The sequence below is a fragment of the Candoia aspera genome, chromosome 4 (assembly GCF_035149785.1).
Source record: "Candoia aspera isolate rCanAsp1 chromosome 4, rCanAsp1.hap2, whole genome shotgun sequence".
Lineage (NCBI taxonomy): Eukaryota > Metazoa > Chordata > Lepidosauria > Squamata > Boidae > Candoia > Candoia aspera.
Window position 1 is genome coordinate 16,781,334 of NC_086156.1, and position 72,089 is coordinate 16,853,422.

The following is a 72,089-nucleotide window of genomic DNA, read 5'->3' on the forward strand; positions in this document are numbered from 1 at the left end:
TGTTTTCCAAATTTGCTGGCATATAGCATGCATTACCTTGACAGCATCATCTTGCAAGATTTTGAACAGTTCCGCTGGGATGCCGTCGTCTCCTGCTGCCTTGTTAGGTACAAGCATTATTTGAGGATAAATGGAAGATCTCAGATAAAGACAGATCATTGGGAATCTGTTTTTTTCATTACATCACATGGGAAAATCATTCACTCATGTCCTTTTGAAGAGAGTGGAAGAGAGAAGCTCAAATACAAAGAAGATGCAGTCATAAAAGGTAACGGATTTTGAGGAAAATCATTTGGTTATATACAGCTATGCCCTTCCTGAATCCGGGATAATATTCTTGAGTATTTCTATTAACCTCCCAGTAGGTGATGCTATTGCAAAACGTTTAGTAAGTTGGAATACTGTAATAATACTTTCTATATTTGACAGGAAAAAAAAAAATCCTGCCAGGAACCAGAGAGGTTAAAAAATGTCCCATGTTTTGTCAGATATTGGTTCATGCATAATGCTAACTCATCGTGTTTAGTGTTTCATCATTAATATGCACATCCTTTGGGCTATGGTGCTTCCATGTCCATCCTTCTGGTAAAGCTACTGTACAGTATCAGAAACTTTTATTTTTATTTTTAATTAACTGCAGTTAACCTATTGTGTTTGAACCAAGAATGGTTGTTGATGTTAACTATGAATTAAAGAAACAAATCAGGACTATTAGCTATGGTTTGAATATGACTACCAACTGTAGTAAATACTTAGCACCATTTTCCAGGTTCAGATATAAGAAGCAAAGCAGTTGGCTGAACACAGAAATAAAACTTCCACAATATTTTCTTTGTGACTATCCTATGGGAGAGAGAAGTGGGAAGTCCATGCACTCAAGAAGGAGCATTGCTTAGCATGATTTAAAAATAAAGTGGAAATACAGCTATTACAATGCAATATGGCAACAACTTTATATGTAACTCATAAGCCACGATTTTAAGTCCTGGTCTGTGGAACACGCCATATTGGTCTGATTCAACATAACAAACACTAAGTCATACTATTAAGCAGAAACCCACGAGGCCATTGCTTTTTTAAAAAAAAAAAGTGGAAAAGAGAATAATGAATGTACAGAAACGACCCCATCCTTCCAATGTCCTATGTTTGCAGACTCTTTATACCTTGCTATGCAAAAGTTCTGTGATGATATCAGCAACCGGATAGGTGCCATACTGTTCAGATCATCTCATATAGCCAGTCCCTCATCTATTGAACTTAGAAACAGACTCTAACAGCTGATAATACTATAGGTCTATTAAACAAAACTGTATAAGCCAGTGTTTCTCAACCTCAGCAACTTTAAGATGTGTGGACTTCAACTGTGGCTGGCTGGGGGAATTCTGGGAGTTGAAGTCCACACATCTTAAAGTTGCTGAGGTTGAGAAACACTGGTATAAGCTAATAAGCAGGATAACAAATGAAGTGGGGGGAGGTTTCTTAGAGATTAGTATGGGAGTGTCATAGGGAGGGTGGCCAAGGCATGAAACATGCATCACGATATCATCACAGAAATTCCACCATGTACAGATGAAAGGATATCACTTGTGTCACTTATTGCATCATGGTTAGGAATAGCAGCCTGTGTTGTGATATACTGAAGAATGGTATTGAAAGAAATGCTATTAATGTCCTTGAAAAAAAAATGTTTAAAAGGAAATCATAAATACCATAAGAATGTTGAAAAATGGCAAGGCTGCAGGTGTAGATGGTATAACTGGAAAAAATTAAAGTATGGATTTCCATAGGGAGTGGTGTGCCACTTGTTTAATGTGGACGTGAAAACGGCATCTGCATCTAACAACCAGAATAATGCTACTGTAGTTATGTTATAAAAAGGGAAAGGTAGTAAAAGTGAATGCAAAAATTACAGGGCCTTAGTTTGTGAAGTGTTTCTGAGAAGTGTTTGGCAGCATTTTAACTGAAAGGGTACAAGAGGTAACAATCAGCAACATTTGGGAAGGGCAGTGAGCTTGATGCCAGGGAGAGACAGATTTTTGCTCTTCAGCAGGTTATTGAGATATGCATGAATGTGAGAAAGAACATTTATTATATGGTTCTTGATTTAGAGAAAGTGTTTATTAAAGAAAATAAGTTTCAATTATGGAATGTGTTGTACAAATACAGAATTGAATATTGGTTGCTGAATGCAGTAAGTGTGGTATATAATGGAATTAAAGCATGCATGAGAATAAATGGTTAACACAAGCAATTGATATGTGATGTTCTCTTGGTTGTTTTATATATTTATGCAAAAATATCGAGGAATGCCTTCCGTGATGTTAGAGTCTGCTAGTTGGGGATGTGAATATATGTACACTTCTTAATGTGAATAGTACAATATTGTTCACTGTGGATCTGAATGATTTGCAGCAATAGATTTTATGATGCAATTAGAGTTATGGATCTGTCAATTATTGTGTCAAAGATTAAGGTACTTGTGTTTAACAGGAAAAATGGAGTAAACAGTTACAAATCCTATACTGTATAACTGGTGAAAAATGGATGAATAGAGCAAATGGACGAATGTGTGTACCCTGGAAGAACATGAGAAAATGGGTGGAGAAATGTCAAAATGTGCAAATACTGTTAGGAAGGTAGAACGTGGCCTGCTGCAAGTAAGGAAAACGTGTTGTGTATTAAGACTATGTATCGGGGCTTTCTCCAGATATTATGCCTCATCTTAATAACTATGTTAGAATGTTTAATGAAAACCCATTCTCTGAAGAAACAATTGAAGCTAGCGGTAATACAATGCTATTCCTCGCAGAATCCCGGAGGGAGAAATGGAAGGCCACCCTGGAATCAATGGATTTGACAAAGAAAAGCCAGAAGGGTTGGAAACTCCTAAAGCATCTGAATAATGATCCAACTAATTCGTGCCAATATAAGAACATTGTGGCAAACCAAATTGCTCATCAGCTGTTGTTAAACGGCAGGGTTAAGGAGAGACTTAAGAAATGCAGGCTTCCAAGGGCAACGGAAGGGGAGGCCAGTGCTTTGACCTCCCCCTTTGACAGAGAAGAAATGGAAACAGCAATTCGAGATATGAAGAATGGAAAAGCTGCGGGATTGGACAATATGCATGTTGATCAAATAAAAAACTTTGGGGATTTCACTAAGCAATGGTTGCTGTCACTTTTTAATGTATATGTGGCCTCAAATCGTATTCCAAAGATCTGGAGGAAAGCCTGGGTTATTGCACTTTTGAAACCTGGAAAAGATCCAAATGACCCAATGAATTTTAATCCAATTTCCCTCCTTGCCATCTTTTTAAACTCTATGAGAGAGTTCTTCTAAATAGAAAGCTTCCTGCTATCGAACCGATTCATATCCCCCAGCAAGCTGTTTTTTGGCCGGGAAAGTCCTGCACAGGCCAGCTACTTAATCTCATCCAGCAGATAGAGGATGGCTTTCAATTAGGTTTAATCACAGGAGCTGCTTTTGTTGATTTATCTGCGGCTTATGACACAGTTAATCATAGGAAGCTTCTCTTGAAATTATATAATATTACACATGATCTTGCTTTAACTAAATGCATTGAGGCAATACTCAAGAATCAACGGTTCTTCTCTGAATTCCAGGGGAAAAAGAGTCAGTGGAGAGTTCAGCAGCATGGTGTCCCCCAGGGGAGTGTCCTTGCCCCCTTTTATTCAATATATATATACTAACAATCAACCTGTTGGTCCTGATACATTGTCCTTCATATATGCTGATGATTTGGCACTTACTGCTCAGGGAATTCACTTTGAGGAAGTGGAAGACAAGCTCACTCTGGCTCTTAAGAACATGTCTGAACATTAGAACGAGAATGGACTAAAACCTAACCCGTCAAAAACTAATGTCTGCGCATTCCACCTCAAAAATAGGCAGGCCAGATGTAGGCTTGCTATTATCTGGGATGGAGTGAGTCTGGAACATTGTGAGACGCCATGTTACCTCGGTGTAACACTGGACCGAACATTGACTTTTAAAAGACATTGTTGCAACTTAAAGCAAAAGATTTCCACCCGTAATAATCTTCTCAGGAAGCTGGCTGGTACTACTTGGGGTGCTCACCCTACTACTCTACACATGGCCACCCTTGCATTGTGCTACTCGGCGGGAGAGTATGCTTGTCCCGTTTGGGGCCGCTCTGCGCACTCTACGCAGGTGGATAGGGCGCTTAGTGACACATGCCGCATTGTTACCAGATGTTCACGCCCCACTCCATTTGATAAGTTATATATCTTGGCGGGAATACCCCCACCAGGCATTAGAAGGAGTGTGGCACAAGGCGTGGAATATGGAAAGGTGTTACACAATCCGGCACACCCATTGTTTGGCCAAGTACCTCCTACAAAAAGATTGAAGTCAAGAAGGAGCTTCTTAGACTGCACTGAGGAAACTGCTACTACACCTCAAACAGAACACTTAAAAAGATGGAAATCTCAAGTAAAACATCTTCATAATTGGATAGAACCACTTGAGGAGTTGCCTGCAGGTTCGGAGGAGGAGTGGAGGGTTTGGAGATGTTTAAACAGATTGCACATTGATTTGGCCAGAACTAAAGATTATATGGAAAAATGGGGGTTTCTCCCTGAGGGCAAGGATATTTGCTGCAAATGCGGCAATATGCAAACAACTACCCATCTCTTACAGTGCCCTTTGGGACCGACATGCACACAGAGTGACTTATTGATCAGAAACATCTCTGCCGTCAATGTGGCCCAGCATTGGGCTAGCGTTATATGAATTTTATATTTTTATTAAATGTTTTTAACTTTTTAAATTCTAAACAACGCTTTCCCCCTTTCTATTTCCTGCTCTTCTGACATGAAACGAGATGAGATGCTTCTGACCACTTTGTTAGATGAGCCAGAAAGCAGCATATCCTAAGAGAAACAAAAATAAGCTAATCAGGTGTGTAATAAAACAAGGAGCAATAGGGTAAAAAATGAATGGCCCTGAATGAATTGGAATTAATAGAGGAGAATATTTGTAGCTCAGGGTTGAACAGTGGAGTCCTTGGTGCTCTCTGAGCGTGGTGCTCTCAGGGAGCACCAAGGACTCCGCTGAATAGGAATTGAATGCAAAAATGTGTGGCCACTAGGAAGGAAGTATGTTGGCGTGTTTGATCATGCAGAGAAATGCACAGCAAATATAATCAATGTACAGGTATATGAAGAAGTATATGAATTGCAAAACAAACGTATGAATGAAGAGTGAATGTGTTGAGAGAAAGGACTGGGATGGTCATATCTGGATGGAGTTGATGAGATCTTCAAACAGAGAAAAAAGCTTAAACAACAAAAGGCAGTGTCTGAAGCAGTGTATCGACACAGTGAAGGCACGGATGGTATGGAGAGATACAGCAAATGATGTTGGTGTGAATAAACTAGTTTTAGCTATGTTTCCTTTCTTATGCCTTTCATTTCTTTGGCTTAGCATTCTTACTCCTTTTCTGCATAACTCAGCTTAACCCAAAAAGGAATAGTATACATTTGGGCATAAGAGTTGGGGGTTGCATTACTTTGTGATTGTCGGTGGTTTTCTTTTCTAATTAACCTGGATTAATCAAGCAATTATATCCCCATACCAAAAAAGGAAAACACTAAAGAATGTTCAAACTATCGAACAGTGGCACTCATTTCACATGCCAGTAAGGTAATGCTCAAGATCCTGCAAGGTAGACTTCAGCAATTCATGGAGCAAGAACTGCCAGATGTACAAGCTGGGTTTAGAAAAGGCAGAGGAACTAGGGACCAAATTGCCAATATCTGCTGGATAATGGAAAAAGCCAGGGAGTTTCAGAAAAACTTCTATTTCTGTTTTATTGACTATTCTAAAGCCTTTGACTGTGTGGACCATGACAAATTGTGGCAAGTTCTTAGCAGTATGGAGATACCAAGTCATCTTGTCTGCCTCCTGAGGAATCTGTATAACGACCAAGTAGCAATGGTAAGAACAGCCCACGGAACAACGGACTGGTTTAAGATTGGGAAAGGAGTACAGCAGGGTTGCATACTCTCACCCTACCTATTCAACCTGTATGCAGAACATATCATGCAACGTGCTGGGCTTGAGGAAACCAAGGCTGGGTTAAGATTGCTGGAAGAAACATATGCAGATGATACCACTTTGATGGCTGAAAGCGAAGAGGAACCGAGGAGCCTTATGATGAAGGTGAAAGAAGAAAGTGCAAAAGCCGGCTTGCAGCTAAACCTCAAAAAAACCAAGATTATGGCAACCAGCTTGATTGATAACTGGCAAACAGAGGGAGAAAATGTAGAGGCAGTGAAAGACTTTGTATGTCTAGGCACAAAGATTACTGCAGATGCTGATCACAGCCAGGAAATCAGAGGATGTTTAATTCTTGGGAGGAGAGCAATGACAAATCTCAATAAACTAGTTAAGAGCAGAGACATCACAGTGACTACAAAGATCCACATAGTTAAAGCAATGGTGTTCCCCATAGTAACATATGGCTGCGAGAGCTGGACCGTAAGGAAGGCTGAATGAAGGAAGATAGATCCTTTTGAACTGTGGTGCTGGAGGAAAATTCTGAGAGTGCCTTGGACTGCAAGAAGATCAAAGCAGTCCATACTCCAGGAAATAAAGCCAGACTGCTCACTTGAGGGAATTATTTTAAAGGCAAAACTGAAATACTTTGGCCACATAATGAGAAGACAGGACACCCTGGAGAAGATGCTGATGCTAGGGAGAGTGGAAGGCAAAAGGAAGAGGGGCTGACCAAGGGCAAGGTGGATGGATGATATTCTAGAGGTGACGGACCTGTCCTTGGGGGAGCTGGGGGTGGTGATGACCAACAGGAAGCTCTGGCATGGGCTGGTCCATGAAGTCACGAAGAGTCAGAAGCGACTAGACGAATAAACAAAAATAAAGCAATTATTTTCAAGCCCACATAAGGTAGACCTAGATACTGTTCTGCTGTTGTTGGAAATTAAGGAGTATGCCTTTAAAGAGGAAACATGCAATAGAGCTATAACTATAGAAGCTGTAGGCTGGGTCCCCACATTATGCTAAGCCAACATGTGGTTTGTTTGGCTTTGGCTTAACATGCTGCACAGTGAATTTGAATGGAAATTTGTGGAATTACAAAGAATAAAAGCAAATCCAAACTAAAATGAGTTGCATTATCTCTTCCACTGTATGTTGTATCAATAAGAACTATTTTATTAGCAGTTTTTAAAAGTTACCATTGGCATCCCAGCCCAGTTGTTTGTTTGCTTGTCTTATCTATGCCAGAGCCACATGTTGTATAAAACTCACTGAGCAAACTATTTTCTACAACCAGTCTTATCTAGTCAGTAAGCCTGACACCAGGTTGCAGTGTTTATGTTCTCCTTAATCTTAGCTTAGGCAGAGTTTATCCAAATAGGACTTTCAGATCCAAATCAAATTATCTGTGCTTGAGAGCCACACCTGTTTAGGACACATCCTTTCAAAAACATTAGCATGTTTGATTTGGGCAAATATGAAAGCCCATATTTGCACAGGAAGAACAAGAATGATTGCTTTGGGTAACAAACATTTTAGCTGATCATGGTATGGCAGAGTGCCCATGGAGGTAACTTTAAAGACAGTCTTTTTGAAGGGCTCTCAGGAGACAAAAATCCATTTGAAGGCAACTGTTGTTTAAAGTCCAAGTCCATTAAAGATACAGAGCTTCAGCCTTGAAGTTGCCCATCAACAGATACCATCAGTATAGCAGCCTATGGTGGCACACGGATCACCTGAAAAGTCACTCTTTCTTAGGGCATTAAGAACAGGTGCATCTAGATACCCACATCTGTACAGATGCATGACCTCCTCTTTTTTTGGACTGACACATTTCCACTTTTTTTGGAAATATGTAAGTGGATGATATTTCATATCCTTTCTAGCTGATATGGGGGAAAATCAGCTTTGTTGTATTGGAACATTAACAGTGGTCCATAGTGGTTGAAATACCTTCCTCATAAAATAGCTACACAACAACTTTGCTGCATGGGCATATCTTTCCACTGACTTCTGCCAAAGAGAAGAAAAAATGGTGCCTGGCAAAGGAAGTTACTTGTATTATAATGCAGTAAAAGGGATTCACATGGTAGTTTGTGAAGGTTTGACATGAAATTATGAAAAGCACACTATTGATGAGAATCTCCTTTTTTTTTGCTGAGCTTACTGTGGGTTTACAGCTCAATGTGGGGTGTAGATCCATTCAACATGGCTTCTTCAATTAGCAATGAGTGTGGCTTAATGAGGTATGTGAAGTTCACTATGTTAAAAGAAACCATGGTTTAGATTATTTTGCTGATATCATCACAGAACTTTTTAAATCACAGCAAATGTTACATGCTAACCATGATTTAGACCGATATTGATCAGAAGGTGAACAAGCAAGGACCAATCAGTAGAATGCAGCAGTAAAAGTTGGACGTACTAGGCCTTGTCTGATACTTAGCTATGCCAGTTCTTGGGTTGTATTCACACAATACACTGTGTCACTTTGATTAAACATGGTTTAGTAAAATATATTACGGGGTCTGGATTTGCACAGCACATTAAACAATAAACAGACATATTGTGTTAGTCCAGCAGTAAAGTCCAGCAGCATGTTATGAATAGTTGTAAAAAAGAGATTACAAGAGGCATAAGAGACAACATATCTCCCTCACCACAAGAGGATTTTCTTGCATCTTTTCAAATATCAAATGCACAGGGGGGCCTTAATGATGAAAGACTGGACGCATATCATTTAATAAAAGTTCAAAAGTGGAGGAACATGAAATGATACTAAGGTTTGCAACAAAGGTTTTGAATATTTAAGAAACAGGTCATCTCAACACACTTTGGTTCCCCTCTTCACTAGCTTCTCCTCTCAAATGCATCTATTCTTTCCACTTCACTGTGTTTGGAAATATCTCTGACACCTGGCAATTGTGCTCCAGAGTATATAGCCCTGCTTTTCTTCCCTCAGATCCCTCTTCAAAACATACTTTTTTTTTCTTCTGAGAAACATGACTTCTCATGCACCACCCACTACTCCCTAGACTAGTGTTTCTCAACCTTGGTGAGTTTAAGATGTGTGGACTTCAACTCCCAGAATTCCCCAGCCAGCTCTGGCAGTTGAAGTCCACCCATTTTAAACTCGCCAAGGTTGAGAAACACTGCCCTAGACCCTTCTGCAGGATACAGAGGTAGGCATCCTTTGGTGCCCACTAGAGTCCCCACCTCCCTTCATTTTTAGATTCTTAAAAAAGTATAGGGAGCAGGCACACTGAAAAGCAAAGCCCCAAGCATATTTATTTGCAATTTCTTGGGGCCCCCAAAGATCACACTACAATGGCAAAGAACATCCTGGGGAGATCCACTCACCTTCTTGCAGGTTTTGACCTGCCAAAATTGCTGTCCGCAGTCCAGACGTTCTGCCACCCTCTAATCGAAGCCTCAATATGTATACATGAAACAAACAAACAATCTCCCATTTAGCCGCCCTTGATTTCCCTCCCCTTTCTCTGCTGCTTTCATTTGTCAAGACCCTCAGACTGTAAGACCCTCAGGACAGACCACTTTTTACAGCCAGATTAACCCAGATTCTGCTAACTGATTTTTAAAAACAAGCCTTGCTATCTTGCCACTCACTCTCTAGACTGGGGAAAAGGGACTATCTTTCGAACTTTGCTTATGTTAAGAGCTTCTTTGACAGTTCCCTGTAAATAGGTGAGCAAAAATGTCCTCCAGCTTTTCATAGGTAGCCCTACTTGGCTATAGTTAGATTGCAGAAGGAAACAAAGCGGCATGAAATCCTTCCCTTTCTGTTGTTATTCAAATACTTGTGTGATTGTGCAGCTTCTTGGTACCTCCAGCTATTATTTAATTTTGGCAATGAAAAGACAGTTCCAACTATGTGAAAATTCTCCCTTGGGGAAGAAAAATAGCTTGTTTTGCTTCAAGATTCAAGTATAGGGACTGCGAGCCACATTCTGGTATTTCTATATGCTTGTCTTCCACTGGGAACTTGGGATGAGCCTGGTTATTCTCACCAACAGGTTGATGTTGTTGGGGATTTTTTGCTGCCCAGGAAGGAAAGTTCCTAATGGTTTCATAAGCATAATCTTATTGTGATTTTTTTGGCTGGGAGATGTCATATTTATTTCTAACTTCTGCCATGTGTTAAGTCAATAAAAATATGGAGTTTGCTTAATTGTTCCACAGCCCTTTGCCCTGGCAGTTCTATCAGTGTTCCCAATGCATTGCCCAAAATGTGTGGGAGGCTGTTTCATAGAACTGGACTTTCCTTGTGATCTGAAAACCAAAGATTATGGAATGTTTGTTCCACTCCCTTACAGAGAGAGTTAGCAGATAACTGCACATATAAAAGCAGTTAGCAATTCACTGCGTCTGGTTTTCTTTAGTGACTGTAAAGTTTAACCAGTATTTATGGATGTGTCCGTTTAAGAGACCAGAAATTGAGCTCAACTCCTCTATCTTTACAGACTAAGCATAAACAGCCAATCTTTCTCTTGCTAATATATGAACTTTTGCTAAATAGGAGTCAGAATCTTTTCTCTATAAGAGCATGAGAGAAGGAAGACTATTAACTATTCTCAGTTAATAAGGTCATTGACTCTCACCAACAAAAACACAAGAAACTCCTCTCAAGAAAACATTAAAATTTATGGCATTATTTTCAACACATCCTGCAAATCCCAAGAGCCAAAATTATGAATAGACTGAGCAAGTGGTGCAGTGAGTTGTGTGCATTGAGAAAGGTGATCCCATAGCAATGTCTGGGCAAAATTCTGGGATCTAAACAAAACCTACCTCTCAAATCCTTTCCAGGCATTTCCTTTCATTCCTCTGTGCAAAGCAGTAAGGAAAAGACAAGCTGGCCTCACCCTGTTGACATGATGGGACTACTTGACAGGTCCTACTGACATGGTTCAAAGCCCGTTTAGATGCAAGAAAGCTGCTTTTCATGGGGGTGATAAAGACCAGAAAAAGGGGGTACACGCTTTTTCTTTCACTGACTTGGTTTAGACTGCAAATTATCCTATAATGAGGCTTTAAATGCATGAACAATGTCAATTAAAGTCAGCAAAGGGCAGTTAGAACAGGTCCTTGGCAGCTGAGCAAAGGTTTGAGTCCTTTCTTCCTCAAATTATTTCTGATGGCCCTCTCCCCAGTAGCTGCTCTTTCACTTCTCTGCACTTCAGTTCATCACAGTTGCAAGTATTTTCAGTAGGTTTTAGAAACAGGGCATAGCACTAATGTGGTTGTGAATAGCTGTCCCTGATTAGAACTGGCTGGTTCTCTGATGAACTGACTGTTAAAAAGTTTATTTTGTTACATACTTTCAGTGACTTGATTTATTCAGTGCTGGGCTACTTTTATCAGCCAAATGAACAAGGGACATACTTGTGGTCCTTGTAATAACTGTCTTGGGAATTTCCTCTTCCCAATAAGATCATTAGACGCAAGCTAAATAAGGGCATCGCTGCTTGCTTCTGAATGTTTGTGTATACAGTTATCAGCATGTGAATGACAATGTACAATATAACCATTATTTTTATTCTGGAATCCCCAACATATTGCTGCTGCTCAGGGAACTGGCTCTCTTACGTTTATTGGTAATGTCATCTGTTTCCAAAGGATTAAAATAGGAAAATATTTAGGACACTTTTACCAAACATTTTTTTTTCCTACCAGAGAAAATAATTTAAGAAACAAAAGATGGTCTCTTTTAACTGGTAGAAATTGGAGCCATCTATTTGGAGGCACTTATAGACAAAACAGATTTGGGGGAAAAAAAATTATAGTTGCTGAAGCACAATAGTGGGCTACTTTAATATTCTGCCAAATAACAGAAAAAGGTGTGTGTGTGTCTGTCTGTCTGTCTGGAATCTGAAATGCTTAATAGGTAACATGGTTTTGATAAAACAACAAAAAGACTTTTAACAAGCAGGTAGAAATGTATTTCCAGATGTTAGCAAATAAAAATAGTAGCAGACATATTTTCTTTAAAATTATAAACACACACACACACAGTGTAGATTAAACTGGTATTACTCCTAAAGGAAGAACAAGGTTTACCCTAAATACAATTGAGTATCTTGCAGAAACCTTTTTAAGTGACGAAAAGCTCTGTGTGTGCTTACACATGTGAATCCTATATGGATTGTCATTAAACAAAACAGGTATAACTATTAAATTCAAATATATAGAGAGGCAGGGCAATTCTATGAGTTACTCTACCAAGCCAGCTGCTTACAAAATCTGGTGCAAGAGTTCCAGATATAGGCACAATCACAATGCCATAAAAATGGCACTGAGCACCTATGACTGGAGTTATATATTCTTGAGTTGCTTATTGCTATAGTTGCCATAAAGGTAAGTGAAGACGGGCACCATCCCTTGCTACTACGTATGGATGCTACCAGAGTTTTCCCAAGAACTAAATGGTGATAAAGGACTCTTATCTCTATTAATGCGTAAATTTGTAGTACAAGGCTTTAGCAGTCGCACCATTGCACACAGAATTTACACACTTAAGGATTCAACATATTAAAGCACTCCTCCTATTTTTTGGTGGTTACGCTTGTGGGAAGTAATCAGTTGAACCACCATCAGCACCATCCTCATCTAAAAACACCAAGCAATAAGAAAATTAAGCCTGTCTAGGTTTAGGTACCTCCTTTATAAGAATATTTATATACACATAAACAAATATATTATAATACACAGCGTGGCAGTTGTGAATAGAAGATAATGTGGAATGTGCAGAAGATATGCAAATCTTCTTAGCAAGTTTCTCTGAAAAACTCACCTAGAAGTGGAGGAGGAAGAGAAAAAGATCTTACCAATGAAACAACTGGCAAACTGGTTACATTACAGAAAAATACATCACAAAAGTTCCTTGGCTTAAAAAAGGATGTGCTATAATAAACAAGCAGGTCTGTGGTATATAGAATTTTGAGCCCAAGCTACAAATAGAAAAAGGAAACAGAATGAACTACATAACAGTGAGGGCAGAACAGCAGCCAGAGTGGTGTTGGTCCTGGTTTGATTCGATCAGAGGACGGAGGCAGCAATATGGTCTGCCATATTCTGGATTCTCCTCATTCAATGGAGCCTTTGCCTGTATTGCCTTGACATGCGGGAAGGAAGACATTCCAATCAAAGCCCTCTCAGACCAAGTCCAAATTGATTTCACAGATGCTCACTCAGCATTCAGTGTTGTTGGCTGGCATCCCCTTGAACTGAAAAGGCAGTGGTGGTTCTCTTGTGGCCTGTTTTACGGCCAACACTCAACAAAGCTGAGAGTTCAGAGGTTTAGCTGTTTAGCTTAGAAATTCACATTCTTCCTTCAAAAATCATTTTCTTAATCTCATCTGTTTACATTTTACACAGAGAAATAAGCAAACCTTCCCCTGAGCCCCTCCCACCTTCATCCTGTTTACCATCCTGACTGAACACTATTCAATTCAGTTTAAAAATGACCAATCCATGCCAAGTAGAGGCATTAAGTCTTAATGCTTTGAAAAACAGATGCTTCCAGATTAAGAGATCTTTGCACACACACACGCAGTTTTCCATGCAGGCTCCAGAAAGCATACATTCTCCATAAAGACTTGTTTTCCTCCGCTAGCAGGTAAGATGCTTCACCAACACACTCTAAACATTGAGGCTTAAGGGTATTTCCGCATGGGGCAACTCAGAAAATGTCCCACAAAGCAAAGAAATCTCTTGACAGCCAGCTCTTTTGGTATTACACCCTTTCAACCCGGCTGGGATCATATGCATCTGTAAAATAGGAAGTGAGCACAATTATTAGTACTAATCATTCATAACAATTACGTCTGTGTAGGACTTTGATTATGGAGGAATCACATATTCAGGACTCATTCTTACAACTAGCCTGCATTAAAATCCCATTTGACTGATACTTCCCATGGTCTAAAGTAGCTCAACCTAAGGAAAGTAAATGCTGCAACAGCCATAGGCCTTGATCCTGGATTTATCAGACCACAATAGCTCCCCATTTTTTTCAAGATCTACTAGGATATTCAATTTGTAATTTTTAGCAGGCCTGATCTCAGAATAGCAAAAGAAATGCCATTAGTGGCACCATCCTAGAGAAGTGAAGACTCACACTGACTATCTCTTGTACATATGGAGGGTGCTTCTACTATGTTCATACTTTTTAATTATGCTATTGATCCCAGATGGTCAGATGATAATTTTTGTGGATAAAAGTGGCAAGTTTTGGAGGTGCACAAGGGTCAGGCACATAAGTACATCTTTAACTCCTGAGTTTGCTCATTAGGGGCTACTGCGTTGAGCTTAGCTTGACTCCTGACCACACAGAGAAATGCTCACCATTTATTTAATGGAAGAGGGTGTTTTCTTAATAAATATGTAACTAATTTCTATCAAGTTGTCTTGTCAGTTGGCACCAAAATGCAGCTGAATGTACAGCAAGAAATAAGACCATGAGCATTTGGTTGTGTGCCTGTGTGGTCAATTCCTTCCTTACCTCAGTAAATAATAAGAGCTTCACAAGGAGAAACTTTGCCTATAAAGATACCCAAATTCAGTCAGTGTTTGCAAACTGAGTTTCAGTAGACAAATCTGAAATATTTAAGGAGAAGCAGGCTGACTCTTTTAAGCACATTCTACCTGCTAATGCAGAAAGTCAATAGTTAATAAAGAGCTACCACATCTGAATTGTCAACAAAGCAGTCTTGTGTGCTGAACAGTCCAGCCTGAAATGCCTTTTTGAAAAGGAAAACTTTTTTTTATGACAAGAGAAACATGTCACTAGGAAAACTCCCTGAAATAACTGCTCTATGTAAGCAGTCTTGTACAATTTGGCTAACAGAGGGAAATTATTCTTCTCACCAGAGAATATGATACCCGCAGAATACTGCCTATGACTCTGCTGCATAAAGAGAAAGGGCACTCGCTACGGCAAGAACTGGTGAGTTCTTCTGGCATTTTCTCTCTAAAAAATGTCATCGTGCATAAACTATAGATTCCCCATGAAGTAAAGATGGATGAATGAGTCAACTTTGGTCTCTTATTTTTCCAATTTTATGTTGGGTTCATCTCTTTGGAAAAGAAAGATACAAAATTGCATTCATTTTCCTGTAAATGTCCTATACTATACACAAGCTGTTTTTATTTTTACTAATGTAGATGACTTTGTGTGTACATTTACCCAATACCACATTTTGGTATGCATTGGTAGACAAAAATATAGCTGATTCTTTTTCAGCTGGGTAGAGATACTACTCATCTATGCTGATCCAAGAGTATGATATACAAAATAGGAAGACAGTTGTCTCTTTTCTCTGCCTTTCTGGAGGGAAAACAGAGTCACTCAGTATCTACTGAGTGGGACTGGGAAGGAATTCTTGTTAAATTCCAACAGATAAAGGGGTGGAAGATGCAAAGTAGGGAAGAGATAATGTCTTCTTTAGCATGTTGGTTGGTGTACGTGACCTGGCTGATCTGAAGCTATGATCACAGAGCATTGTTTTCTTGCTACAGCACACAGATTCTTTGCCTGAAATGAGGGAAGAATTCTCTCCCTGGCACTGATCCATTCAATATTTTGTGATTCATTGTCTTACCTATCCATAGGATTGCATAAATATTTAAACAGCAAGGTCAGTGTTTTGAAGAACATTTAATAAATGTGGTTTCTAGGACCACACATGGATAAGAGGAGGACCATTTCTTGAAATCCAGAAATCTTTGCAGTATTTATCTTGCCCTAGACAGATCTAGTGGATTTGTAACGCAACATGTGTACCAAATGTCCCAATGATATCCCCATGGGCATTTCAAGTACACTAGTTTTAAGTCAGGGATGGGAGCCCTTAAGTGTCATTAGAAACACAGCCAATTTCCAAGAATGATATAGCTATAGTCCAACATCATTGGATGGACTCAATTCCTGTGATTTAGATTATCCATCCTTTCTTATGCTTATATATCCTATTTTTATTAGACAGCTATTGAGAGCAGGAAAAAAAAATTAAAACCACAAAAACTGATACTGAAGCATTTTGTTTACTCGAAGTAAATATATGCTTTTATTCAACTACTAAGAAATGTCAGTAAAGAACTGTTACTTATCATTTGCCTGCTGATAAGGGTAGCAGAATGGAAAAGCACTTGAAGGATCTGGAGAATTCTTAAAACAATACACTGTGTAAATAGGCATAATCTCCACATTGTGGCTTTTCTGGAAGCCGACTGCCTCATTCTAAAATTATAGCTACTTTTATAGTTACCTTAGAAGTCACTCCCTAAAAATATGTCTTTGAAACAGGGGCACCATTGGGGAAGAGACGAAGAGTCACCCCATATTTTAGATCACATCTGATTCTTTACCTAACAGACTGTTAAGAGGTAGGAAAATTAATTAAAATACATGTCATTAAAACATTCTGTTTTGGGCATGCCTTTGAAGCTTGCTCCCCGTCTTCCCCTCTCTTGTTACTGGAATCTCTCAGCTTTGTTCAAACTCCAAATGGAATATCTGTTCAACAGACAGCAAAGTTTTCTAAGGCCGTCCTCCCCAATTTTGTCTGTGAGGAATGTTAAGATTCTACCTCCCATCATCTCTATGGTGTTTAGTCATCTCACTAGGAATGATAGATCAGATTAAAATAATTCTTCAGTGAAGGCTACATGTTATGTGTTATATACTAAATAAATAAAAGAACTAGGATAAATTAACTGTTTCCTGTCCTCAAAAGTAGTACGGAACCACTGATGGAATAGCCAATATGAAGTACACAATAGTAAGAAGAGACAGCATTATGCTGATCCATTTGGAACTACTGAAAGAACCTTCAACTTTCTTGCCACCTGCACAATTCACACCAGGGGAGTTTGGAGGCAACTGACGAGTCTGTAGAAACATGAAAGTGGAGAACCTGGTTTTTATGAAATCTCACATTCAGCAGCAAGTGGGGCAACTGTTTTTACTTTGAATGAAGCACCAGATGATGTGACCCAAACATTTCTTCCAACCATAATGGATGAACAGTGCAGGCAAAACTAGGAAGATACTTTTAATGCAGATAGTTTAAAAATGTAAGATTGAGCTTATGGGAAGGAAGATAGCAAATTCCATCAGGATTACAGCATCTTCCACTCCAGGGTAGTTATAATGGTATATACCTGTTAAAAAGAAAGAAAAGAAAAAGGCCCAAACCCAAAACAGCTGGTTTATCTGGTAGGGTACCTGTCTCAACCACTGACCCTCTCCTCTTCTGTTTGCTTGCCAGAAATTAAATTGCAGCGGCAGAATTGAGACCTAAGACTGAAACAGGAAATTACAATTTCCTTTTAAGACCCTTCTGGGAAAGTACATATGCATCCCCCAACAACACACTGACCATACAAGCCCTGGAGAAATTTGTATCTTACCTAAGCAAAACAAATCTCTTCCCGTTTTCTTCGTGTTCCTATTGTCTAAAAGTCCATTTTCAGCCAGTGAGATTATGCGCTTAGAAACGGAACTGCCATGGGAGAGTTTGCGGGGAAATTCACTGAGGCCAAACGAGGCATCATTTCCTCTCTCTTCTGGTCCCTTGGGTTGTTTATCCTCATCTCCGCCCTCACCTGATTCGGCATTCTTTATACTTAGACGTCTCATGCGAGAAACCGAATCAACTTCTTTCATCCTTACCAAACGATCCATGGCAGCTCGGCTTGAAGGAGAGGCAAGTTTACCTTGCAAGGTCTCAATCACCTTTGAAGTGCTTCTAGCTCTCTTTTCTACATTCAATGGAAGTGATTTTCTTTTGGCAAATGGAAGCACAACAGACTCAAGAGGGTGTGCGTGGTCTTCTTGGTGTCTGCCAAGGTCATGATGCTGCTGAAAACATTGTTCAGCTGTCAACATTTCTTCACCAGAACTCTGGTCTTTAACAGATCCTAAAGAGATGTTCTCTCCAATGAAGGACCTTTTTGACAAGCCACATTTTTGCTTTCCTTTGTAAGAAGTCACATTTGTTTCCATTTCCCCCCCAAGCACCTTTTCATTTGATGAGTCAAGGCTCTGTGGCATGTTGTCAGGGTGAGAGTATTCATCAGGAAGTGTTTCATTATCAGCTATTAGGGATTCCACAGCTACCTCTATGCCCAGGATCCTAGCTGCTCTTGCCTGAAGCGATTCATTTGGTGGAATCTCTGTGCAAGGATCAAGAGTGCCAGTGCCTTCACCATCATCAAGCCCAACAGATCTCAAATCTGGTTCAGAGTGTCCTTGATTCCTATTTGTTAAAGATAATTGCACTACAGATTCTGTTTCCAAAGCAAGGATGTTCCTGCCTGCTGTATTTTTCAGCTTATCAAAGTCTACTACATTGTCCTTATAGTTTTCAACATTTGCTTCCCTAAAATAGATGTTGTTGAATGGATTATAGCGATTTTCACTGTCCAAGTGACCTGATACGTTTGGTTTGACTGGATGCAGACTAACAGCCCGTTTAATAACCCTTCTCCCACCTTCCTGTTTTTTTTGTTTTGGAGCAACATATCCATTTTCTGCCTTAACTTGTTTATCCATTTCTCTTTCCTGTGATCTAACATGCATGTGGTCACTAAATACAACCCTTGTATCTGAGCTTTTAGAAGCACTTACACTTTCAGATTTGCTTTTATCCATTCCCTGTTTAAACACAGAAGTGGCCGATGTTACATTTAGTGACTGTGCACTGGATCTATGGTCCTGGCTTAGTTCATCAGCTCTACACGTTCCTTTCTCTGTTCTCCCTTCCTTCTCTTCCTCTTCTCTTTCTTGCTTTTTCTCATTCTCTGTACCATCTTCATTATTTTCTTCTTGTTCTTGAAGCTCCTTATTAAAACTTTCTAGTTCACTTATTATATCCCAAGGACGTCGGCTAACAGGTTTCAAGAGAAACTGCCCAAAGAGCTCTTTACTACTACAAGGTGAGTTCCTTTCTTCCTTATGGGCAAAACTGAGTTCCCTTTCCCGCCCAGGAAGGGCTGTGCAAGAAGCACAAAACACATTCTGGCCTGCCTTTGAGTTAAGTACTACAGTTCTGGAACACTCAGTTTTGTTGGGCTTATCAAGATACTCCTGACCTTTCACAGGGGAAGTAACTTGTCTACATTTTCCATCATCAGCAGGTAAAATACTCAAGGTTGGTTCTATAGTAGATGCCCTGTATCTTAACAAGTGGCCAGTGGTCAGTGTGTTTGATTTCCTAGGCTGCGAGCCATGGAGAAGCTGCTGAATTTTTGGTTCTTCCATGAAACTAGTCTGTGTTTGCTGGTCCTTGTACTGATCACCTGGCCATGAGCCAGAGTACTGAAGTTCCCTGTGCTTTGCAGGCTGCTTGAATCTGAGATCATTAATTTGTTTGAACTCTGGTCTCCACAACTCTTGTTTTTGTAACTCACTCTTGTTGGTCATGTTTCCTGTAAGGGCCTGGAGCTCCAAATCAGTGGAAGACGTACTTAGGAAACTTTGTTCCTGCAGAACCCCACTGGCATCAAATCCATTCTTCTCACTGGCTCCCTGTGTCACATTGTTATTCCTATCAGTATCTGGCATGTTCAGTTCAGATTGAACTGGGATGGATACCAAGCAAAATATAGTTTCATGTGTTTTTTTCTTTGAACTCTTTTTGCCCTGGATCTCAGTTCCAGGTTCAAAGGTTTTCACTTTAGTCAGAGTCTCACAGGAGAGTTCCGTACGTGGGCTTTGAGCAGATGGCCTGCCTTTTGGGTATTCACAGTTCAGATCATTGCCTGCGTCATAAGAGTCTCTTTGGGTAGACAAGGCACAACTGTCCTGATCTACACTGGATTCTACCAACCATCTGCTGCTATATACAGAGCTACCAGAGGTCTGGTTGCATTGTATAGCAGTATTTATTGAGTCTGGTACATCCAAAAATGAATTATTGAACTCCTGTTCCACAGAACTCTTATGGAAAACATTAGAGTTGATCCTATTTGCATCCCCAACTTTGTCATCCTTCTGAAGGTCAGCTGGATGTGTTATTTTAATATGCCGTATTCGAGGATCATCAAAAGGAATATACTGAACAGAAGACAGATAGCTTTCCCCATGTTTCAGATGTCTTTTACTGTTATACAGAATCTGCTCATTCTTATAGTGCTCATCTCCTGTTTGAAATTGATTAATAGAAGGCTGGGAACTAATAAAAATCCTCTGCTCTGGAACCTGCATATCATTATTAAAGCACATATCGTCAGGCACTTCTGTGGGCACATGTTGATTCACACTTTGCTGACCAGGGGATTTATAACATGGAGGAGGTATGTACAAAGGGGGTTCTAAACTAGAGTCCTGAATTGGCTCATTAACTTTAGTCAAGTGGCAAGTGGCTTTGTCTTTTTGCTGATCATCCTGCAGTGAATTGGTTTCCAGGGTCCCCCTGGTCTGTTGATGAAATTCATATGAAGGAGGCTTCAGGGGTCTGCCATACTTGGGCCTAGGTAAAGGAACGAAGTGGGCTGCTGGTTCAGAGGGTTTCAAAGTTTCCAGGGCCAACCCAGGGGATTTATGGTGCTTACTGTTGATTAAGGAAGACATTTCAGCACAGTTAAGACTCTCTGGTGAAAGAACTCTTGGGAAAGACTGTGATTTACTCTTAACATGGGAAGTAGCAATGTCTCGTCTTACTGAATACATATCCTGAAGCAGCCTTTCTTTATCTGTGTCAGGCACAAGTCCTCCAAATGCAGTTGGTTGGTTCCAGCTCTCTGTCTTTAAACTTTGCCATCTGAGGTCACCAGGAGATTTCCAGGTCTCCTGTGTGTTAGTTCTCACATTCTCTAATCCTCCTCCGAACTCCCACTGACTTTCTTGATCATGCCCAAACAAGGCACAGGGTGCAGCCATTCCTTTGGTTTCAGAGTCTACTCTGTCAGGATAACCTAATAAACTAAAATCTTGGCCTTGTCTTCTCCAGGAGGCAAGATCTTTATCTGTCTTGGAGTACGAAGACCAACTTAACTGTGATTGGTCATAAAGCCTGCAAAAGAAAGGAAATACCAGTGAAGAGATTTTTTTTAAAAATGCTTGCTTTTCTCCAGATCTAAGTTAGTAAAGAATCTGAACCATCCAGAAGCATGAGGCACTAAGCTTATTTTCCTCACATTTCTGAAAAACAGAACTTTCTGCAACAAACCACAGAAGAGTTCAGGTTGTACCTATATCTCGTTATCAGTACACCTCTCTTCAGTATAATATATATGTGGTAGAAAACTGTATGTAACATTCTGTTGCATATGCAGACCAAGAAAATTTTCAGATATGATTTCTTAAAATTAGTAGAGTTAGAATTGTGAACCTGCAACAGATTTTACAACAGAAATTCTTTTTAACCATAGACATTCTTTTTTTCAGGACAGCCTGCCAGCCAGCTAATTTCATCCTCCTTCACAATCCTGTAAACTGTCCATCAGGGACATGCAAACATATCCAATCTTTAAGCAGTGGCAGAGACTGCTACCTAATTGAAGGTGCACATTAATAAAAGATCAGAATAGTTTAGCAAAAGAAAAATGGAACTGCTTGAGAAGGAACACATCTATGGGATGTCAAAATTGGGGCTAGAACCTGGGCAATCGCATTCCCTGAACTATAATGGTATTCAGCATTTTTCAGTGTATGCAGTTAAATTGTCAGTCATTCTTCATTAGCTTGACCTTTCAATGGCCCCTGAGAAAATAGTAGTTCTTTTCTCCCTCTTTGTAGATATCTGTAACAGGAGTTTGAATCAATGCAGGAAATCAACAGAACCAAAATCTCAGATACCAAGAAAGAAATGTTTTATAAACTAGAATTCTTCCCCTCACTTCTGAGTATATGCTAACAAGCAAGCTAATACTATATTTACCTAGAAGGAAGATGACCCTGAATTTAAGACAATCCCACCTCCAAAAAGGAAAATAAGAGACAAAGAAACAACCAACCAACCCAAATCCACCTTTATCTTCCCTATGTTGTTTTCCTAGCTTTGCCAATTCTTGCTGAAATCAGTGTCATCCCTCTCCAACACATACGTGTGCGTGTCTGTCTGTCTGTCTATCAGAAGTCATACTTTACAGAAAAGAAAGAAAATGTGAAACAGGGCTAGGAAAAAGTCCCTGCGTGTGTGTACCTATGTCTGTGGGTGTATAACTAATACAAATACTGATCCCCATGTGCATGTATCAAAAGTTCTTTTTACGTACAAAATACACATTCCCCTTCCTCCTTCAAGCAGAAAGGAAGAAACAAATAAATGATTAAATTTACGAGATAAACTGCTAATCATCTAAGTTAGCCAAACATTTCAGCAGGGATAGCTGCAGCCATTTATATTTTGCAGTCTCTCTGCAAAAGTCTTACAACATAAGACAAAAGTTTTAAAAATGAGTTTTTTCCAGAACTGTGAGCAGCTACTTTTTCTAAATTGAGTTGATTTTGCATGAACTATTTTTCACATTAAAAAAACATACACTGAAAAATTGCATTGAAAGCAAGAAGAGAGAGGTCAGTGCTAATCTTTCTGATTCTGACTGAGAGCAACCTGTATTTTCCACATTGGTCTTTTAAAATAAAGATGAGCCACAACTTTGTGATTAGTTGATAAGAAGCTGCAACAGCACAATCACATGTTTCTCCAAATGTGCAATCTTTCGTGTCTAATTTGTTTCAGTTCAAAAATGCATTTGTGACTAGCTGACAAGTGGGGAGCTGCAACAACACCTTTTGCCAAGTAATGACAAGGCCGCCCCCACCCCCAGCCTGAAGCTGGCTTAAGGAGGGCCTCCAGGAGTGGCCTCATCTTTGCTTTAGTGAAATTCAGTTTCAGACTCCCTGGTTTAAATAACATCATGTAGATTTGTATTTCAAAATGTCTCTGGAACACTTTTTCTTCTCTTCTGCTAAGTCTACTTTACTTTTTATATTTCCAAAACAGTCTTCCCCCTTCCAACAATAAACAACCTACTAAATTTAACTGATGAATCACGCAGATTAAAAATATAATAAATTGATAGATTAAATGGTTTGGAAATTAGCTGCAATACTGGTCCCCAATTCTATGTTCTTGACCAACAACTTATTTATTGCACTACTACTTATCTTGTTTTCCTATACCATGACCCTCCCAGTCATTTCACCCATCTAGGAAATGATTTGGCCAGATTTGCTAAAATCTAACGAAGCTGCTGAGGTTTAACAGTGTCAAGTATCTTATGCTCTATAAGGCCAGGCTCTGTAAGGCACAGCCTTCTAATGCCTGATTAATTAGCATTCACGTTAAATCTGTTGTTCACCTGAAAAGTTTGCTCTCTCTAAATATTAGTACTACCAGTCCATAAAAAGCCATCACTAGAAAAACTTGATCAGTGTTCAGTTTCTGATGTCATAAGAACAAAGCCTTTTTCCTACAAAAGGATTTCAGCATCAAATACAGTATTTTAACCTTGCTATCTTTTATTCATTTATTTATTGATGCTCAAGGTAGACAATAATAAAAAGTAGAAATGGTCTAAAATTTAGACTTAAAAGCATAATTAAAACATCAACACCACCCAAATTTCAATTTAGCAGCCAGTCACAACCTGATTTTACATTATTTATTTATTTTACAAATAAACAAATATGTTTTTGCTTGTTTAAGGATATTTAACACCATCCTAATTCACAAAGAAAAGATTTGTTCCTTGCTGTCTCTAGGCAGGAGTTACGCTCCTGTAAATCCTAAATCTCCAGGAATGGTGCTAAGATAATTATATGGCAGCCCTTGCAATATGGTAGTCCTCGTTTAGCAACTACAATGGGACTGGCAGCTGCATTGCTAAGCGATGCGGTCACTAAGTGGGAAATCATGTGACTGTGATTGTGTTTTCCTTTTCCCCACTCCCCCACCCTTTGGAATGCTCACCTGGGCACTGGGATAATTAACAAGAAGAGAATTAATGCTTGTACTGTATTGACATTCATTGAAAAAGGGATTACAAGAGAGTAAGCAGGCACACAATGGGAAATACATATCAAAAGCAACGTGCTGGCACCAGCAGCCACAAGTACACTACACAAACAACCTAGTTTATTCCCCATTGTGCACCTGCTTACTCTCTTGTAATCCGTTCCTCTCCAATCGCTCCACACTACAAGGAGGGGAGGGAGAAAAAAACAGGTCAGGCACAAGAGCGATTGCCTAACGAGATTGCTTGGTTAGGCAATCTCTCCACTGTGTGAGGGCGGGGGAAGAAAAAAAAAACAAGTCAGGCACAGGACTTGTAACCTTTTGTACTGGCAAACATGTGACTGAAAGAGAGACGCTGTGAAGGTTGTAAATGCACACCTTGGTTGCAAAGCTATTTTTTCAGCACCATTGTAACTTCAAATGGTCACTGCACAAGGCAGTCAGTAAGCATGGTCTACCTGTACTTTCTTCTGATTCTGTAAAAGGCAAGAATACTCACCAATTCTGAGAAGCTATTTTAGAAATTCTTGAAGCCTTTGTTTTTCATATTTTAATTAACACAACATACAAAGCAAAATGGCCAGGACATACTGCATTTTTTGTAAAAGCTGCAGACTGTAGTCCAAATAGGATTACAAACAGAACGATGTTAAAATACTGCAAAGGTGGTTGCATTTTGTCCTTTACAGAGTTATTTGAAGGTATCTGGAGAACTGACTGGTCCAAGTCCAAATACAGATGTAAAACCATAACAGCAAAACTCCTTTAAGTTGCTTATTAACCTCACCTAGACTATCGACATTAAAGACATAGGAACACAGATCACTTGGTCACACTTTTTCTCGCTGGGATAAATGTAGTGCATTCAACATGAAAAATGCAATTAGTTACAAAATTCTTTTATTCTGTTTTTTGCAACTACACATATTATTTCCCCTTATGATGCTTTCAACAAAGTTAAGTCTGTTGGGGTCAGAACTTGGACATTGTTTGGAAAACAGCTGAGCAAATCCAGAAAAAAAATTACTCACCCTCCTTGCAAAGCATGCACATTGGCTAGACCTGAGAAGTCTTTATGGTTGGCATTCAATTGCCTCCCTTGGATGACATGATTATTTTCATTGACATTTTGATAGCTCCTTGCTATGCTCTTCTTGCTATTGGGGTAGGTTCCAGGATGGTTTGGGAATCCATTCAGAGTAGCCTGACCAGACTGCCTAGCTATATCTTCATGCTGAAATCCATCACTTCGATTTTCAGACAAACTGGTAGGATTTTTAGATAGCTTGTATCCATGAGAAATCAGAAGGTCTTCTACGCTGAACATACTGCGGTGACTTTATTTACCTCATCATCTCTGGTGGGAGTCCTCGTGAACTGGGCCCATCACTGAAAAAGAAGGCAAAGAACTTCATGAGTAGAGAAGTACTCAGTCCAACCTAGACAACGATCAGAGATCTCTTTCAATATTCTTTGTAAAATAATTAAACCTAAGCATCTGGTTTAGAAGTTTAATTGGATTGTTTCAATATGCGCATGGGTAGGTTGCTTGTCATATACACATAATGAATTTAGGCTGAGAATCAATAACTGGCCAACTAAAACCAGGACGCAATTTTAAGCCAATTGACTTTTGAAAAGATATATAGGAGTAAAGAGGTATAGTTCTCTTCAATGGCCTTCAACTTGAATAAGGCCTTAAACTTGAATATGGTTCACCATAAAAGCAGGAATCCTGAAGTACATCTGAAAGGCCAAAGGCTGGCAGTGGTGCACATGTATAACCCAATGTCAACCATATTAAATACCTTTCCTATCACAACTGCTTGGAAAGCTCATACATCCATTATGTGCCTTCTGCCATCAAAGGTGGCCCAAATTACTTGTTTCTCACTGCGCTGCTTCTCTTCACCCTCTCCCAACCCAAACCATTTGAAACAACCCATTACTGACTACAAAACAATCAGGACTGCAGAAATGAGAGAAGTTATTGACCCCAAACTTGGTACACCGTTATTCAATAAGGTTTACCTGCGAAATTTATTTATTGAGATATGGTTTATTGGTATGATAATCTTAGGTTTGAAAAGGATTGTTCTCATCATGACATCCATGTGGATCTTTAAGGTGGATGAGCTAGGCTTAAGTTCCAAACAGACCAGGAATCATATTAGCAGCAAATGCAGCACAGAGTATAGAGGAGTCCATTTCATATAGTGGGGAGAAACAGAATTGGCCCTATTTTAAACTACTTTAAAACAGATGGGGAAGTCCAGGATGGAAATTATTTTTCCATCCTGAATTGTTTTTCAACCATGAACACCTGGAACTGGGCAAGGACTATGCAAGAAGAGAAAGTGGGACAGCTGGTTTCCAGAACAATTCACTCTCAAAATAGAGGATCCATATGGCAGCTGTAAAACAGCAGAATAGCCGCTGATGGGTCACAGGTGCAAGGAAGAACTGTGCTTTTCCTGGTGCTGTATGAACTCCAGGTACTGGTGGAGCATACAGCATCCATTTCCTGGCTAATAACACACCAGTGTCTGAGCAAAAATAGTACACAAGGCTGTCTTGACTGTTTCCTTTTTTTAAGTGGCTTTGGCTATGGAAGTGAATAGACAAAAGTGCAAAGCAACCAAAGCGGTCCCCAGATTTTGTTCATACCCTTCAAGAAACAGATAGCCTTTCTTTCCCTAGCCGAGAATGTGTAAAGCATCCCTTCTTGACTTTGGTACCCCAATATCAAATAGACTTGCTGGCTGGAGATGATGGATATGTGTTAATTTAACCCAGAGGACACCAAGCTGGGGAAGGCTGATATATGCAAAAGTTTTTGGAATGCACAAACAATTCTAAGGTAGTTTGTGTATTATAATGAGAGCAGGAAGCAACCTCTATCTTCAAAGTTACCACATACTTCTTACACAATAAGACTTATGGAAAAAATAGTTACCATACCTGACAGGGCAAAACACAGACCAATATTGCAGTATAACCCAAACTAGTCACAGGACTAGTATAGTGCAGCTGCTCACTGTTCGTTTACTCTCTGTATTTATATACTGCTCAATAGCCAAAATTCTCTCTGCACTTCATAACAGTTGAAATCAGAAAAAACATGAGTATAATAAAACAGTGTAAAATAATGTACTTGTTTTGCTTGCTCCCCATTCAGTTTCTATATTTAAAAACAGCTTTTACAAAAAATTATTTCTACTTCTCAGCAAAAAGAACGTTTTCCCAGAATTTTGTACAACCTAGGAAAAATGGGGAGCATACAAAACTGTCAGTAAAGACAGACATTTCCCACTACGGCTAAGAGATGGACCAGAGAGTGCATAACTTTCAAAACACCTACCACCAGAACAACAGAGGTTGAGCATGCAGACTCCTAATTTGATGCAACAGATTTTTTTTTTAAAGGATGGAAAACCATGTGTCTTCCTGGAGCAGCTTTGTTTTGCTTGCCAATGAGGTCACAGATTTCAGAGATTTCGCTTCCTCAGGATGCTGGCTATCTTCCCAGAGTTTCCGATCTGTGAGGGTTCAGCCACAGCAGTGTTATGAAAACCTAAGCTAGGCCCTCTTTGGCCACCTGTATTTGCACTGGCCATAATCTCCTAAGGGTGCTTGCTCACACAGTCCTTGCCATAGAGAGAGAAAGCAGTGAGATCACTCTCTCTTAATGGATCTTGTCTTTGGTCTTTCTCATGCAACAGATTGTACATAACACTCTGAATATTTGCTAGAGTGGAAGTCCATTTCACATAGTGGCGAGAAACTGAATAAACAAACAATCAACATACACTATAAATTATTGGTTTTTGAAGAGCAGTAACCGTAAAGGGTTGGACATTTTCCTATCCAGCCTTCCCAACACAGGGTTGGAGATGGAGCAGCAATCAGCATCAAGCCCATAGGCACAGAAGGAGAGGGTGCAATCCTCCTCCCAAATCATGTTTTGCTTTTCTATTATGATCAGTCAATGGCCACAGTGACCCATCCCTTAGTTACATATAAATTGGACAACTGCAATTTATCTATTTGCTACCATCTTTGTTGAGTCTTTGGAAACCTCAGTTGAACGCAGAATGCAGCAGCAAGAATGTTCAATGGGGCTGACAGGAAGAACCACCTTACACTGACCCTGAAATAGTTACCAGTTTGTTCTGGACACAGTTCAAAATACTTGTGATGACTTCTGAAGTCCTAAAAGACTTAGGTCTAGGATACCTTATGGACTGATTCCTTCCTGTCACATCCCCTGCCCATACCATCCCTGTATCTGATGGAAAGGCTCTTCTCTATGTCTTTGCTTGGGCATAGCACAATCCATAAAGACACAGGAAGGACATTCACCCTCCCTTGGGGGGGACATCCTCTCTGGGAATCTTTTACAAACTGGTTTGCATCTTCCTATTTAGGAAGGCATTAATTCCACAGGCCTTCCTTTCAACCATTCTACTCTATCCGCCTCCGTTTTTTGTATATTTTTTTCTTTAATCATGTTTGTCTTGGTTTCACTTTTTAAAAATGATTTGAATTCATGTATTGGCTCTAATGTTCTTAGCCATGCTTAGTGGTGGATTATAAATTTTTTACATTTCCCCTTTTAAAAACAGATCTATAAGTTGAGAGACTCAGCATCATGTGTATTTCAGCCATATCAACCATCAGTCTCTGGTCTATAAACCCAAATGCATCTATAGTGCACAGCCCTCAAATAATATTACATTTATTTCTTGTTAGATTTATATCCTGTCTTCACTCTAGAACCTCAAGGTAGGCATATATAATATTTCCTCATCCATTTCCCCCCCCACAGTAATAACTGAGATTCACTGAGCTGAGAGACAGCAACTGGCTCAAACTTACCTTGAGGCTTCTATAGCGTTAGGGGAGCCAAACACGGAATACCTTAAGCAGAGGCCACTCTGATTTTCAGCTCACAGTTCTCTCCCCTGCCACTCCCATATGTGAGCTATTATTTTCACAACTATTTCAGTTCAATGATGTTTCCACTCAGAATGATTACCTGACCACCTCTCTGTGTGCTCTAAATCCTCTCCCATGTTTCTACTTCTACGGCTGCGATGGCCTGGAAGATCATCCTTACTTGCCCCTTCCTGCTTATCTTCATTAAAATCTCAGCATCCTGCAAAAAAAAAAAAAAAAAAGGTTGACAAGCACAGAACAGAAACCCACCTCCCTTCCAGATACAATTAAAGATTTTTAAAAAACAAAATACTTAGTCCAACTATATCAGATTTAAAAGTTCAAAAAACAAAAACAAAAGAAGTGATCAGCATCAAAATATAATTTCTTCATTTTTAATGATGCTGACTGTTGGAGGACTGCATCCCGACAAATGGAAACAAGCCAAAACGCGGGAAGAGGGAGATGAAGGAATTCTAGTGCAGTATTCACTGGCATTCCATACAGAAGTTGTTACAGGCTTCTCAAGTACTTGGCAGGGCAGAGTGCGCGTTTCCTCAAAGCCCATTCCTCTTTTCACACGTTTTCCGCTGCACATAAAAATGAATGTTAATCAGAACCCTCAAAATGAATGCACTAAACCAGCTACGCTGTTCTTTCCTATCAATTAGGGCAGACACCTATTTTCTCTTAAACAGCATTAAGAGACAGATTTGGAAGAAACATCAGAGGACCTTAAGTGAAAGTGTAAAGAATTTGGTGAAGCAAGCAATTAAAAGAAAAACTCAAAAGCAACCATGGTAGGATCTGTTCTGAGACAATGGTATAAAGGAGAATTTAATCACTTCCTTCCCTGCTACTTGCCCTTAAACTACTAATAGCAGATGGAGTAGGGAACTCTTAGCAGAATCCATTTGTAAGAACCAAACAAGAACAGTGCTAAATGAACTTCTCCGGACATAACATTAAATGCAATTCAGATTCAGTGCCTGAGATTGCCTGTATTAAGAAATTACAAATTAGCACCAAATTTGCCATGGTGGAGCCTATATTTGACTGTGGCATGGGAGACATAATTAGTTTGATTGATTTTGGGCTCACTTTTTAAAGTCAGACCCCCGATATAACAAACCACTTCTACAAAGCATCCTTCCAAAAACTTCCCAGTTCTGTTGGAATTAAAATCCTGTACCTCCCCATATACTGCTGACTAAACTGGCTGCCGGATTAGTTTGTATCTGACTTGTTTGGAGGGAATCAAGTTAGGAAAATCAGCTGAAAACTGTTAAATGGGCATTCAAACTGCAAAGTTATCTCTAGCTAGTACCAGTCTCAAACAAGATCATATGGAGTTTGAATGATAAGTGACAGCACCTGGGTCCCAAGAATAAAAGGCTAGGGGCTGACTGTGGAACAGATCACAAATTGCTCATATGCAAATCCAGAAGAACAAAGCCAACCAGATTCCAGATACCATCTTGAAAATTTAACTACCATTTTCACGAAGAATATCAGGAATTGTTTTGAAGTCCTGAAACTCACTGACAGAGAACCAGAAGAACTGTGGAATGAATTCAAGGTGTTAAGGATGAATGTGAAAAGAGACTGCCAAAGACCAAAAAACAAAAGTAAGCAATCAGAACAAACACTGGAAATTGGCAAGAAAAGAAAAGAAGTCAAAGCCAAGAAAGATAGAGATCTCAGGAAGAACTTAACAAAGAATTTCAGAAAACTATTAGAAGAGACAAGAAGCAGTACTACAAGAGCATCTGTAAAGACACCGAGGATGAAAAAAGACACAGAATAACAAGGAAAGACATCCAAAAACACTGAGCTGAGAAGAAGTTCCAATTTTGAACTGGTATGCTAAAAGACACCAGTGGACTGATACTGTAGAAACTGATTCAAAGACTATCAAAGATGAAAGGAGTATATTGAAATTCTGCACAGTAGAGCTGTCAACATTCTAGATATCTTAGAAGGTATTTCCTACTTACAAGAACCTCCAGTACTAGAAGATGAAGTTAGTTCAACACTCCAATCATTACCAAGCTGAAATTGGTAATATGAAGAACCAGTAAACGTCCTAACCAAACTATGCCAGCAAATCTGGAGAATGACATAGTGATCGCTAGATTGGAAGAGGTCAGTCTAAATACCAATACTAAAGAACAGAGACTTAACAAAGTGTACAAACTATCACACATACCCTTAATTTCACATGCTAGCAAAATAATGCCTAGGATTATCCAATGCAGATAGAGCTATACATGGAAAGGGAGATGCCAGATGCTCAAATGGTTTTACAAAAATCTGAAGAACAAAAGACATTATTGTTGATGCGATAAGGTACTTGAGAAAGCCAAAGAATACCAAAAAGAAATCAATACATGCTTCATTCCTAGTAGAACGGCCTTTGATTGAGTCAACCATGTCAAGCTGCAAATGTCCTTAGGAAAATGGGAATCCCAGAACATCTCATTGTTCTTATGTAAACCTCTACATAGGACAGGAAGCAATAGTCCAGACAGAACATGATGAAACAGACTGGCTCCAGGCTGGCAAAGCAGTGAGACAAGGCTGTATAGTTTCTCCTTATTTACTCAATATACAGTATATGCTGAATATACATTAAGGGAATTTGGATTGGAAGACTAGGAATGCGGTTTTAAAACTGGAAGAAGAAATATCAATAGTCTGTGCTATGGTGATGGCACTACTCTGATAGCTGAAAATGCAAATGATCTGGAAACTCTAGTGATGAAAGTCAAGGACAATGAAAAAATGGGAATAACCAAACTAATGACAAAAGGTAGAACAAGCACTCTTAGAACTGGCATGAAGGTACTGAAGTCATGGGTAGCTTCTGCCTTTTAGGGTCAACTATCAACAGTAAAGGAACCAGCAGTCAAGAAATATACCACATACTAGTATTTGGTAGGATAGTAATGAAGATCTTGGAAAAGATATTCAGATGCCATGCCATGTCTACTTCTATAAAGATCAGAATCATGCAGACAATCATGCATCCTGTGACACTCTACAGAAGATAAAGTTGTACTTTGAAGAAGGTTAGAAAGAGTAAGGCTCCTGAGAATACCATAGATAGCCAAACATAGATTATAGAACAAATCAATCCAAGTTCCCACTCAAGGCACAAATTACCACACTCAAATCATATGCTGAACACATGTGAAGACCTAGCTCTTTTGAGAAGTCTATAATGTGGGAAAGGTGGAAAGAAAGAGAACAACCAGCACCAAATGGATGGACTCAGATACTGATGGATACACTGTTGGAAGACTTGAAGGTCCAGGTTGGGGAATATGATCACTAAAAGTCAACACCTACATGATGACATATAATCAACAATCAACTTTAAAAACTTATGTTTTCTTTTCTTCCACCTACCCACTTCTTTTTTCTCCATGTGTCATTACTTTTAGCTTATACATCTGAGAGCATGATCTGTCATAGCACTGATGCTTGTAAGCTGGTTTAAGAGCCCTTTTGCCTTATAAAAGAGGGGTAAAAATGCATAGTTTTTTTAAAAAGAGGAAACTTTACATGACTCAATCCATATAAAATCCTAGATTTCAAAGAGACTTTTGAAATCATCTAATTCAACCCCTGCTCAATGCAGAACATTTACTTCTTTATGATCCGAGTCCAGTAAGACTCCAAGAACTGATGAACCATTGCTTGAATGCAATCACAGCACTGATAAAGGCTAATAAACTGAAGATGGCCTGACACAAATATTTTGCGTAGATGATTTCTGAAGGAGTCAAAAATCAAAATGCACAATTATGCTAAGACACCTAGAGGTTCTGGAGGTACAGCTCTTAGTGAATAACAGAGCTCAGAAGAAGAAAAAAGTTACAATGCAGCCAGGACTGAATGCTGTGCCATAATATTCCCCTCCATCAAACAGATACAGACAGACATTCTGGTTGGGGTGCCAGTACTGTTAACCCTTGGGCAGCATCTCATACTGAGCTGCTCAACTTCAGAAACTGTCATCCTATTAAAAAAAAAATACTCTGACCCAAAACGGAGCTCACATTTATGCAGGTAGCTATCTTAACCATCCAGAAACATTATTTGCACCGTGAACTCATCTTAATTAAGCTTTCTGCAGAGATCAGATGCTTTTCCCTTTGTAGAACACAAAGGCTTGTTTGCTTCCCCTCCCTCTGCAATCAGAAGAGCAGAGCCTGATTATTAATCTTCAGAACAATACATCATTGTAATCCATCAGAAGGGGAAAAGATAAGGTGGCAATCCTCAAATCGTTCAGCCCCATTAGATAGGCCAAAGTAAGCAGAAAATGGTTGGCTACGTAGAGACAGTATTCCTACAATTCTTCTAGGAATACCAAATTATTGCTTCCTCATCCCACACACACTTCTATCAATGGTAGCATGCCACAGGACAACTGTATGCAAATCAAGGGGTTAAGAGGCTAACATGCAATTCCCATCCACTCTAGGCAGTGTAGAACAGACCACCCCATAAGCAAAACACAGATGATCTCATCAGAAAATAAAAGAGCTTTGAACCTCATTGCTTTGTGGTTGACATATGCTTTGCAGATTACAGGTTCAGTCTCAGGATTTACAATCAAAGATTTTGGAGGCGGTTTGAGGCAAGGTGGAGTGGGGGCAGTAACCTACTGCCAGAAAGAGAAGACAATGCTGGTTTAGGTAGAACAGCAATCCAACTCAGTATAAAGGCAGGCTTGTGAGATGTGTAACTTCATGCAAAACCATTTTAGGACAGTTCTAACGTGCAATAGTAGCAGACTGTGGGCAAAAAACAAAACATGGGGATTAATAATTACTAGTAAGGCATCATGCAAACACAGGTACAATTTCCTTACTAGTGATTTATAGCATTTTCTGGTGTCATCCAACCTTCCTTATGCCTCTATAGATGTCAGCCCTTCGTGGTTGTCCAAATCGGAAACAGACTCCACAATAAGACTAGAATGTACTTTATTGAATTAGGCTATAGTAAAGAATCTTGCAAGTCTACCTGTGTTTTCCCTTCCATCTTATACCCCAGCGAGGCAGGGAGGAGCTGGTCTGAGCTTCTTCCTAATACTTTCTCTTTTCCCAGGGCTGAAGGCACACTTCTGCCCATTTTGCTTTTGTAACCATTTCCAAATATTTTCAACAAGGTCATCTTCATGACTCCCTACACCAGCAGCAACGAACACAGGCTTTATACCCCTATAACAGTGGCTAAGTGGCCCCAGAACTTGGTATAAAACACATGGGCAGAAATTACCTCTCTTTCTTGCCACAACAACTCAAGGGTTAGCTGTGATGACATCTGTCTTCAAATTTTCTGAAAGATTTAATCTCATGCAAAAAAAGACTTTGGCTTTACTACCAAATTCTCAGGATGCTTCAGAATTTTAGGAGGTGGTATTTTGAATTGAATGTTGGAAAGTGGTGGAGAATACTGGAAATGTCTTTTCCACCACAGATCTCTTGATCATTTTGCATCCTTCTCCATGGCAGGTTACGCTTCTTGATCTGGAAAAGCCCCCCAATGTTATCTTCCCTTGGGATTTAATTGAAAGGGTAGAAGGGAGTTAGAAAGGCTGAAGAAAAACAAAAGCCACAATATAGACATACACCTTAGCCACTCCGTAACTGCAAGAACCCCACACCAGAGTCATGAGATTTGAATTCAAGGTGACAGTTTTTAGCCACTACATGAAAATTTCACCAGAATTTTCATTTCCTTTTTAAAAAATGCAAACATCATTTCTTTCCCATCAGACTGAGTAACAATGGTTTAAAAAAAAAAAAAGACACTTCTGCCACTTCAGTAGGCGTCATCATGGCAAGCACCCATGATTAGACTCCCTTAATTAGATACACTAGTAACAAACTATCAGTGGCAAGGATAGCTTAGGGCACAAGTAACATTATAATTTCCACTGTTAAATTAAAAGCATATTCCAAATTTTTAGAAATATAATAAACTAGCAACAATAATGATTCATATTGTCATTCCTTTATCACTGAATATTGTTTACATAATGTGTGTGAACCCAGTGGACATGAGACCTTCCATAACATGGCTGAACAAAGGAAAGAGTCACTTGAATTGAGCTTCACTACTGATCACAACTTACTGATGTACTTTCTCTGCCCATAATGCAGAAGTAATTTGCATCCTTCAGGGGTATTTTTTTGTCTTCCCAGTCTTGCCTACAGCCCTTTTCAAGATCAGCTAGGTCAGCCTTAAGATTGATAAATGCAGGATATTAGTGACCAACCAGCTGTTGTTCCCAGAAATGTATAAATAATACTTAGGAATGCTCTAAGGCACACTCATGGGATGCTAGTGGCAGCTGTATTTAATCCTAAAAAGGCACTGTTATTTTAATGGCAATCCAGAAATGAGACTCTGCAAGTTCATTTATGTACTGTATTAAATAAAAGACTGTGGTATAGTCCTGCTGGGACTATGCCACACAGAATTCAAAGAAGAGGGAAATTGCACATCTGTATTACTCTCCTTGAGCAAGACTCTCACCACAGTTTAAGGAAAACTAAGGAAATAAGGCAGAAGGAACTTAAACCAGGTCCTTCCCTGACATTCTAGATTTAAGACAATTAAGAATCGTAAGATTCTTATCATTACTCCAAAGCAGAAGAGTCAAAATTGTACTATATTATCACAGCACTTAGCAGATATACCAAGGTCCTATCATCCAAAAAAGATTACAACCTTTTTCTCTGTTCACATGAAAACAGAGCCACTGCCTTTTTTTGAGGCTGCAGTGGATTCTGCTCCATGGTAATTAGTGGGAAGGGTGTCCTATTTTGATTTTCCTGAGCCAAATTATCTTGGGTTGGCCCTGGCATGAATGCACTCTTAAGATGGGTTGTTAAAGAGTAGTGAAAAACAAGATTTGTTTCTGCTTTTGACTATCCACCCAGATCTTCTGACCACATATACTGATCAAAGGAATCAAATCTTTCATTAAACCCTTTGATCTTAGGATTACAATGTTTTAAAACTCTACCAACATTTGCTTGAATCTGTAGTTTTATCTGATTTTTTTAATTGAGTGCCTTCATATTTCCTTCCTATCCATTATAAAGGTTATCTAAAATAGACAATTTTATGCTCAGAAATCCAGAGAATGAGAGACCAGAAGTTCCTTGTAGTCACCAACAACCATGTAATTCAACAGATTTACAATCCCTAGTTTAGGACAAAGCTTTAACTGTAGGGATACACCAGCAGCAAGACTGTAGTTTGGGGAATTGAATATGCTGAATATCTCTTTAAGTTTGAGCCCTAATTTCCATTTACAAATACTAGCAGTGTTGCCTGCCTGTGGTTAACAACATTTTGAAAACACAACGATAAAATCCAACCTTTGATAAAGCGTTGATAATGCAGGGTATCAATACACTAAATTCAAGATCAGCAATGAGATCAGCACAAGGTGAGGGAAGAGGGCAGACTGTATGCATACTTTGGAGTAATCTTCCCCAGATGGGTAAACTCTAAGTGCCAAGTCGGGTTGCCCAGGTTGGATAGATATGCTTCAGAGACTTAAAAAACCATAGCATGCAGTTTTTAGCTCCAAAGAAGGCAAGGTATCAGCCTTCCAAATTATATGAAAGTTATGCTCCCCCAGTTACCTGCTGCACAAGGGCTGGCTATGATCATTCACCAATCAAGGATGATGCTCTTGTTGATTTTGAATGTTTTAGTCTAAGTCTTAGCTGCAGCACTGCATGGTTTACCCGAGGTCCAAACTTTTATTTAATCTCCCTCCCACACAGAATATAATTACCTAAATATAATTATTCAGAAACCAAACATTTCCACTTCTATAAGGGCAAGAGAACCAGAAAGAAAAATAACTACCAGGGCTATGCATATCTTCCTTTGGAATGTGCAGGAGTGTGTATGAAGTACCTCTTTCTGAACTACTAAAGCAGCTGTGTCTTTTGCCAGACTTGCAGCTGCTCTAATGAGCCAGAAAAGAGATGCTTTACATCTGCTCCCACGTGTTCCAAAACGCCACTTCTGAAAGACATATGCTGCTCTATTAAGCATTCCTTTCCCCCCAGGTGAGTGGAAGCAGGAATCCATATTTACTTTCCTCAGTTACTGAAAAGGATCTGGGTACATCAAGCATCTTGAAGCAACAGAACTGACTACACCGTAGCCTGTGATGGCAGCATTTAATTGATGTGCTTTCATCACCACTACACTTCCAAGCTTCCACAAGATCTCTTTTTATCCGGCACATTTTACAGAGTTGGTCTTGATCTTTAACTCTCCTGTTAGGAACCTGTCCAGCCAGGAAGCTCTTTAGGAGAGCCCCTTTTGAAGATGCTCCTGCCCTTGGAGGCTCCTTTTTGTGGCAAATGAAAAGCTCTGTCTCCTGCATTACTTAGGAAACACATTCCTTTGGTAGTTGCAATAGCCCCACCCCAGTCTCAGCCTTTAGAAATATCTGAGAAGAGGCATCTCATCAGTCCTACTTTTAATTACTTCAACGCTAATTTAAAGCTTTAACTTTTTAGATTTTTTTAAAATTTGTTAGTTGCCTTGAGGACCAGTCAGAGTAGAAAGGTGGGATATAAATAAATACTTTGTTTTATTTATTAATACAAAAGCCATGTGTATAAATGTCCTCTGTTAGCCCACCTGCCAGCAAGAGGATTGGCAGAACCAGAAAAAAGGGCTTTTAGTGGATGGCGGTTCTTACAACCCCCAGGATGGGCACGAGCTAATGTCTAATAGCTAACATCAGCTCTTCTAGTGGAGAATCAATGACAAGCCTAGATCGTGGTCCCAGGTGAAAAGCAGCCTCAGTACTTCTGTATTTCAATTAAAATGATAATGTCTCCTTCAAGTTGTGCTCAACTCTTCATGACACATCAGCATTGTCTTCTTGGCAACAATACAGAAGTGGTTTGCTAATGCCTTTTTCATGGATTTTTTTTTTCACTTTTCAGCCTAGCCTAGAACCTGGAGATTTCTGGATTCTGAAGACTTTTATTATTATTATTTTTGCACTAGCTGTAGGCTTCACAGCTCTGATGGGTGCAAGATCTTTTCTGTCATGTAAGATGCCACTTATGGGAAGGGGACTCAGGATCTATAAAGCCATATTACCTTGGTATTACATATAAATACCAGTTATAAGTGTCCACTCCCAAAATTGGCACCCAGATTTTTCCCTGTCCCTAAAGCTGGCCTTTATTCCCAGGAATTCCCTAGCTATACACAGGAACTCTGCTAGTGGCTAAAACAATAGACTAACAATGGGTAGTATCAGGTTCAAATCTCCACCAGCTACTGTTATTATTTACTATTATTTGTTAAAAGGATGTCTGGTGAAGGCTTTAAAGAATAAAAGGAGCATAGCACATCATTCCCAAAGATGTTTCAAGTTTCTTTAAAAAAAAATCACAGAAATCAGATTTACCAAATTATGGACAAAGCACTAAAAATACAACCCAAGAAACAGAGTATCAAGCAATCAATATCAACTTCCCTTTAAGAGAAGAAAGCTATAGCTCTTCCTTTTTAAAAAGATCCTTGGAGATTTTCCGGAGCTCTCCCCACCTAGCAGGGCTGCTGGGAGGATAAAACGAAGCGGGATACGTGCAGCGCAGAGTTCAGTGAGGAACCAGGTAGAACATAAAGAAAAATCTAATATTTACGTTCATGTCTTCTCCCCCAACACACACGCCCTTTCGTGCACTCCACAGCTGTGTTCGCATGACACAGGTACCCATGATTAACTTGGTTTACCAAATTAGCCAGTTCTACGGGTCTGTATGTCCCTGCCTAAGCTAACTCACTCCACGGACTAACTTAGCGCGCGCACCCCGTTGAACCAAACTCTGGTTGACTAGTTAATGGCTCGGCCATTGCCGAGACTGGAGTATAAATACTCCTGGCTGCTTCCTAAAGTTTCAGTCCCGTCCGACAGACGTACCCCTTGGCTCATCCAACGCCAGACAGACGGAAAAGGAGCTGCTTCGAGCGGAGGAAACACCCTCTCCAAATTGCGGTGCTCTCTCCAAACCTGCGAGGTATTCGGAAACCCCGCGCCGTCAGCCCAGCTCTCTCGATTCCGCCGAGAAGCAAAACGGCTCCCGAAGAGGAGGACGGGCAGGAAAGTTACATTCCCCCCTTCCCGAAAATAGTTTTCCCTGACGAGACGGTCAACCGCCTCTGCCGCGAAATCTGGCGCCCAAATTTGTAAATTAAGGAACGGGGAGACGGGAGAGGGTACGGGGAGAAGGGAGAGACCCCCGGCAGCCACAAGCCAAACTCGGGACGCACGTGCGGCTAGCAGCCGCACCCTCTCCCGGATCTCAGGGAAAGAAGAAACAGAATAGGGAGGCTCCAGGAGCGCGGCCGAAAACTTCGGAAGAGGCCAGGCTCGAATCGTTGGCAGTTGAGCAACAGCGAGGCTAGTTTGCAAATGGGGCGGGTGGGGGGGAGAGAGCGAGAAGTGTCTCCGGGGGGCTTACAACCCAGCAAATCGCAAGAAGCGTCAGGAGTCCCCCGCGCGCGCCTGGCGACTTACGTGCTGGGCTGCTGCAGCGGCCGCCCGCCATCGTCATCTCGAGCTCGGGAGTCTGGCGAGGAAGCCTCTCCGCCCCGCGCGCCCGGTGGAGGGAGAGAGCCGGAGGTGCCTGCGCGTCGCTCTCCTCTCCCGCGCTGCGCCGACTTTGAAGTGAGAAAGCGGCTCGCGCGCTGGGCAAGGTTTCAAAGGCTCCCCCTCCCTGCCTGAGCACCTTGTAGGGCTCCTCTGCCCGCTCCTTTAAAGAGGAAACGGCCCAGGAGGTTCGCGCGGCCTAGATAGCGCGGCTGCGGCCGGACAAGCCCTTGGGGACAGCGTGGCACGTTAGTTGCTGCTTCGGAGCCGAAAATAGGGTACCTCAGGTTAACCATGGGTAAGCATGTTGTGGAAATCTCCTGTGTTATGCCCCACCCTTATTATCTCCTCCTCAATATATTTTTTTAAAGATTTGTGTCTTGGCCGCAGTGTGTGAAGCCCCCCAGTGCTAGGCTACCTGTTTCGGTGGGAGGCAATGTTTGGGCTATGATGGCTTCATTTCTTATGACTGGAGCCCCTGCTCTCCATCTCAAATCTAGATTCGGGTTAGATGAGTCCTCTGGACTGGGCTCTGGTCAAAATCCAGTGAAGAGGTACTTCTTTGACAGAAAGTTTAAACAGTATTAAGAGGCAGATACAATCCTCCAAGCCATGGCTCCAAACAACATCAACATGTGGACTGTTTAATTTCAGATCTTAGGGAGCAACCAGGAAAAAAAAAACTATTGACAATCAGGACAGGCATACTTGAAGAAGTGTGATTTATCATCAAGAAGAAGGAAAAGATGACAGATTGAGCCTCTCGCCCACCAATTACAACCACCGAGAGGCTGTACGGCTGCTTATCCTTCAAATACAGATGTCTCAGAGAAGACACAGAGTTCTTAAGCATGCTGGAGGAAATCAAAACTCTGTAACTCATGCAGGGCCGCAACTAGGGTCTCTGTCACCTGGAGCAAACATGGATTCCACACCCATTTTGGCGCCCCCCCAGTGCTCATTTTGGCACCCCACTAGCGCGGCACCCGGGGCACATGCCCCGGTTGCCCTCCCCTAGTTGCGGCCCTGAAATCACGTAGAAACAGCATATCAAGGGAGAACCGAGATTATGCATTAATAACATCAAAACCTAAAGTGACTGATTGGGGATGATACAACACAGCAAAAGTGTGTTCTGTTTTGGGAGCCGTGATGCAGGGAGAAAGTCATCTCCTGCAAGAGATTTTGTCTTCTCGCATCAACTTAAGTGTCCAACAGGCCAGTGACAGTATCATTTGTTATGTTGTACAGGCATCTGTCCCTCTTTATCATGAAGCATTTGGATGTAGGATTTGCTGCCATGCATGCAAACTCTTCTCATTTGCCTTTAACAATACCAAAAAAAAAAAAGCTGAAGTTTTGCCCAGCATGCCCCATAAAGTTTCATTTTTTTCCTGTTTCTTTCTAGTTGCTGCTAAGAGGCTGTGCCCATGAGACACATTATGACACAAACTACATTACGACACCAGCCACATTTTAGCCCAATTCTGCAAACCCAGTCCAGGCTTATGGTTTGTTGTGTCCAGTGAATCCAGAAAATTGGATTGAATAAATCATTGATTGGTTAAGCGTGAGGAGCATGTCACATGAAAACAGCCAGAGTAAAAGGAGTAGATTAAGAAGAATAGAAGAAAAAAAAATACTAGCCAGCGTTCAGAGCAAGCAGAAGAAATTGCCTGTGGAGAAATGGAAAGCTTTTATTACATTGACTTGATGAGTGGGTGTTGAAAATCAGCGGAGTTATCCTATAAATGAATGCTTTGGAACTAGCATCAGTATGCTAGGAAATGCTGCTTGGCATATGAAAGACGTGCTTCAGGGTTTCCAGTCTCTCTGTGTTGAGTCAAACACATTGTGTTCTATTAAACATTAGCTTTTACGAGAGTCCTCAACTTACAACCACAATCGGGACTGGAACTTCGGTTGCTGAGTGATAGAGTTGTTAAGTGAGTCATGCCTGATTTTACAACCTTTTTTGCCATGGTTGTTAAGCAAAACATGCAGTTGTTAAGCAAATCTGGGCTCTCCCATTGACTTTGTAGGAAGCCCCCTGGAAATGTCGCACGTGACCCCGGGATGATGCAACTGTTGTAAATACATGGCCAGTTGCCAAGTGCCCGAATTTTGATCACATGACCGCAGGGACACTGCGACGGTCATAAGTGCGAGGGCTGGTCGCAAGTTAACTTTTTGTAGCACCGTTTTAACTTCAAAGAGTTGTTAAATGAATGATCATAAGTTGAGGACTACCTGTATTCCTTTCTGCCAAGTGAAGCATTGGATCTGTTAAAACTAGAGACAATTTTATTTATTTCTCTAATTGTCACACTACTGTCTTCAAGAGAATCGAGGCTTGGTTCCTTGCAACTGTTCTTTCTGTACGGGCATCTGAATTTGCAGATACCTTTTCATCTTCACCTTCAATTATTTCTTTCCTCTTAAAGCATACTAGGCCTTGAAACACGATTTCTCTCCTTTTTTATGAGGGCTGTCACTTAGAAATCCTTCCCTGCCTGTACAACCCTCCAGAGATGTGATCCCAGCATTCTCCAGCCCAAATCCACACATCTGGAGAAGGCCCAGCTTAGGAAAGGCCATTTTACATTAGAAGTTGTCGAGCTTTCCGTGGATTCACTCTCTAATGTATAATGTCCCATAGTCCAGTAATGTGACACTAATATCTTATTATCTAGTACTAATGGTTGTGGCTAAACTCATAAAGATCTTGCATCTTACTTTTAGAAGTGATCTTGCATTTCAATTACCTGGCCGGAAGTATTGGAAGCGGGGCAGGATTATCAGCATAGCCCTTCTACGTGTTACAGACTTGTACTTTTAAGTATATTAATTTTTTCACTGAGATATTTTTACAGTTTCTCTGCAGCCCTTGAGGCCTGTTTTGCATTTCAGACATATAACTACCAAACACCTGAAGGCCACCATAACTAACTCTTCACATATGTAGATTAAGTAATGCAGCTATTCCCCCCACCCCACCCCACCCCACCCCCCAAACTCTCTGCAGCCTTTACTTTGTACTGCAGATATTCTGGAGCTGTCAATATACTATAGGCTCAAGTAGAAAAAAAATGCCCTCTCTTTAAAAACACGTGCACCTTATTTTTTTTCTCTGAAGCAAGAGGATGCCCTAGATTTTACTGCATCATTCTTGTGAGAAAATAGCTGTCATGAAAAAGAGTCACATCTCTTGGTAATTCTTTGTTTCCTTCTTGACAACATTTTTATATGGTTGGGGTAAAGATCATAGTTTTGTTTTTTTAACTTCTGTAAACATTCCTTCACATGTAGAACTTTTGTGGATGGCAACAAAACCAAATAAATTAATTTTCAGTTGTGCTCCTTGTCATACTATATAGGCTTATTCACTGTTCCTCGCTAGGTGAAACTTTGCAAAGCTCACATCATTTACTCAAAAACAGCCTCATTTGAGTATGTTGAGTAATTCTTAAAGGATATTGGTATAAATTACTGGTTGAAGCTATAATATACAGATTTTTATGTTATTTATAAAAGACTAATCTTTCTTTTAAAAGTCTAAGCTGGTTAACAAAGTAGCAAAAACATAGACAAAAATAAGCTATAAGAACATATAAAAGACAAAACAAAGCATATACGAAAATATTTTAAACAGATTGATGAAATACTTAGAAAGTTTCCATAGGTTGGTCAGATCCCCATGTTTTTCTCTAAATTATGACTTTCATGTGATAACGTTTTTTTTAATGATTTCTAGCTCAATTATTGGGCTTATATTTTGACTTTTATTTCTTTGAGGAATTTGATTAATTTCAAAATAATATGAGCATAATGCGAAAGTTACCATTTTATGCCCTTGATTTTCTGACAGGGATTTGGTTCTTGATCTAGTTGTTAGTAGTTGCATCAAAGGCTGCAAAACATTTATGGAGGATAACTTAAATTTGATCCTAAATCTTATGAGAAATTGATACTGAGATAATGGTTTATAAGCTGATTCTGGAGCTCTTGGGCAAAAACTGATACTGACACTTTGGATCAGCTTATTGTTAATCAGTCTTTTGAATGTTTGATAGGTTTGAAAAAGAACAGTTGCATACTGTATATTCACTTAAAACATATTCTGACTTTATGGTTTGAGCCCAATGTATTAGGAGTGTCTGAAATTTTTTGTACAGTCCTAAGTAATTAATAATGTTGGGAAGCTTTTGAGGCCCCCAAATCTACAGTTAAATTTTTTGTACAGTTGAAAAATATTACTTAGAAATGGGAAACCTCAACAAACTTAGACTAAAAGTCTGGAAGTGTTCTAAGAAATAATTCGACTAGAGTTTTTTTAATGTTAAATTCATATTACATGATCTTAAGGTGTAATTAATTCAACAAAATATTAATTTTTGGGATTATAGGACACCCTAGAGAATACATAGCAAGGTCTGGAAGTATAATCGTTCTAAGGGGACTCTGACCCATACCTTGTAGTCTTGTACGGATATATTGTTTTGGTTTAACAGTCATAAGGTTTTCAACATATTGGGAAGAAAAATAAGGCCAAAAGATGTGATTGTGTTGCTAAATTATATACTGAAAATTTGGAAACTTTTGACTGCAGCCTACTAACAATTCGGTTTTACTCTAGTGGAAAATTTCTGTTACATCAGATTTTAAACCCTTGATTGAAGGTACGCTTTTACTGTCTCTATAGGAACTGGCTTCCTGACAATGCTTTGGAAAGTTTGATCAATATTACTCTATGTGGTCACATTTTAATTTGATATATAAGAAGGGGGATGTTTGTTTTACATACATTTATTTCAATATTGTTTTCTTGTTTTGTTGTAATCTTTTCTCTCTTTATTCTATCTCTAAATTTCCCATCTTTTCTCTCAGACATCCTCATGTGCCAATCAAGGACTGTTCAAGAAAACCCCTGATGTTCCTGAATGCCTTTTGGGGGGATAATGGGGGGAGATGGGAGATTTTCCTTCTAAATAAATACTAGCTTATTTCAGGATTGAAGTTATATTAAATATGTTCAACCTCCCCTTTAATAATAAATTAGGGATCTCAGGCCAGAATTACACAGACTATATGTCTTAAATGACAGTATTTAAAACTCAAGTGAAATCTAGGAGAGATCAATACAAATTACTCCTCAACTGTGCTAGAATGATATATTAAATAACTATTTGGTATTAATAAATAGCTGAAGATTGTGCCCAAAGCTAATACATACATTGTACTGTTAACATTTAGCAGATAAGATAGATGACTCAGTTATCTCTCTGACCCCTTTGAATTAGGCCATTCATTGTTGTTTCATCTAAGTTTTAAAATAATCCCTACACATTTAGATGGGATGGGAGAGTCTAAACAGGCACTGGCAATTAAAACCAGTTTTACAAAAGCTCATATGCTATATCAAAGTGGTGTTCTTAAATTCAGTGGTACTTCCATTAAGATACAGGGGATAACTTTTAACAAGAGGTCAGCTGCATGTTACAGTTAAGAGTTTATTTTCCAATCAGGAAGTAGGGGATTCTTGGGGAAGTTCAAAACCATTATCACAGTAAATCAACACATGCTCATAAAAAATGTTTCTAGCCTGGCTATCAGAATATGTATCTATGGGCATTCTATACTGCCGTACTTCCATTCTTCAAGCCTTCAGAAGCTCTTTGAAGATGATCTTTGATGGTCTTTAAATTGGCCCACCACAAAATACTGAGAACAAGCAAAAATCCTGAGTTGCCATAGGTCCTGCACTGCAGTAACACATATCACCTCAACATCAATTCCTGCTAACGAGCAATAACATACATTCCTTGCGCAGTCCACCCATGTTCTTAGTACATATTGTGTGCATTTATTTCGTAGTATGCAAAACAAAACAAAACAAAACTCAATGGCTACTGTGTGGGAAAGTTGAAAAGCTGTCAAACCATCTGGAAAGTCCTGAAGTCCAATAGCCAGGAAGTGTGGGGTTGGAGGGGTTTCTGCAAATGGAGAACCATATTGTTCACAGAGCCATAGTATTAAAAACAAAGGAACATTATGGTTTCAAATGTTTTTCAGCTCAGCCAGACATAAATTGGCTCAGCTCTCAGACACAGCTGACCTCATAGGATCACAGAGCTGCTTTTATAGTATAGAGCTACTATACTACAAATTTGGCAGTGTTAGCTCAGAACCACAAATTTGTCAGGCCTCTTCAGCCTAGTGTGTTGTGCATATTCAGGCATAGAGCATATTTTACAGTTCAGTATGTCATGCAGACTCAAAACCCTTCCTGAACTGAGTTAATCCCAGCATGGTTAACCATGTGGTGTGAGCACAGCTATCTGCACTGTGAAAAAGGAAATAGTCAAAATTTGTACTTCCAATTTCTTAATCCAAATAACCATATTTACATTTTATCTACATCTCCTTTCCTTAGGTCCTTAAACGTTGGTTCAGATATGCTAGTATTTAGGAATATAAACTGGATTTAGCAGAATCAGGTCAGATCAGGCACTTCTGGGATTTGATAAAGCAGGATTCCCGTTAGAACTGCAAGATTTCACCAAGCCCTGTGAACATTTTGATGCTTAGAGGGCAGGGGAAAGGGAAATTGTGCAAGAGAGCTCTTGCTTTCCCATATATGAAAAATGCCAGGAAGAAGAAAGAGAAGTCAAGGACTTCTGATTACAGGTAATGAGCTAATCAAGGGCTGTCCAGTCATGATGGTCTGGGGAGAATGCTGAATTTTATATCACCTGGGTGGTTCAACACACCTGTGGTTAATTTAGTCATGCTTTACTGAACCCAATTTTCTGGATTTGCATGATACACTAACCACATTGTCTGGATTTGCACTACACAGGCTTAAATTTGTTTAGCTAGAGTTTGGGTATGTTACACAAACTATTGTTTTGCTATTTCCTGCTTTTTAGTAAAAGGTCAAGTCTCCACTTGACACCTGGTACTAATACCTTAAATCAATTTTAAACTAAGCCTCTGTGCTTACCCTTCTATGATGTTGCAGGTTTGTTCGCAATCCCTGCTGTTTTGTAAAATTTACTAATTGGACCATAAAGGGGATAAATAATTATTTCTCGTACAATAAATGGAATGTGAATCTTTTTTTATCCCAAATCTGTAAAAATTCACCTTGCACAACCCTTCCTGTGCCTAGCTATCTGAAATTTAGAAGGCTTTATTCCCACAGAAAAAAAACAATTATTCATGTAAAAATATCTTATTCTGAGCAGAAAAAATATGATAGGCCTTTTTTGTTTTTGTTTAAATCAGCATTTAAAGAGCCTTGCTACAAAACCCAGGCATTGAGCTGGACAGCTGTTTTTCCTCTTGGGATTCTTTTCTATGCTTGCAAATTAATTCCCTCTTATACAGAACTGACTGCCATTTGTGGATTCTCATGCTGGTCAGTGGGAGGCAGGGAGCATTGGTTTTCCTAATCTCATTTTAAATTTGGGACTTGAATCAAATCAGGCAGCTTTGGAGCCAATCCAAAGCTGCCTGATACACCAACTGTTCTTGGAATTATAATCTGGGACCAGGATTGAGTGTTGGGATCTGTAAGCTTTCAAGGCTTTCTAAAAACATTCGTCTGCCAACATGGATGAACCACCAATGTTCCAATATGAAGATTACAAACTGTGACTTGCTCACACTTGGAAATGCATTATTTGATTTCTTATAACTTGAGATCAGAACCTGAATGTGCAAACTGACTTCATTAAACAGTATCCCATTTTAACTGATTGGCTAATTTGAAAATTATGTCTGTGTTATTCTTGGAATTGTCTATGAACAAATACAACTTGTCTTGATGTTATGACACTCACTTGTGCAAATGGGGTGGGGGGACAAACCAGTCCACTTAGCATTTATCTCAAAAGGTTTTCAGCAAGACTAACATGCTTTACTGACTTTCATAAATATCCATATTCCATAAATATTACCATCAATCTTTTGGCTATTGATTGGTCAAAACAGACAAATTTCAACTATTGTGCCCTTAGGGAAAGTAATGTGAGTCAGGTGCATGCAAAGAGCTGTGTAATATCACTGTCATACAATTTACCTGCTTCTGTATTCAAGTGTTAAGATTTTGAGCTACTGTAATGTAATGTTATGGAGATGGAAGAAACAGCTGCCAACTGTCGCTGAAACATCAGCACTTCCTTTACTTTCTACATTGAGAAGGAAACATTGATTTCCCTTTATATGAGCCTCACAAAGGGATGAATGGCTAAGAAATTGGTGCAAGGAACTGCTTTGATCCTCTAGCCATGCCTCTTCATTGGAATTTAGCTATCTGGTTGGGTGATCTGACAGAAACATTTCACATGAATCCATATAGGCTGCCAGATTTTGCTGCCCATATGGAAAAAAAACAAACCAGGAATCTATGGAACAGCAACTGTGGCACTTTTCAAAGAACAGTATGTTTTATTAATTAAGCCATTCAGCCTGTAGATCTTTCTTTGCTATCTCTACCAAATGCTCTCTCAGTTAGAGATTGGTGGCTTCCCAAGCCTTGTTTTTGCAGCCCCATGGCCCCTCCCCAAGAAGGTGGTGCTAACATAGCGCAATTTCTATATGTATTAAGCCCGTTATAAATGTATTTGTCATCGTTTTATAAGCACACCCAGGAAGGAGAACCAAGAATACACCCAAAAATATGTTACTGCCCAGCTTCAATTGCAAAGTGTTGCCTATATCAGCATTTGAAATAATTAGCATTACTTCAGTAAATTGGTCATTGTGAAATTATTCAACGCTTCAGCCTAGCTTACATGTATGCAAGTAGTGGTACAATTAAATGATTTTAAATTCTGGAGAATAAATTATAGCATTTTTCCAAAGTGAGGTCCAAACAAGGCCAGAGATCAGCAGAAAGAGTGTAGCAGAAAGACAAGCAGCAGGTTAAGCTAGAACATAATTTTTTAAAAAATTAACCAGTGCCCTGAAACAGGCTCAACTATCATAACTGGACTGCAAAAATCCAATTGACCACTACATGGCAGCAAATGATTAGACAGTTTTTTGTATCTTTTTGCTGATATCCAGTGGTCATCTGGATTTTTGCAGCGTAGGAGTGGTAGCCGTATCTAAAAGTCTTCAATACTTCTCAGGGCTCTTAGGACCTCATTAATTTACATTCTTACAGACCTTTGTTTGGCAGAAAAGTATGATGGTACCTGTATAATTTTTGCTGCTATGACAACAGAGATCTAATCAGCTTCCGTAATGAGGCTTGCAAGTGACCCTGTCCGTACAGCTTTAGTGTAGGACAATTTAAGAGCAGTGATTGTTAGATTTCACTGCCTTCTTTCCCCTCCCACCCAGCTCAGCTGCTAGTGAGAAGAAACACCAGCTGTCTTCTTAAAATGTGGTGGGGGGTCTGGGGCCAGTGTGGGTTGTGCCTGTGATGAACACTTTAGTCACCTTTCAAGTAACCTGAGTGTCACGTTGCCAGTGCAGAAGTGCTTTGCTGGTAACTTGTTGCTTGAGCTTTTTGTGAACATAGGCCTAACTAGTCACCTGGAAGCACAAGTGACAGGACGAATGGTAACCTATGTAGTAGTCTTTTGGATGACTGATAAACCTCTATCCAGAAATAGCCCAGCTGACAGGTTGGTGGGGTGAAAAGGAGTGTGGAGTGAAGCTCCCAGCTATTCTCCAGCTCACAGACCTATCAGTTGGGCTATTTTTGGACAGAGGGTTACAAGTCTTCCAAAAGGCTAGTAGTTTGCCTTTTCTTCCTTCAGAAGGGGAGATCAAGAAAACTTGTTGGTTTCATCCCAGCTTCCAAATATCCCAAAGTTGTAAATGTTGGAAGGGAATGTTGGAAATGAGTAGTTGCAGTTTGCAGTACCCAGAAGTGTCTCATGGAGTACCCAAAATGGCATTAGAGTATGGCACTGCAGCCTTCCCAAAGTAATAAAACCTAGTGGTCTTCCAGAAGACTGTTATACTAATGTCTGAATGATGCTTTGCATAGGCATTACATAGGCAAATGCCTCCACAGAAAGCAAGTGTGTGGTTTCTCCTATTGATAAAGCCAAGATGTCCATGCCTGGGGTAATCTCAACTAGCCAATACAAAATTGGCAGATTCCAGCTCCTGTTAGCATCATCATCAAAATGATGTATGAAGTATTGTATACTGGAACTGGAACAGCTAAGAATATTTCAGCAGTTTCCATGGTGAGCTGAGAATGACAACGACTGCATCATAAGGACATGTCATCTAAAAATGGGTAATGGGGCATCTTCATGCCAAAGTTGGTGAAACATGTGGATGAACCCTCAGAGCGTTCTTCTCATGAGGATGGCCTTACCTCCAAGTAGTTCAATGTTTGGTTCCTTATTCAAACACTTCTTTGCTTGCTCATCAGCTGTCCCAGTATCTTCTGCAGCTTATGCTCCTTAGGACTGGACAGTAGTTCATACTGAACTTCATAGCCACAGAGGGAGCTCTATGCATTATGACAGGGTGGATTCAGGAATAGGCTTATTATATGTTCCATTTTGACCAGAATTGTCCCAGTTTTGCATTCCAGTCCTGAAATCCCACCTGCTTTACAGAAAAGAATCCTGGAAAATAGATTCATAGAAACCTCATTTAACTATTTATCACCACTTGTTCTACCTTTGCTTGCTCAAGCCAACAGTTGGACACAGGCAAAGGGGGAATGAGTTTAAATAGTTAAACCCATGCTTTCGTTTTGCAAAAGTGAAGCAAGTTTTGAAAGAGCATTATAGCCCATTCTCCTTGGCTTTGCAAACATGCTGATTGTGACCTTTTCTCCTTTTAAGTGCCTAACATCACAGTATGCCTATCCAGGAATTTCGTTTCAGAAGAATCACTTATTTAAAATCAGACTATCTCAGTTTTTTGCAGTTGAGGCTTGATGAAAAAATATATGTATGGGAAAGGGAGCTAGAATGGGAAAATCAACTTTGCCAGCAGAAATAAAAAAATACCCTGCTTAAGATCTGTACACACAATGGGGGAAACTGAATAGAAGAGACAAACATGACAATGTTATACGAATGTCCTATAGCTGATGCTTACTGTATTATTGTGGTATTATGACCTCCGTTTGTAAGGGACCATAATTTCCCCTAAAATTACCAGGAACCATGGCATCAGCAAACACTGGGGAGCAAATGTATCTTTATGTCAAAGTAGCAATTTTCTTTGTGATCTAAGGGCACAGATCTGGCATCAGCTAGAACCAAGAAAGCAAGTTGTATTGTTGAAAAAGAATGGTGCGTTTTAAAAATCTGTTGTTTGCCATAACTATAACAGCAATATGTTATTTTCTTCCTTTTTGAAAGTTCAAAGTCTTCAAGTTTAGAACAGTCACATGGGTGGATAAATAATACAGAGCTTGCATTCACTGAGGGGCACCATAATCAGCAGCTGGCTGGCAGTGGCCTAATTTTGCAAATCTTCAGAGAGGTGTACCCCAGGACACCTCCCTGGCTAAAATTACACTGCCTCTGTTGCAGTAAACCACAAGTAGCGACAGAGCTGAACTAGCAGTAACATTATCTATCTAGATTGGGTGAAAACAGTTTTGCACTGTGACTTTTTTTTTACAAGGAAAGGGAAGACGCTAACTTACATTTTAGCTGGAAATATCAAACTGTTAAAATTAACAGATTTTTGTAATAAGGCAAATGATATCTTTTTTTCTGTGTAGCTGGAAGCAGTATCAATATCTTTTCACCGATTATTTTCCAAAGTATCTTGCGAATCATTGTTCATTGTTCCACAATGCAAATGTTCTCTAGGGCACGTTGGCTAAGAGATCAAGCTACAAATAAGAAAGTGCTCAGTCAAATCTCGTATTTCCTACGAATAATAACAACAACAACTACTACTACTACTACAACTCCTCATTCAGTAGTAACTAGGGCCACATATCATACTAAGCCATGTAATTGTTTCTGGTGTGATTGGCCTCTCAGTATCTGGTCAGAAACATATCTCTAATGTGAATTTTTGATGCTGGGACTGATGGTTTGTTACCTAAGATCCTGGGATAGGTATGGCTACTGACTATTTTAAATCTATTTGCATTCAAATAGTTTGGAGTTCCAAGAGATTGTTAAGTCTCCTTTTGCCTCCCTGTTATGGTTACCAGACTTCCTACCATTTCCTAGGCTGTTTCTAGATCTTATGCAACCCAGATCTATGCAGAATCTCCAAGAGGGAACATTTTAATGCTATGTCCATAGAATGCAAAGCTTCTTCATTCTCCAGAAGGCCCCTAGGTTGGGCCCCTTACTGCTAAGTTTGAGTTGCCATTGTTTTCGTTTTCGTTTTTCTTCTTCAATGTATTTAACAGAAAGGAATTTATGTGTGTATGTGTGTATGTATATATATATATATATGTATATATATATGCCCCCTCCTCTTCCATACAGGTTACGTTGGCTTTAGCTCTGGTAGCAGGGTTGCCTCTGCTGCAGGTTTTCCCACCCACCACTTGGTACATAGGTTTGCTCTATTGGTCCTGAAGGTACAATAATTTTTAGTTTTCTTGACAACTGACTAATCTTTCTGGAAGCTGTAACCAGGAGCTGGTTTTCAAGTTTATGGCTTTGGTTAATTTTCTTTTTTCCCCGCAAATCCTTCAGCAATAGATCTTAAGTCAGTGCTAACTGATACTGGCTTATTGGTGGTTGCTTACATATCAAATTGGTGATTTGTTGCTTATACAGTAATAGAATTTTGCACTTTTCCAGTAATGAGATATGCCAGTATTCTAACAAAATATACTCTGGGATCCTGCAATAGGGAGCAAAACTCATTTTCAATCTGCATTCAAGAAGTGATTGCTGAGAAGTAAGGCAATGTTTTTTTCAACTTTCTCTTAGATCTTTCCCAGCAGGAAACAATTATGTGTAATACCAATTTCCTGCAGAATTTCACAAATCCTTCCCTGTAGGGATTTCACCTTTCAGTGGTCCCTAGAATATAGAACACAGCGTCTAATTGTAATAGTAGTTGTCAAAGATTGTTGCTGTTCTCGTTATTAATATTAATTTTTGGAGACTGGAATGAATATACCTCTATCAAGATCGGATCAATTAGATGGGCTGGGTGGAGAGGGCACAGAACAGGATGCTGCTTCAGTGTGTTGGCATGCACATGCCTGCACATCACTTCATCAACTGACTACTTGAATGATCTCCTTTGAAATGCACTCTGTTCACTGAACTGCAAATAGCAGCTTCACTGCCAGCCCTTGCTGCTGCTGTTTACCTTAACACCAACCTTGGCACATTAATTGCCCCTAAGACCCAGGCACAAAACTATTTCTTCCCACCCCCAATAGTTCAGTTTGAAACAGCAGTGAATTAAGTTAGTAACCCACAAGCCACCATGCCTTGCTCAGTCCCCCCCCCACAAGCTCGGCATTTTATACTGTTGGTCATAAAGGGGGGCGGGGTCACTTACCTTTCTGATTTTCCCCCAGCTGGAGTGAAAAATATATAGAAATAACTCTAGTCAGGCAATCAGGGTCACTGAAGACAAAGTTGGGGGGGAAAGGGGGAGCTTATCCATTCCACCCACTTCTACCCATTTTTTTACCTCTTTGTATGGCTGAAGGGGGTGAGAAGTGAAACAGCTACAGAGACTGGATGCCTAGAGGGGCTCCCTTTTGGTTGGGCTTTTCCAGAACTTCCTTTCATCCCAGATGGTAGAAGAGGAAGTCGGGATGTATGGAGGGGGGATTTGTAGATGGGTGGGGGAGTTAGTCTAACCCCAACAACTCCAGCTTTATTTTGGGCTAAACTGTGTGTGCGTGTGTGTTGTGCCTTTGAATCAGTCTTGACTCCTGGCAGCTGCCTGGATGAGTCCCTGCAGTTTTCTTAGCAAGGTTTTTCAGAAGTGGTTTGCCATTGCCTCCTTCATAGGGCTGAGAGAGATGACTGGCCCAAGGTCACCCAGCTGGCTTTGTGCCTCAGGTGGGACTAAAACTCACAGGCTCCCAGTTTATAGCCTGGTGTCTTAACCACGACACCAAGCTGTCTCTCAAACATAATTTCTTTGGAGCATTGTCTGGGTTTCCTGTTTATAGGATGAGCCTGTCGTGTGAAGAGGGCCTTCTCTAATGAAACAGCAAAAGCTGCTAGAAAAGGCATATAAAACTAAGAAATTGCTGGAAAAGAAATCAAGTTCTTCGAAATGTACACTCTCATCTCTTCCTAGTAACAAAACTCAGTGGACTGAGGCTGCTGGAAATTCTGGCTTAACACAGATTTCCCTGCATTTCCTGATGGCACTCTAGACTCTAACAGCAAAGAAGACTTAGACCTGTCCACCCTGTCAGGGCATAAACTCTGCATATTTTGTGGGGTATGCACACTTGGAAATGTGAGCCAAGCACCTCTCTTCTGCTAACTAAATTAGCCTGTTGTTTTTCAGGGTACACACAAGCCAGTTTACAACTGCAGGTATAGTAGCAGAAATATAAATCCATTTAAATACTTAAAATGTTGGGATGTCTGAAAAAAGATTAGCTGTATGTAACTGAAATCTCAGATGAGCAGGTTCTGGTTGTGGTTTTTACCTGAAGCATCTGTTCTGTTCACTTCCTCTCATAGCTTGATGTAGGAGATGTTGAGTAAGTTATTATTTATGTCAGCATAAACTGGTGGTACCAGTCATACTTGTTCAATAGGGAACCGTAAACCAAGCATTTTTCCTCCACTGCATATGTATGTGATGAGATAATACACATCTGTTGGAGACCAGCCACTGGAGCTCTGTAAACATTGGTTATGCAGCTGTTGGCAGAGCAATAGTCTTCACTGCTATAAATTATATAATATTTTAGAAAGAATCCATCTCATGGTTAGATAGCCTGGATTAAAACTGAACCTCAGCCAAACAATATAATCTGTATGAGTGAGATTATCCAGAATTTGAGGAAAAAGCTTTTATCTGAAACCCTGTCCCTAAGAATTACCTCAAGTGTTACGTGTATATGCCTAGAATGTTTGTTTGTTTGTTTTATATCACCACCCAATTACAACTGCAGCTAACATAGGATTAAAACCAAAACCATATACCAACAAGATAAAACAGCAGAAAAGAAATCATAAAATAAACGAGGCCAACTCACAGTCATTCAATTTCCAACCATTACAGACGGGTTCATATAGCATCCTAGTGCAATGCCTGGGATAGAACCCAGGTCCTGTAGGCCTTACAAAAGACTAACAGGCTCAAGGCAATCCAGACCCCAGGGGCTATGCTTTTCTAGAGGGCAGGGACCTCAACAGAGAATGAACTCTCCTGGGCCCTCCAGATGACACTGTTTTATAGAGGGGACCTGGAGCACGCCCATTCTGATACATTTTGTTGTATGGGCAAAGTCAAGTAGAGATATGCAGTCCTGCAAGTAACCCGGCCCTGTGCCATGAAGGACAAAGAAGACCACGTACTTGCATACCAGTCTGCCTGGGGGAGTACTACTCATCCAGAACTAACATTGGAAAGTTCCCATATCCAGGAGGCCCTATCACCAACAACCATTTGGTCTTGATAGGGTTAAGCTATTTCCCATCGAGAACCTCACAGCCTCCATACACTGGGAAAGAACCTTGATAGCATCCTTTGATCAGTTGGGACAGAGATTTCTAATTGAGTATCATGAGCACACTGATGGATAACCTCACCCAGCAGCTCTATGTAGATGTTAAATAGGAGAGTATAGAGCCCAGAGGGACACATAAGTAGGAGTCTAGTGGTAGATCTCTCCCTCCTACCAACACCGATTAGAACCACCCACAGAGGATGGAAGAAAACCACTGGAAAAACATGAAGATGGGACAAGCACAGGTGGATCCAGCAATGGTTTCTTGAGGAGAGGATGGACCATTCCCTCCCTTCCTCTTGTTCTGAATAATATATTAAAAATATCCAGTGATCTGTGCTGGTGTCTATGAGTTGCTGATGTGGAATATAATGCTGGAAATCAGTTATTGGATTTCCTGTCCAATTCTGTAACAAGAAGCAATATAGGACACTTATATCAAAAGAATGGGCCTATTTTATCCAATATATATGTTCTAGACTGTGGGAAAAACTTTGCTATTTTAAATTTAACAATTTCCAGTGCAGCAGCTCTGATTCTCTTTTGTATCAAGACTCAAGAGTTAGTATGTATGAGATGCGATTGTAGTAAGTATATAGAACAGTGTTTCTCAACCTTGGCCACTTGAAGATGTGTGGACTTCAACTCCCAGAATTCCCCAGCCAGCATGGCTTGCTGGGGAATTCTGGGAGTTGAAGTCCACACATCTTCAAGTGGCCAAGGTTGAGAAACACTGGTATAGAAGAACACTGAATGAATCAGGACTAGTTCTGCATTCTATAAATACTGGAAGCCGTCATCTTGGCAGCACAGAATATGATGCAAAGCAGGTATGGAATCACTTTTTATGAGATTAAAACTCTTGTTAAACCTAGATTTACTTCAGATTATTGCATTTTTGCTATCAAACTGGTGCTGTAGTATGAGAAAGCCAAATACCTACAGCTACTGGTCTTTCTTACTGACTAAATCTGTGCATTGAATAATAAGTTTCCTTACTGTACTAGATAGACTTGCTAAACCCAAACCAAGCAAAGCATAGTTTAGCTTACAGCAGTGTGCAAACCTATATTCTATGTTACAGTTTCTGTTGTGCTCTTATTCTTCAGAGGAAGAATAATTTCCTACTGTATAATAATAGCAGAAGAATATCTAGTTGTATTGTATATTGGCTTGACACAACTTCCTGGGTCTTCCCATCTTCACCACCTCAGTGTACTACTACTATACTGGTCACTCACTTTTATATTTAACCCAGATGTATTTTTCACTCTATACCTTTAAGCAGCAAGTGGAAACATTTTATATGAACAAACTTATTATCCTTGGTTAATGTTGCTGTGTTTGCTTTATTTTTAATGTATTTGGGTTATAGTTGTATAAACACAGACAGAAAGATTTACTTTATAAATATTGATTTTTGCTTCTCATAAACATTTTTGAATATAAATGTTTAAGTGCAGTTTTGGAAACAATACAGTTTGGAAGAGTTTGGTGATCTTTACTGTATATGTATATACCACTTTCAGTTTCAAAAGTTTACCCGACCCAATTAAATGGACTTTCACTGTCCTTGAAGTAAGGCAGTTCCATTATTCCCAGGTTCTTCCCATTGTAGGAGGACAGCCCTGTTAGTCTATGGTGGCAAAAAATAGGAGTCTGGTATCACCTTTTCCAACTAACAAACTTTATTAAAAGGCATAAACTTTTGTGAGCGACAGCTTACTTCACCAGATGCATCTAACGAAGTAAGCTGCAGCTTGTGAAAGCTCATTACTTTTAATAACATTTGTCATCCAAGAAAGATGCTACCAGACTCCAGGTTCTTCCCAATGAACCTTGAAAGTAAAAGAAGGAAAATAATTATAGGCGGAGTCACTGACTGTTCAGTGAAATAAGACAGAAAGCAATACTGTGAGTCAAAGCACACAATGCTATAAGATAGCCAAGCCTAAGACTTTGCAGGGAGTCCTTGTATAAAGCAGAGGGGCCTGTCAAGGGAGAAAGATAATGGGGTTCCCAGCTGGATTCCTTTGGCACTTTGTGACCTATGACTTTCTTCCTCCACAGCGATACCAAACAGTCACAGAACTAGAGTCCTGCTGTGCAGGACAATCAGCAGTCCTGCAGATGTGCTGTCCAGCTCTTTTTGTTTTCTGTCTGAATTGCACTTCTGACTGAGCACACTTGGGAGTCTCTCTCTCTGTGTCATACACATATCTTAGGAGTGTGGGGAAGGAAGAGGAGAATCATGTGCCTGTGTGTGTGTGTGCACTAGCGGTTAAGGTGCTGGGCTAGAAATCAGGGATCTGTGAGTTCTAGTCCTGCCTCAGGCATGAAAGCCGCTGGGTGACCTTGGGCCAGTCACCCTCTCTCAGCCCAGGAGCCAATCAGGCGTGGTATGAGAGTTCTAGTCCCGCCTCAGGCATGAAAGCCGGCTGGGTGACCTTGGGGCAGTCCCTCTCTCTCAGCCCAACCCACCTCACAGGGTTGTTGTTGTGGGGAAGAGGAGGAGGAAGGAGTATTAGGTATGTTTGCCGCCTTGAGTTATTTATAAAAATAAGGCGGGGTAGAAAATAAAATAATAAAGTATATATCATGTGTATGTGTAAGTATATGTACATGTATATATGATTCTAGAAAGGGCAAGATGGACTGAGGGGAAGAGAGAGACTTTTAACTGAAATTTTAAATGTATTTAGTTCAGAGGCGACAGATTATGTGTAAATCTTACATAGCCAAATCTTCCCCTCTAACAGAGGCTTATTCTTCTTCAACTGCATTCTGTTCTGATTGGGGGTTGTTTGTTTTACATGGTGTGATGACTTCAACTTTGGTGAATGGAATGGAAATTTTTAGGGATGAGGAGAAACACAAGCAAATGAATAAATAAGTTAAATGTAACGGCATTGGCTAGGTTATTGAGGCGGTGGCTCTGTAATAGGTAAATAAATAATCCTCTTAGAATCAGTTTGTCCATCTGCTGCATTGGTCTGCAGACATTCTTTAATAGAAATTAGCTCCTTTTTTTCCCCTTTGGTGCTGATTGTGGTGATTTAGAACTGAGAAAGGGCATTTGACCCCAGATTATTTAAAGCTCAAGCTGATAAATACAGCTGGGGCACCAGGCAAGCTGGTCTTGAGATAACAATTCCTGGAGCAACAGATAAGCAAATCCCGTGCAAGGAATGCTCTAATGGTGCCTCAATCAGGAAGTGAGGTGGAAGTTAGAAGAGAAAGTGAAGCATTCAGAGTGCCAAAACCACAAATGTATTTGCAGAAATAGAATTCATCCCAATGTTTGTCTGTAAGGACATGAATGTGAACTGATAATGCCTAGTTATTCCATCAGAATAAAGAATTTATACAATTACCTGAATAGTACAGCGGATCAGTACTGCTTGTGAACATCAAGTCACAGAATGATGTTAGTATTACCACATCTGGTGTCTGTCAGATGTCTAATCTGACATACCTGGAGTGCATCAAATTGGGGAAGTCTAGTCTACACGTGTCCATCTCCATAGACTGTAGAGTGTCCGTGTGTATATCTGTGGCCTAGTTAGATTGCCCATATGAATGGAAAACTGTAGGGTGGGTTCTGTCTTATTACAACAAAATGTGATGCTTCATTGTCTTTTGTTTTGAGGGTATAAAAAGCCTTTGCTCTATAACTTACTGAGTCTTTGGAGTCTGGGGAATTACTGTAATTGTTTGCTTGCTGCCTTTGAAAAGCTTTAAAAAAACACTGCCCTTCTTGACTATATAACATTCTGCTTTATTAGGAGAGCTGTAAATAGTACATCCTCAATATGCCATTTTATGAGTTAGAATTAGCTAGTTTTGCATTGTTAGGCAGCTAAAATAATAACCCTTTTCTGGGGAGGCATCAAATTCAGAAAAAAAATCTGCTTTGGGTGAAGGAGGAGAACTGATGGTGTCACACATCATACAGATGAAGCTCTTTGCTCAGTTTATTTTTCTTTCTGCAGAATGGGGTAACTTTTTTTTATTACAAACTGAGAATTTCAATTATATAAATAATGCAAAACCCCCTCCACAAAAAGATTTCTGCTCATTCCTCCGGGACTTGTTCAAGACCATAACTTAATGAACCCTGTCCAGTGAAATCTGGTGGGAATATGTCAGATCTTTTTATCAAAGTTCCCTTGACAGACACTAGAACAGGTAACTAGGGAGACAGCAAGGAAGAACAACCTCCCTCAGTGAAAGATTGCCCACATCATAGAAATGCGACAGAACTGGGATGGGTATACTAGGCAGTAGCTAAGGATTCATGTTCTGGGATCACCTGAAGATCAGGCAGACTCTTAATTATAGGGTTGATTCTCCATTTCTCACTGCATGTCATGCCAAACAGTAGTCCTGGTGGTGTGGAGTTCCTAGAATTGGAATCAATATGTAGGGCTTCTGGATTGAGATTTTTGGTAAAAAAGGTAAAGGTTTCCCTTGACGTAAAGTCCAGTCGAATCCGACTCTAGGGGGCGGTGCTCATCTCCGTTTCTAAGCCTTGGAGCCGGCGTTGTCATAGACACTTCCGGGTCATGTGGCCAGCATGACGACTCGGAACGCCGTTACCTTCCCGCCGAAGCGGTACCTATTGATCTACTCACATTTGCATGTTTTCGAACTGCTAGGTGAGCAGGAGCTGGGATTAACAACGGGAGCTCACCCCGCCGCACAGTTTCGAACCGCCGACCTTCCGATCGACAGCTCAGCGGTTTAACCCGTAGCGCCACCGCGTCCCGCGGTGATTTTTGGTACCCAAGTATTAAATAAATCCTGAGAATGCCTTCAAGTATTCTTTTGCATAGACCCACAGGAGAATAGAGCCACAAGTGTGCAAAGCTTGAATCATTTTGCCCAGGACATCCCCTCTCTTTAGCTACATTATTCTGAACACATAGGTCGCCTAGTGCAAACTGCAAATGGGAAGATAAAAAGCTAGAATAATCAACATTGACACAATTATGTGATGCTTCGTTGAACATGAGAGATGATGAAGCAGTGGCTGCAAGCTTTCCTACCAGGAAATGTTTATAGTTGATTCAGATTTCTACAACAGAAGTTAAATAGTGCAGAAATGTGTTTAACAGCCCAGTCTGCAATTTTCTCATTGTCAAAGTATTTAGGAGGCTTATCTCTACTTGTTGTTTTTAAATTATTTGCAAGTATCGGTGTTACTCATTCTTCCATGGAGAAAATACTTTAAGAGGAAAATACATTAAAAACTCATCTTTGAATAAAGTGGAAGAGGCATTTGAAATACTGAAATAGACCTCAGGGAATGCCTGTGACACCCTATAGAAGCAAAAACTGGACTTTGAAGGAGCAGGATAGGAAGAGTATTGATGTTTGAACTTTGGTGTCGGAGAAGATTCCTGAGAATACCATGGATTCCCAGCCAAGAAAACAAACAAATGGATCATCAAATAAATCAACTCAGGGTTCTCACTTGAGGCACAAATGACCAGGCTCCAATTGTCCTACTTCAGACACATTATGCAAAGACCTACTGTAGCTCTCTGGAGAAGGCTGGGAAGGTGGAAGGAAACAGAAGAGGAGGACAACCAGCAGCAAGATGGATAGACTGAGATAATTAGTGAAGGATACAAGGGTGTACGTATCTTTTTTTGGTACTGTTCAGGAATGGACCTTTGGAGGAAATGGGCATGTAGTAAAAGAAACAGTCAAAAGAGAATGACTACAGGAAGAGAAAGTACAAGCCAGGTACTGTATGAAAAAGTTTGGAAGACAGATTAATCATCCAACAGAAAGAATGAAACACGGATGTAAGGAAAGATGGTGTGGAAGCTACTTGGAACAGAGTGAAAGGAATTATGTGGTGGAGGGCCACACAAGGGCGTCAAGTTACGCTAATGAGTAGTATGAAAAAGTTGGGTAAAGCAGAGCAATTCTGATGGAAATAAAAAATTGGCTTTAGTGGGTAAAAAGGGCTAAACATAGTTTCTATTGAAGTGGATTGAATTAAAGATAAAAGTGATGAAATTAAATGAAGTGAAGGAAAGGTAAGTGAAATAATGGAAGGGGAGAAGTTTAAAGAACAAAAAGTATTTAAGGATATTATGGATGCAAGGAGGATTTTGCAAGAAGAGAAAGTGAATACTGTAATAGCGATAGTAATCTAGATTTAGTTAGATTTCCTTTTCTCATATCTTCTGCATTTAATTTCTTTTGCCTACCATTTTTTACTTTTTTCCCCTGTGCTTTGCGTAATGTTGCTTTCCCTGAAAAGGAATAGCGTGCTTGGTATCTATGTACAGTAAATCAGTAATGGCACATAAGACATATAAAGAGAGAAAATTTAAAAATGACTTTCACATATCTTTGAAGAATTGAACTTCTCCCAAGCAATGATTACAATTCCCCTGTTCAGACTTCCAAAGTCAAACATAAAAATGCAAAAAATAGTAAATTTATAAATATAACATCAGTTATTCAGTAGAAGTAGCAAAATTGCAGATATAGCATGTACCCCTAGAATTCTATAGCTATATAATCAGAACTTCAAAATAAGGACAGGACATTTTCAGAATTCTGTCCTTTTAGAAACACACAAGGCCCTGCTAACATGTATTTTAAAAGAACCTTGGATGCTCTTTGCTTTCCATCAGGCGCTTGTTGATGCCCTAGTTCTTCATTCTTTTAAAAATATTTTTTTTCAAGTTCTTCAGGTAGTCAAAGATAATATTGTCACTGTGATGTCACTGAAAGCCAGTGAAATCTAAAGCCACTGAAACTCTTTATTATGACATCCAGGGAATTTTGGTTATTGGTTGGTACTTAATATCTCAAGGGTGAGATCTTTTAAACCAATAAAAAAATGTGCAAAGGGTAGGAAATCTAGTTTTGCCTTTACCAGAGAGTCCACAATAAGCTGCTTGATAAATGGTGGATAACCACTATTCCCTGACATTCTTGCCTAACACCAAATTAAGTTTAAAGTTTCCCCAAAATTCCCATCCTAATTCAGTTATTAGAGTAGGGTCTTACTGCTTTGGCAGAAACTCAAGTGGTTGTGTTTTGGAAGGGAACCCTTGGTTTCAAGGAACCATTCCATAATTCCTACCAAAAGAAGGAATGAGTGGGACATAACTCAAATGTATCCTTTTCCTTGAAAGTGATAATTAAGGCTATAAGAACCCTTGCAAAAACTGGATGCTTTGAAACAAACTGGAAACCAAACTCACATACAGTCTTTGTTTTTCTCTATATATGTGATCCAAGTTCATTTTAAAGGAGTTAACATGGTTCTCTGGCACGTGCCCATAAATACTTTCCACAAAAGTTCATTTTTCCACATGAGCATGAGAGAGAGAGAGAGAGAGAGAGAGAGAGATTGTACTTCAAGCTCATTTGTGATATGGAATTTAGAAAATTCTTGGCTGAACGCTACAGTGTAGCATTCAGATGACATCAGCTTGACTTTCTATTTTGAAAGTCTTTGCTCTGAACCCATCAGCTTTGGATGGCAACTTCCACACAGTTGTTACCATTTCAGGATATTAGTATGAAATGACCCTCTATTTTCAGAATAACGTTCGCTTCCATGCCACAAAACTGGGAAATGCTAAAACAGCATTTCCGAGTACAACTAAGAGTTACTGTGGCAGCATCAAGGATGAGTTTTATGTTTCCCAGCTCGTTGGCTTCTCAGCAATGTTGCTCTTCTTACTAGCACAGGAATGACTTATATTGTTACCATAACTCTCATAAAAATGGTGAGAGAACAAAGAGGTTGGTGGCACCTCAAAGGCCAAAATATGTGCAATGTCATACATTTTACAGTCTTTTATCCACTTCAGTGGACAAAAGAAGTATTATGCCGTTTTACAGGTAGTTTCTAGGAGACCAGAAATTAAATTCTGTATTACAGTGGTTATTCACAAAATAGCAACCAAGTTACTGAATGGACAAGGAAGAAATGTGTGTGGGGGATGCTAGTGGAGAAGTAAATAGCTTCCTTACTCCCTTTTCATTAAAAACATGGAAATGAATTGGCACGACTATCAAACTAATTTTTAAAACATACAAAAATAGAGTTGGTAGGAAATGTAGGCAACCTATTTCTGAAAACCCTCTTGCAGCAGTGTTGTAAAGCAAGATGTGGACATTAAGGATACATTACAAGAACCTCACTGCCTTAAGCCAAATACCCAATTGTCCAATAATATTTTTCCAGGAATGGCCAGGCAGACATTAAGAGAATAATGCAAAAACACCATCTCAGGTCTCTTGTTTTTCCTTGGAACAGTGTTGGAAGTGCATTGCCTCTGTCCCTGGAACTAAAATTAGGAGGGGATGTAGCTGTAACGCTGACAAATGTTGATGACGGAAGGCTGTAAACATCTTCATTTATGTTGAAACATGGTCCTTACAGAAGCTGGTGCAGAATACACACACAATACAACAGTGTTTTTCAAACTTGTCAACTTTAAGAGGTGTAGACTTCGACTCCCAGAATTCCCCAGCCAGCATTGGTTAATTCAATAGTGTCAGAACAGAAATACTGTATTTATTCTTTGGGAACTAGGAGTAGAATAGAGAATAATATCTACATAATGCTATAAATATTGGATGCCATTTTAGCAAACAGATCTGAAGGTGCATGAAGATATGGCAGCTAAGTGGAAGCCGCCTTCAAACGCCGCAAGAGCAATCCTTTTGTTTTCCCATACATATTTTTCAACTGCAGTCACTGATTTCTAGGCTTTAATCAGAAACTGTGGAGGATTTTTTTCTCATTATCTGCATAGCAGGGAGAGAAATAGGAAGTGCATTCTGTTTGCACCCCAAACACTATGGATAGAGTTCTTTTTAATGCTGTGATAATGTTGCTTTTTTATTTGCATTTCAGTATGAGAGAGGTTTTTATCAGAAGTAAACCCTCATTGAATCTTGAAAACAACCCAGTGGACAGGGAGGTGCAACACTGAATTAAGAAAAAATTCTCAGAACACAGGGCTGTCTTGTTACTATAACAGCATTAAACACAGCTAGTGTGATCCAGTCATACACAGGCTTTTAACCATTGGCATAGGCAGACCTGGAAAGTAGCTTCATATTCAAATGTGAAAAATCAGATCCTAGTACAACATTAGACCAACTTCTTTATAACATCACCCATTTTTATCACTGTCCTGAGAACTACAGTTATTTAAATGTACAGCTTATTCTCCACATCAAGAACCAGATAGTGAACCTGGTACACCGGAAAACTTGCATTCAGATAATATGTACAGAAATAGTCGTAAGATTAGCTGAACTTTCCAAAGACGTAAAAACTTTTTCATATATGCTGATCACTATATTAATAATAAAAATGTTGCAGCCAGATTCATGAACCCATACACACACACATGCACAAATACAGAGATGCTAGGACATCATTACCTTGAATGCAAACAAGAGGTATTTTGCTTTCTTCTCATGGTTCAGAACTAGCAGGATGAATGAGAAACTCACTCGCATAATTTGTCTGCTGAGAGTTCTTTCAATTCTTCTTTGGCTATTGGCTCTAACTTTGTGCTCTGAATAGAGGCTGTATTATTTTAACGGCAGGATTTCTAGTCATGGGGGAGGAGAGATGGATTAGGTACTTTTGCAATTTAATGCTTCACATTCACTGCAGAAGTGAAGAATCCTAAACTCAGTGGAAGGAAGAACTTTGAACCAACAGATGTATTTCAAGAGATCTTGCAAACCAATTATATCTAAACTAACATGTTCAAGAACTGTAACATTCCAAAGGAGTAAGATAACATATCCATGCGTTCTTTCCTAAATAAAAGGCATGTGTGGAATTTCTTGCCAGAGGCTGAGCAGATGTGCTCCAGGCAGGTCAACCTGTAAATAGGTATCTGAGTGTTTCTAAAGGAAGAGCATCTCTAACACCTGCTGCAGTGAGTTCGAGCAGCACCTTGAAGTGTTACACTGTCCACATGTCCACGTAAAAGCTTTGTGTGCTCTCAGCATGGGTGCCACTAATTCGAGCATTTCTGTGTCATGTTCATATTTGTAGGCAACAGTCAAAAATATGCAGGGGACTTAGGTCAGGAATGTCTTGGTCTTCAGGCAAAGACCTGGCACCAGCAGGAAGGTTTTTGAATACATCTTCCTATCTGATCTTGACTGACCTCAAAGAGCTAAGCAGAGTCAGAGAAGTTTAATACTTGGATGGGAGCCCACCCAAAAATACCAATGTTGTATGTTAAGTGGGAAGTCCCTCCCCCCACTCAAAAAGAGGCCAACCCAGAAGAAAACAATGGCAGTGCATTCTGAATCATTGCCCAAAAAATGACACAAATGTGTTCATGGAAGAACCATGAGATTGACCAGAGGGAGACTTTATCTCTCAGTGAGCAGAGGAGGCAAACGAAGGGAGACCAAGAATTGCAAATACTTTATGGTCAGGAAGAAGCCAAGTTACAGTTCTAATAAGCTATTACGTAGGACATTCATACAGAAAATTGTACGTTTCTTTATTGTTGCTATTTTAAAAGTAGAATTTTGAAAATGTACTGAGTTGTTTTTGAACCAGTTCGATTGTATGATTTGCTGATGAAAGGTTGCATCCTGAAAGTCAGGATAAAAATAATAACTACAGGGATCCTGAAACATTATCCTAGAAAAGACATGCATGCTGTCCTGTACGTGAATCTGTCAGTCATCATTTCAGCTAGAAATACATACATGGAAAACAAAACAAACAAAAACCTCGCTACTCAGAACTCATTGCAGGATAGTTATACACATTTTTACTGGTATCTGCAAAATTATGATTTGGGCTTATGTTTACCAATTCAGATGGACTTGCCTGCAGGATTTGTCATTAGTCCCAAAGGTATGCTGGCAAGGATTCATCCCAGGGGTGTCCGCAGGAGGGTTGTGTGTTAAAAAAAAAAAAAAAAGATGGCAGCCAGGATCGTGTGATGAAAGCCCCACCCGTTACAATGCACATAAAAAGGTTTTCATCACATGGTTGTGATTGCCACCATGACTTTTTTGACCCCCCCCCCCAGGATGTCCATGACTTAGCCCCAGGGCCCTGGGCTAGAGCTAGTTCTGCTGGGGCAGGGACTAGCCAAAGACTCATATCAGCCTGAAACCTCAATTAAAAAGGAAAATAAACACTTCTTCAAATCAAGCTCAATTTCTTTTGCCACAATATGGATGTAATTTATCATTGCCTACTTTTGGGACTTTTTAAATTTTCCAGTCTAGCCTACAGCCATGGCATTTCCTGGTGGTCTCCCATCCAAGTATTAACCAGGACCTAACTTGCTAGCTTTTTCAGGACCAACTGGGTATTATATTTCCTGGCATCCCTGCAAGTTAGTCAAAACTGATTGTTAGCAATAACCTGAAGAAGAAGTAAATGCCAAAGGGATTTGGTGAGGCAGACAAGACAACAGGAACTAAGCAGAGATTTAAAGCCAACCCCCAGCACATCCAGGACTTCTGAATGCAATACTAAATGGAACATTTCCTTGGGGAGTTACTACATTACAATTCCTGAAGCTAATGCTGAAGCAGGATCAGTAATGCCAGTCAAGAAATTTGATCCCAATATTGCTTCCAAAGTAGTTCTCTGAATTGCCCCTAAAATGCATCAAAATTAAAAGTAACACCACACATACTTGACGCTAGACTGTATACAAGAGTTTTGGTTTCTAGGATCAAGCAGCTAATCTGTGGTAACACAAGGATTTGGGCAAGAAATAATTACTGACATAATTAAAAGGAAGGATGAAATTGTACTGCAATTGGTTAAAATCATCTGTTCTTGATCCCAGAGTTTATAATATTTGACCTGATGACACTACATTTCATAAAGATGGATGTAGCTTTAGGCTTCCACACCTCAGTAATAATGATCTTGAGCCACTATCATAAATGGTCCACCATCTTGCTACGATTAACACCACTTTTCAAAAGTAGGACATGCCTATGAAATTGAGACAGAAGAGAGGAGAAATGAAACCACAGCAAAAACAAGAATCAGCTTTAATCCCTCCTTTGAAACAAAAGTATCTGGATTTAGCAAAACCCAGAACTATAAATAAGCATGTAATATAAAAGCCATTCATATGCATAATTTACCCAAACATCCCAAGTGTCAAGCACTATGCAGATGTAAGATTACTCCACCACCAGCTAAGAAGCAAAGGAATAGAAAATCCAGCTGAAACCTCAAAAGGAATTAAGTAAGGCTGAATGGACTGTAATTACCTTCCCTGGAACCAGGCCAGTATGTCAACTCTAATACCCTGACTCTTGAGAAAATGACATGCTGGAGAAGGGCCAGTCCCCAACCAGCACCAGAAAAATACATGTTCTATTGCAATTCTAAACAACACGCTCCATTTAAGATCAGGGCCCAGAGCTGTTTCATTATCTTCACAAACTACATGAACTGGCTGGAGGAATCTGTTGGGTGATATCTTGAGCAAAATGGCACAACCAATTTATCATTGATGGAGTTTGAAAGCCAAACAAGATACCATGGTTATCTGTGGGATTTTCAGGAGTTTTCTCCAACACCAATGTTCAAAAGTGTCAATACTCCTTTTATCCTGCTTCTTTGAAGCCCGTCTTTTACATCCATGCATGATTCCGATCTTTGTAAGCACAGACATATCATGACATCTGAGTATCTTTTTCAAGGCCTTCATTGCCACCCTACCAAGTGCTGGTTTCTTGACTGCTGGCTCCTTAACTGTTGATAGTTAATCCTAAAAGGCAGAAGCGATCTACAACTTCAGTATCTTCAGTATCAGCTGGCTGCTGCATCTATTGTCATTAGTTTGGTCTTCTTTAATCATAGTTCCATTTTTTCCACTGTACTCCTTGACTTTCATTACTAGAGCTTGTAGATCATTTTCAGTTTCAGCTATCAGAATAGCATCATTAGCATATTTGCAGTTTATTGATGCCTCGTCCTCCAGTTTTAAAACCTTGCTCATAAGAATACAGCAGCTATTTTAAGATCCTACCACTCCAGGGGAGGTCAACATATAACTGCAGCTTTTTGAAGCCAAGCCTCTAGCACAATTACTACATGGTGCACAGCTCAGATAAATAAATAAAGAATATACAGACTTGTCTCACTCTTTTGCCAACCTGGCATTAGTCTGTTTTGCGATATTTCATCTGGACTGTGGCTTCCTGTCTGTGTATAGGTTTTGCCTGAGGACAGTAAAATGTTCTGGGATTCCCATTTTCCTAAGGACATTCCACAGCTTGACATGGCCAACACAATCAAAGACCTTTCAATGGTCAATGGAGCACATACTGACTTATTTTTGGCATTTCTTTCTCAATTATCTAGCAAGCATCACCAATACGTTTCTTGTTCCTTGGCCTTTTCTAAAACCAGCTTGAACATCTGGCATTTCCCTGTCCATGTGTGCTTGTAATCTGCATTGGATGGGCCTTATTTTCTAGCATATGAAATTAAAAATATTGCATAATAGTTGGCTGGCTCCATTACGTTTCTTTTCTTTGATACTGGTATGTAGATTGATCTCTTCCAACCTTTTGGCCATTGTGTTATTCTTCAGATTTGCTGGGATAATTTGGTTATAACCTTTACTAATTTTTCTTCTGTTTGAAGATATGCCAATCTGTAATGACCAGAGTGCTGATCTAACAACATAGCTAAATAAATACTTTTTTTTAGTGAGAGAAATATCAGATTGCAAGATTTTGATAACCTTACACCCAAGATTTGACAACATTGGGGTTTTTTTTCATGTAATTCCTGATGGGTACAGTCTAGCCTTATATTCTAGATAGATTGTACGAAGGACATGATGTAGCTGCCAATCTGCATTTGTATCTCCTTAGCAGTGTCTTGGGAAAGACTGCATTCACACATTCTGAAAAGCCATAATTTGATTGGTCTGACACTTGTCTCTAAGTAAACTTAGAGATTTACTTAGTGCTTATTTTTCCATTTTTCATTACTCAGATGAGAAAAAAAACATTCCTGAAAATATACTCACTTAACTATAGAATTCCAGATAATTTGAAACAATGACATCTGGAAGGACTAAAATTGGCCCAAGAACCTGACAAACAAAACATTGAAAAGGTGAAGTTAATTTTTATTTTTATATTTTTTGCACAATCCCTTCTTGAACAGTAATTATAGCATGCTGAGGTCTAACAGGCTGGTGCCAGAAAATAAGGAGGGGGAGGATGGGATGGGCAAGCACCTTTTCCTCAGATAAGTAATTCAGCTACAGACATTGCTGGATCTTTAAGTAAAGCTGCTTTGATGTGCTTACTCTAAAAAATTCAGCTTATCCTTTCTGAGCCCTCTTCCAATATTTTTATGGAGCATTTACAGACCAGAAATACATATCTGAAGGGTGATGTCATATACAGAACAAATGCCAAATTCAGACAATTATACCATTGTTATTACTATAGGAGCTGTAGTTTTTTAAAAAGTTATCATGTAATAGCAACTATCAATGGAAGGAAAGCATATATGAAATTACCTAGCATGGAAGTTTTCATGGAAGACTGTCACATGGCACTGTGTCTATTCCCCAATACTTCGAAAGCAGGTTGAGGTGAACCTACCAGTCATCTTCACTCCTTTGGAACACAGCAAACACCATAAGCCAATCCAAGTTTTCCCTCCCCATGACCAATACAAGCCCACAAAACATACTGGTCAATCCATGTCCCAAGCTACTGCCAGTCTTGAAGCATCATCACCCCACACAGAAAGGAAGTGAAATAAATCCCTCTCTTATTCATATTTTTAGTACATGCTGTGTCCATTTGCCCATTTGCAAAAAAAAACCCTCTGACCATTTATAATGGAATGAAACTGCTTAGTATCAAGACATTGTTCCTCTTGTATTAAAAGTAAAATTGAGAGAGCCATGAAGAAAGTATGGTCTGTTATCAGTTTTACAGCCAGGCATCTTTTCCCCAGTGCCTCTAACCATGGTTATAGGCTGCCATGGAAGCTGAATGGTTGAAGGGATGATAAGTACTATAAACAATGCATACTCTGTAGACTGCAAGTATTGAAACTCATTGCACACTCAATTCCACACTGCCACCATTTCCACTTCAAAGAGTAACCAAATTCCCCTCAATCATTCTTCAAAAAGGATTTTTTAAAAAATGATGCTTTGCACACCAGCTTATTCCTTGTTAAGAGAAGGTGAACAGAGAATTCTTGTCATTTTGATCACTGATAAGACAAGCCACCATTCCTCTTACAGGACCTGACAGGGCAACTAAAGCTCAGGAATGGGAGGGTTAATGAAGCAAGAGTTCTCTCTGATAGGGAAAAAACTGCCCATAGGCTCTGCAGAGCTACTTTACTGCAAAAAGGCAGGCCACCTTTTTTGAAATTAGTTCAGTTGCCAGACTCAGCCAACATCATGAGATCACAGAAATTATCATGTGGAAATGCACTTTTTACAGTTCAGAGAAAATTTCCCATAATAACTAGACTGCAGACAATCTCTTGTAAGGCATGCACTGCAACATAATTTGGGGGGGGGTGCGTGTGTTTTACAGTGCATTGGACTGTACAAATAGTATAGCAGTCAAAGTCAACTGGATGCCACATAACACTCAGCAAATTGAGAGTACAAACCCATCCAACATTCAACTATATGTCTACTTATTCAAGCGGAGATCAGTAATAATCGATAAACTATATTTCTGGAAGCTGGTTTGCCGTTACTGATCTTGGGTTCCACTGAACATAGTTTGGAGACACTGACAGGTAAATAAGACATGAAGTAGTTGTCCTACTGCACAATCTGGGTATGTTTTGGCTCAACATCAAATTTAAGAGAGACTTCCTCCAAATCTGTCTCACCCACACAAAAGGAGGGACTTTCAGTACAGCACTGTTTCCCATCCCCAGTGCTGCCAAAGCGTTTTGAAGACAGCCATGTGATTATTTTTGACTCCTGCTGAACTTGGACAGGACAAGATCAATCCTCACTCCCACCACCAATTTAAGAATGCCCTATTTGAGCTACAGCAATTCTTGGGGCAATAAAAATCCTGTTGCCTTCCCATCACAGAGAAAGGTAGAATTATTATAAAGAGTGAGGCATAAGATCCTGGTTAGGTAGCAAGAAAAAAACAAGCAAGGAAGCTTTTTAAAAGCAAACCAACTCTTGTGAAACTGACTAAAATCTGATAATTTTTGCAGATAAGGTAGCCTGTGAAATGTAGGAGAAAGAGCTCAGAACTGAGCAGCAAGAGAGAATGTAAAGAAAAAATTCCTTCAAATGGATAAACAGTGGTCTCCCAAGCCATGTGGGCCTCCAAAACTGGCTCTAATTGCTGGGCTGCAATGTGGAAGTCCTCCCAGTTCACCGAGGTTGCTAAACCAAAACTGGAGAAATGACATTATGGCTTAGTTCAATCTGTGAATCAAATCAGCCACATATTGTTTCCAAATTTTGGCTTCCTTCTCTTCATTTGTTTCCTCTGCAATAGTTGATAATGGTTTGTGCAACTCTCAGGAGACGGAAAAATCAAGGGCTTGGAACTCCCTGTGGGAATCAATGAAATGCTCTGATTTGTTTGTCCGTCTTGGTGTGCAGTACTAAGGTGTCTGTATAGGCCCTCTGTGGCTGCTTTACGGTCATGATGAGTGCTGGTGTCAGGATGTGGGGGAGTTTTTGAACACATCAAGACCTCTGGATCATGCCCTACATTTCTGAACTTCTAATGTGACCTTTAGGGCAAACTTATTCTACACTTTATTTTTATATTTCAAATTTAGTCACCACTCATCTCATTCAAG

General features: G+C 39.8%; 1 protein-coding gene across 1 annotated transcript; it reads right to left on the bottom strand.

Annotated features, from left to right (window-relative positions):
• Positions 1 to 12,600: 12,600 nt before the first annotated feature.
• JCAD (junctional cadherin 5 associated) lies at positions 12,601 to 39,761 on the bottom strand. Its single transcript, XM_063303475.1, has 4 exons — positions 39,553 to 39,761; positions 25,055 to 25,412; positions 17,470 to 21,074; positions 12,601 to 13,827 (listed from the first exon to the last, which is right to left on the bottom strand). The coding sequence occupies exons 2-4, from the start codon at positions 25,348 to 25,350 to the stop codon at positions 13,793 to 13,795; spliced, it is 3,936 nt and encodes a 1,311-aa protein (XP_063159545.1). The 5' UTR covers positions 25,351 to 25,412; positions 39,553 to 39,761; the 3' UTR covers positions 12,601 to 13,792.
• Positions 39,762 to 72,089: the final 32,328 nt, after the last annotated feature.

Bases quoted from the DNA above. Each gene is read 5' to 3' on its own strand.
- JCAD (XM_063303475.1), bottom strand. From the start codon at position 25,350: ATGTTCAGCGTAGAAGACCTTCTGATTTCTCATGGATACAAGCTATCT. The intron at 21,075-25,054 runs GTGAGTAATTTT...TTTCTTTTGCAG, and splicing joins GTGCATGCTTTGCAAGGAGG to GCTTTATGACCAATCACAGT. The intron at 13,828-17,469 runs GTAAGATACAAA...CCTATTTTACAG, and splicing joins AAGAGATTTGTTTTGCTTAG to ATGCATATGATCCCAGCCGG.